This window comes from Schistocerca serialis, unplaced genomic scaffold (genome assembly GCF_023864345.2).
Source record: "Schistocerca serialis cubense isolate TAMUIC-IGC-003099 unplaced genomic scaffold, iqSchSeri2.2 HiC_scaffold_1362, whole genome shotgun sequence".
In the NCBI taxonomy this organism is placed as follows: domain Eukaryota; kingdom Metazoa; phylum Arthropoda; class Insecta; order Orthoptera; family Acrididae; genus Schistocerca; species Schistocerca serialis.
The window spans coordinates 15,658,077-15,730,165 of record NW_026047583.1 but is presented as its reverse complement, the minus strand read 5'-3'; positions in this window follow the sequence as shown (position 1 = coordinate 15,730,165).

The window sequence follows — 72,089 nt, the reverse complement described above, 5'->3', positions numbered from 1 at the left end:
AAGGTCCAAGGGATACAGTAAACCTGACGTGAGGCATCGGAGATTAAAACTGGACTCACAGGAGAAGTTCAAAAAATAGAAAGTTAATGTGTCAGTCCCCTTGTACATAAGTCGGCATTGTGCCTTTTGTGTTAAATTCGGATGCAATTTCTGTGTTTCATCGTCAATAAGAAGGTCCAAGGGATACAGTAAAACTGAAGTGAAGCATCGGAATCTAAAACAGGACTTACAGGAGAGGTTCAAATAATAGAAAGGTAAAGTGTCAGTCCTCTTGTACTTAAGTCGGCATTGTGCCTTTTGCATTAAATTCGGATGCAATTTCTGTGTTTCGTCGTCAATACGAAGTTCCAAGGGACTACATAAACCTGAAGTGAAGCATCACAATCTAAAACTGGACTCACAGGAGAGGTTCAAATCATATGAAGTGAGACTGTCAGTCCTATTGTACTTAAGTCGGCATTGTGCCTTTTGTATTAAATTCGATGCAATTCCTGTGTTTCATCGTCAATAAGAAGGTCCAAGGTATACAGTAAACCTGAAGTGAAGCATCGGGATCTAAGACTGGTCTCACAGGAAAGGTTCAAAACAAAGACAGTAAGAAGGGTCTGTCTTCTTGTACTTAAGTCGGCATTGTGCCTTTTGTATTAAATTCGGTTGCAATTTCTGTGTTTCATCGTCAATAAGAAGGTCTAAGGGATACAGTAAACCTGAAGTGAAGCATCGGAATCTAAAACTGGACTCACAGCAGAGGTTCAAATCATAGAAAGTTAGAGTGTCAGTTCTCTTGTACTTATGTCGGCATTGTGCGTTTTGAATTTAATTCCGATGCAATTTCTGTGTTTCACCGTCAATAAGGAGGTCCAAGGGAAACAGTAAACCTGAAGTGAAGCATCGGAATCTAAAATTGGACTCACAGGAGAGGCTCAAATCATGGAATGTTAGTGAGTCAGTCGTCTTGTACTTAAGTCGGCATGGTGCCTTTTGTATTAAATTCGGATGCAATTTCTGTGTTTCATCGTCAATAACAAGGTCCAAGGGATACAGTAAACCTGAAGTGAAGCATCGGAGTCTAAAACTGGACTCACAGGAGAGGTTCAAATCATAGAAAGTTAGCATGTCACTCCTCTTGTACTAAAGTCGGCATTGTGCCTTTTGAATTTAATTCCGATGCAATTTCTTTGCATCATCGTCAACAAGAAGGTCCAAGGGATACAGAAAACCGGAAGTGAAGCATCGTAATCTAATACTGGACTCACAGCAGAGTTTCAAATTATAGAAAGTTAGAGTGTCAGTCCTCTTGTACTTAAGTCGGCATTGTGCCTTTTGAATTATATTCGGATGCAATTTCTGAGTTTCAGCGTCAATAAGAAGGTCCAAGGGATACAGTAAAAATGAAGTGAAGCATCGGAATCTAATACTGGACTCACAGGAGAGGTTCATATCATAGATAGTTAGAGTGTCAGTCCTCTTGTACTTAAGTCGGCATTGTGCCTTTAGTATTGAATTCGGATGCAATTTCTGTGTTTCATCGTAAATAAGAAGGTCCAAGGGATACAGTAAACCTGAAGTGAAGCATCGGAATCTAAAACTGGACTCACAGCCGAGGTTCAAATCATAGAAAGTTATAGTGTCAGTCCTCTTGTACTTAAGACGGCATTGTGGCTTTTGAATTAAATTCGGATGCAATTTCTGTGTTCCATCGTCAATTAGAAGGTCCAAGGTATACAGTAAACCTGAAGTGAAGCATCGGAATCTAGGACTGGTCTCACAGGAAAGGTTCTAATCACAGACAGTAAGAAGAGACAGTCTTCTTTTACTTAGGTCGGAGTTCTGCCTTTTGTATAAAATTCGGATGCAATTTCTGTGTTTCATCGTCAATAAGAAGGTCCAAGGGATACAGTAAACCTGAAGTGAAGCATCGGAATCTAAAACTGGACGCACAGGAGAGGTTCAAATCATTGAAAATTAGAGTGTCCGTCCTCTTGTACTTAAGTCGGCATTGTGCCTTTTGTATTAAATTCGGATGCAATTTCTATGTTCCATCGTCAATAAGCAGGTCCAAGGAATACAGTGAAGCATCGGAATCTAAAACTGGACTCACAGGAGAGGTTCAAATCACAGAATGTTAGAGAGTCAGTCCTCTTGTACTTAAGTCGGCTTGGTGCCTTTTGTATTAAATTCGAATGCAATTTCCGTGTTTCATTGCCAATAAGAAGGTCCAGGGGATACAGTAAACCTGAAGTGAAGCATCGGAGTCTATAACTGGATTCACAGGAGAGGTTCAAATCATAGAACGTTAGCATGTCAGTCCACTTGTACTTAAGTCGGCATTGTGCCTTTTGAATTTAGTACCGATGCAATTTCTTTGCATCATCGTCAATAAGAAGGTCCAAGGGATACAGTAAACCTGAAGTGAAGCATCGCAATCTAAAACTGGACTCATAGCAGAGGTTCAAATTATAGAAAGTTAGAGTGTCAGTCCACTTGTACTTAAGTGGGCATTGGGCCTTTTGAATTATATTCGGATGCAATTTCTGTGTTTCATTGTCAATAAGAAGGTCCAAGGGATACAGTAAACCTGAAGTGAAGCATCGGAATCTAATACTGGACGAACAGGAGAGGCTCAAATCATAGAAATTTAGAGTGTCAGTCCTCTTGTACTTGAGTCGGCATTGTGCCTTTTGTATTGAATTCGGATGCTATTTCTGTGTTTCATCGTCAATAAGAAGGTCCAAGGGATTCAGTAAACCTGAAGTGAAGCATCGGAATCTAAAACTGGACTCTCAATAAAGGTTCATATTATAGAAAGTTAGAGTGTCAGTACTCTTGTACTTAAGTCGGCATTGTGCCTTTTGTATTTATTTCGGATGCAATTTCTGTGTTTCATCGTCAATAAGGAGCTCCAAGGGATACAGTAAACCTGAGGTGAAGCATCGGAATCTAAAACTGGACTCACAGGAGAGGTTCAAATCATAGAATGTTAGAGAGTCAGTCGTCTTGTACTTATGTCGGCATGGTGCCTTTTGTATTAATTTCGGATGCAATTTCTGTGTTTCATCGTCAATAACAAGGTCCAAGGGATACAGTAAACCTGAAGTGAGGGATCGGAGTCTAAAACTGGACTCACAGGAGAGGTTCAAATCATAGAAAGTTAGCATGACACTCCTCTTGTACTTGAGTCGGCATTGTGCCTTTTGAATTTAATTCCGATGCAATTTCTGTGCTTCATCGTCAATAAGAAGGTCCAAGTGATACGGTAAACCTGAAGTGAAGCTTCGGAATCTAAATTTGACACACAGGAGAGGTTCAAAACATAGAAAGTTAGAGTGTCAGTCCTCTTGTACTTAAGGCGGCATTGTGCTTTTTGTATTAAATTCGGATGCAATTTCTGTGTTTCGTTGCAATAAGAAGGTCCAAGGGATACAATAAACTTGAAGTGAAGCATGGGAATCTAAAACTAGACTCACAGCAGAGGTTCAAATCATATAAAGTTAGAGTGTCAGTCTTCTTGTACTTGAGACGGCATTGTGCCTTTTGTATTAAATTCGGAATCAATTTCTATGTTTTATCGTCAATAAGGAGGTCCAAGGGATACAGTAAACTTGAAGTGAAGCATGGGAATCTAAAACTGGACTCACAGGAGAGGTTCAAATCGTAGAAATTTAGAGAGTCAGTCCTTTTGTACTTAAGTCGGCATTGTGCCTTTTGAATTCAATTCCGATGCGATTTCTTTTCATCATCGTCAATAAGAAGGTCCAAGGGATACAGTAAACCTGAGGTGAAGCATCGGAATGTAAAACTGGACTCACAGCAGAGGTTCAAATTATAGAAAGTTAGAGTGTCAATCCTCTTGTACTTAAGACGGCATTGTGAATTTTGAATTAAATACGGATGCAATTTCTGTGTTTCATCGTCAATAAGAAGGTGCAAGGGATACAGTAAACCTGTAGTGAAGCATCGGAATCTAAATCTGGACTCGTAGGAAAGGTTCATATCATAGAAAGTTAGAGTGTCAGTACTCTTGTACTTAAGTCGGCATTGTGCCATTCGTATTAAATTCGGATGCAATTTCTGTGTTTCATAGTCAATAAGAAGGTCCCAGTGATACAGTAATTCAGAAGTGAAGCATCGGAATCTAAACCTGGTCTCACAGGAGAGGTCCAAAACAAAGACAGTAAGAAGAGTCAGTCTTCTTTTACTTAAGTCGGCATTGTGCCTTTTGTATAGAATTCGGATGCAATTTCTGTGTTTCATCGTCAATAACAAGGTCCAAGGGATACAATAAACCTGAAGTGAGGGATCGGAGTCTAAAACTAGACTCACAGGAGAGGTTCAAATCATAGAAAGTTAGCATGTCACTCCTCTTGTACTTAAGTCGGCATTGTGCCTTTTGAACATAATTCCGATGCGATTTCTTTGCATCATCGTCAATAAGAAGGTCCAAGGGATACAGTAAATGTGAAGTGAAGCATCGGAATCTAAAACTGGACTCACAGCAGAGGTTCAAATTATAGAAAGTTAGAGTGTCAATCTACTTGTACTTAAGTCGGCATTGTGCCTTTTGTATTAAATTCGGATGCAATTTTTATGTTCCATCGTCAATAAGCAGGTCCAAGGAATACAGTAAACCTGAAGTGAAGCATCGGAAACTAAAACTGGACTCACAGGAGAGGTTCAAATCATAGAATGTTAGAGAGTCAGTCCTCTTGTACTTAAGTCGGCTTGGTGCCTTTTGTATTAAATTCGGATGCAATTTCCGTGTTTCATCGTCAATAAGAAGGTCCAAGGGATACAGTAAACCTGAAGTGAAGCATCGGAATCTAAAACTGGACTCTCAGGAAAGTTTCATATTATAGAAAGTTAGAGTGTCAGTCCTCTTGTACTTAAGTCGGCAATGTGCCTTTTGTATTTATTTCGGATGCAATTTCTGTGTTTCATCGTCAATAAGAAGGTCCAAGGGATACAGTAAACCAGAAGTGAAGCATCGGAGTCTAAAACTGGACTCACAGGAGAGGTTCAAATCATAGAACCTTAGCATGTCAGTCCACTTGTACTTAAGTCGGCATTGTGCCTTTTGAATTTAATTCCGATGCAATTTCTTTGCATCATCGTCAATAAGAAGGTCCAAGGGATACAGTAAACCTGAAGTGAAGCATCGCAATCTAAAACTGTACTCATAGCAGAGGTTCAAATTATAGAAAGTTAGGGTGTCAGTCCACTTGTACTTAAGTGGGCATTGGGCCTTTTGAATTATATTCGGATGCAATTTCTGTGTTTCATTGTCAATAAGAAGGTCCAAGGTATACAGTAAACCTGAAGTGAAATATCGAAATCTAAAACCGGACTCACAGGCGAGGTTCAAATAATAGAAAGTTAGGGTGTCAGTCCCCTTGTACTTACAACGGAATTGTGGGTTTTGAATTAAATTCGGATGCAATTTCTGTGTTTCATTGTCAATAAGAAGGTCCAAGGGATACAGTAAACCTGAAGTGAAGCATCGGAATCTAAAACTGGACTCTCAGGAAAGGTTCATACTATAGAAAATTAGAGTGTCAGTCCTATTGTACTTAAGTCGGCATTGTGCCTTTTGTATTTATTTCGGATTCAATTTCTGTGTTTCATCGTCAATAAGGGGCTCCAAGGGATCCAGTAAACCTAAAGTGAAGCATCGGAATCTAAAACTGGACTCACAGGAGAGGTTCAAATCATAGAATGTTAGAGAGTCAGTCGTCTTGTACTTATGTCGGCATGGTGCTTTTGTATTAAATTCGGATGCAATTTCTGTGTTTCATCGTCAATAACAAGGTCCAAGGGATACAGTAAACTTGAAGTGAGGGATCGGAGTCTAAAACTGGACTCACAGGAGAGGTTCAAATCATAGAAAGTTAGCATGACACTCCTCTTGTACTTAAGTCGGCATTTTGCCTTTTGAATTTAATTCCGAAGCATTTTCTTTGCATCATCGTCAATAAGAAGGTCCAAGGGATACAGTAAATCTGAAGTGAAGCATCGGAATCTAAAACTGGACTCACAGGAGAGGTTCAAATTATAGAAAGTTAGAGTGTCAGTCCCCTTGTACTTAAGTCGGCATTGTGCCTTTTGAATTTAATTCCGACGCAATTTCTGTGCTTCATATTCAATAAGAAGGTCCAAGTGATACGGTAAACCTGAAGTGAAGCTTCGGAATCTAAAACTGGACTCACGGGAGAGGTTCAGATCATAGAAAGTTTGAGTGTCAGTCTTCTTGTACTTAAGTCGGCCTTGTGCTTTTTTTATTAAATTCGGATGCAATTTCTGTGTTTCGTTGTCAATGAGAAGGTCCAAGGGAAACAGTAAACCTGAAGTGAAGCATCGGATTCTAAAACTAGACTCACAGCAGAGGTTCAAATTATATAAAATTAGAGTGTCAGTCTTCTTGTACTTAAGTCGGCTTTGTGCCTTTTGTATTAGATTCGGATTCAATTTCTGTGTTTCATCGTCAATAAGGAGGTCCAAGGGATACAGTAAACTTGAAGTGAAGCATCGAAGTCTAAAACTGGACTCACAGGAGTGGTGCAAATCATAGAAAGTTAGCATGTCAGTTCTCTTGTACTTATGTCGGCATTGTGCCTTTTGAATTTAATTCCGATACGATTTCTTTGCATCATTGTCAATAAGAAGGTCCAAGGGATACAGTAAACGTGAAGTGAAGCATCGGAATCTAAAACTGGACTCACAGCAGAGTTTCAAAGTATAGAAAGTTAGAGTGTCAATCCTCTTGTACTTAAGTCTGCATTGTGCCTTTTGAATTAAATTCGGATGTAATTTCTGTGTTTCATCGTCAATAAGAAGGTCCAAGGGATACAGAAAACCTGTAGTGAAGAATCGGAATCTAAATCTGGACTCTCAGGAAAGGTTCATATCATAGAAAGTTAGAGTGTTTGTCCTCTTGTACGTAAGTCGGCATTGTGCCTTTTGTATTTAATTCGGAATGCAATATCTGTGTGTCATCGTCAATAAGGAGGTCCAAGGGATACAGTAATCCTGACGTGAAGCATCGGAATCGAAGACTGGACTCACAGGAGAGGTTCATATCATAGATATTTAGAGTGTCAGTAATTTTGTACTTAAGTCGGCATTGTGCCTTTTGTATTGAATTCCGATGCAATTTCTGTGTTTCATCGTCAATAAGAAGGTCCAAGGTATACAGTACACCTGAAGTGAAGCATCGGAATCTAAAACTGGTATCACAGGAAAGGCTCTAATCACAGACAAAATGAAGAGACAGTCGTCTTGTACTTCAGTCGGCATTGTGCCTCTTGTATTTAATTCGGATGCAATTTCTGTGTTTCATCGTCAATAAGAAAGTCCAAGGAATACAGTAAACCTGAAGTGAAGTATCAGAATCTAAATCTGGACTCTCAGGAAAGGTTCATATCATAGACAGTTAGAGTGGCAGTCCTCTTGTACTTAAGTCGGCAATGTGCCATTTGTTTTAAATTCGGATGCAATTTCTGTGTTTCATAGTCAATAAGAAGGTCCAAGTGATACAGTAAATCTGAAGTGCAGCATCGGAATCTAACACTGGTCTCACAGGAGAGGTTTAAAACAAAGACAGTAAGAAGAGTCAGTCTTCTTTTACTTAAGTTGTCATTGTGCCTTTTGTATAGAATTCGGATGCAATTTCTGTGATTCATCGTCAACAAGAAGGTCCAAGGGATACAGTAAATCTGAATTGAAGCATCGGAATCTAAAACTGGACTCACAGGAGAGGTTCAAATCGTAGAAAGTTAGAGTGTCAGTCCTCTTGTACTTAAGTCGGCATTGTGGCTTTTGAATTTAATTCAGATGCAATTTCTGTGCTTCATCGTCAATATGAAGGTCCAACTGATGCGGTAAACCTGAAGTGAAGCTTCGGAATCAAAATTTGACTCACAGGAGAGGTTCAAATCATAGAAAGTTAGAGTGTCAGTCCTCTTGCACTTAAGTCGGCATTGTGCTTTTTGTATTAAACTCGGATGCAATTTCTGTGTTTCATTGTCAATAAGAAGGTCCAAGGGAAACAGTAAACCTGAAGTGAAGCATCGGAATCTGAAACTAGACTCACAGCGGAGGTTCAAATTATAGATAGTTAGCGTGTCAGTCCTCTTGTACTTAAGTCGGCATTGTGCCTTTTGAATTATATTCGGATGCAATTTCTGTGTTTCATCGTCAATAAGAATGTCCAAGGGATACACTAAACCTGAAGTGAAGCATCGGAAACTAATACTGGACTATCAGGAGAGGTTCAAATCATAGAAAGTTAGAGTGTCAGTCCTCTTGTACTTAAGTCAGCATTGTGCCTTTTGTATTAATTCGGATGCAATATCTGTGTTTCATCGCCAATAAAAAGGACCAAGGGTTACAGTAAACCTGAAGTGAAGCATCGGAATCTAAAACTGGACTCACAGGGGAGGTCAAATCATAGTATGTTAGAGAGTCAGTCCTCTTGTACTTAAGTCGGCATGGTGACTTTTGTATAAAATTCGGATGCAATTTCTGTGTTTCATCATTAATAAGAAGGTGCAAGGGATAGAGTAAACCTGAAGTGAAGCATTGGAGTCTAAAACTGGACTCACAGGAGAGGTTCAAATCATAGAAAGTTAGCATGTCAGTTCTCATGTACTTAAGTCCTGATTGGGCCTTTTGAATTTAATTCCGATGCAATTTCTTTGCATCATCGTCAATAAGTAGGTCCAAGGGATACAGTAAACCTGAAGTGAAGCATCAGAATCTAAAACTGGACTCACAGCAGAAGTACAAATTACAGTAAGTTAGAGTATCAATCCTTTTGTACTTAAGTCGGCATTGTGCCTTTTGAATTATATTCGGATGCAGTTTCTGTGTTTCATCGTCAATAAGCAGGTCCAAGGGATACAGTAAACCTGAAGTGAAGCATCGGAATCTAATACTGGACTATCAGGAGAGGTTCAATTCAAAGAAAGTTAGAGTGTCCGTCCTCTTGTACTTAAGTCAGCATTGCGCCTTTTGTATTACATTCGGATGCAATATCTGTGTTTCATCGTCAATAAAAAGATCCAAGGGATACAGTAAACCTGAAGTGAAGCATCGGAATCTAAAAGTGGACACACAGGAGAGGTTCAAATCATAGGAAGTGAGAGTGTCAGTCCTCTTGTACTTAAGTCGGCATTGTGCCTTTTGTATTGAATTCGGATGCATTTTCTGTGTTTCATCGTCAATAAGAAGGTCCAAGGGACACAGTAATCCTGAAGTGAAGCATCGGAATGTAAAACTGGACTCAAAGCAGAGGTTCAAATCATAGAAAGTTAGAGTGTCAGTCCTCTTGTACTTAAGACGGCATTGTGGCTTTTGAATTAAATTCGGATGCAATTTCTGTGTTCCATCGTCAATTAGAAGGTCCAAGGCATACAGTAAAACTGAAGTGAAGCATCGGAATCTAAAATTCATCTCACAGGAAAGGTTCAAAACAAAGACAGTAAGAACAGTCAGTCTTCTTGTACTTAAGTCGGCATTGTGCCTTTTGTATTAAATTCGGATGCAATTTCTTTGTTTCATCGTCAATAAGAAGGTCCAAGGGATACAGTAAACCTGAAGTGAAGCATCGGAATCTAAAAGTGGACTCACAGTAGAGGTTCAAATGATAGAAAGTTAGAGTGTCAGTTCACTTGTACTTAAGTCGGCATTGTGCCTTTTGTGTTAAATTCGGATGCAATTTCAGTGTTTCATCGTCAATAAGAAGGTCCAAGGGATACAGTAAACCTGAAGTGAAGCATCGGAATCTATAACAGGACTCACAGGAGAGGTTCATATCATCGAAAGTTAGAGCGTCAGACCTCTTGTACTTAAGTCGGCATTGTGCCTTTTGTATTACATTCGGATGCAATTTCTGTGTTTCATCGTCAATAACAAGGTCCAAGGGATACAGTAAACCTGAAGTGAAGCATCGGGATCTAAGACTGGTCTCACAGGAAAGGTTCAAAACAAAGACAGTAAGAAGGGTCTGTCTTCTTGTACTTAAGTCGGCATTGTGCCTTTTGTATTAAATTCGGTTGCAATTTCTGTGTTTCATCGTCAATAAGAAGGTCTAAGGGATACAGTAAACCTGAAGTGAAGCATCGGAATCTAAAACTGGACTCACAGCAGAGGTTCAAATCATAGAAAGTTAGAGTGTCAGTTCTCTTGTACTTATGTCGGCATTGTGCGTTTTGAATTTAATTCCGATGCAATTTCTGTGTTTCACCGTCAATAAGGAGGTCCAAGGGAAACAGTAAACCTGAAGTGAAGCATCGGAATCTAAAATTGGACTCACAGGAGAGGCTCAAATCATGGAATGTTAGTGAGTCAGTCGTCTTGTACTTAAGTCGGCATGGTGCCTTTTGTATTAAATTCGGATGCAATTTCTGTGTTTCATCGTCAATAACAAGGTCCAAGGGATACAGTAAACCTGAAGTGAAGCATCGGAGTCTAAAACTGGACTCACAGGAGAGGTTCAAATCATAGAAAGTTAGCATGTCACTCCTCTTGTACTAAAGTCGGCATTGTGCCTTTTGAATTTAATTCCGATGCAATTTCTTTGCATCATCGTCAACAAGAAGGTCCAAGGGATACAGAAAACCGGAAGTGAAGCATCGTAATCTAATACTGGACTCACAGCAGAGTTTCAAATTATAGAAAGTTAGAGTGTCAGTCCTCTTGTACTTAAGTCGGCATTGTGCCTTTTGAATTATATTCGGATGCAATTTCTGAGTTTCAGCGTCAATAAGAAGGTCCAAGGGATACAGTAAAAATGAAGTGAAGCATCGGAATCTAATACTGGACTCACAGGAGAGGTTCATATCATAGATAGTTAGAGTGTCAGTCCTCTTGTACTTAAGTCGGCATTGTGCCTTTAGTATTGAATTCGGATGCAATTTCTGTGTTTCATCGTAAATAAGAAGGTCCAAGGGATACAGTAAACCTGAAGTGAAGCATCGGAATCTAAAACTGGACTCACAGCCGAGGTTCAAATCATAGAAAGTTATAGTGTCAGTCCTCTTGTACTTAAGACGGCATTGTGGCTTTTGAATTAAATTCGGATGCAATTTCTGTGTTCCATCGTCAATTAGAAGGTCCAAGGTATACAGTAAACCTGAAGTGAAGCATCGGAATCTAGGACTGGTCTCACAGGAAAGGTTCTAATCACAGACAGTAAGAAGAGACAGTCTTCTTTTACTTAGGTCGGAGTTCTGCCTTTTGTATAAAATTCGGATGCAATTTCTGTGTTTCATCGTCAATAAGAAGGTCCAAGGGATACAGTAAACCTGAAGTGAAGCATCGGAATCTAAAACTGGACGCACAGGAGAGGTTCAAATCATTGAAAATTAGAGTGTCCGTCCTCTTGTACTTAAGTCGGCATTGTGCCTTTTGTATTAAATTCGGATGCAATTTCTATGTTCCATCGTCAATAAGCAGGTCCAAGGAATACAGTGAAGCATCGGAATCTAAAACTGGACTCACAGGAGAGGTTCAAATCACAGAATGTTAGAGAGTCAGTCCTCTTGTACTTAAGTCGGCTTGGTGCCTTTTGTATTAAATTCGAATGCAATTTCCGTGTTTCATCGCCAATAAGAAGGTCCAGGGGATACAGTAAACCTGAAGTGAAGCATCGGAGTCTATAACTGGATTCACAGGAGAGGTTCAAATCATAGAACGTTAGCATGTCAGTCCACTTGTACTTAAGTCGGCATTGTGCCTTTTGAATTTAGTACCGATGCAATTTCTTTGCATCATCGTCAATAAGAAGGTCCAAGGGATACAGTAAACCTGAAGTGAAGCATCGCAATCTAAAACTGGACTCATAGCAGAGGTTCAAATTATAGAAAGTTAGAGTGTCAGTCCACTTGTACTTAAGTGGGCATTGGGCCTTTTGAATTATATTCGGATGCAATTTCTGTGTTTCATTGTCAATAAGAAGGTCCAAGGGATACAGTAAACCTGAAGTGAAGCATCGGAATCTAATACTGGACGAACAGGAGAGGCTCAAATCATAGAAATTTAGAGTGTCAGTCCTCTTGTACTTGAGTCGGCATTGTGCCTTTTGTATTGAATTCGGATGCTATTTCTGTGTTTCATCGTCAATAAGAAGGTCCAAGGGATTCAGTAAACCTGAAGTGAAGCATCGGAATCTAAAACTGGACTCTCAATAAAGGTTCATATTATAGAAAGTTAGAGTGTCAGTACTCTTGTACTTAAGTCGGCATTGTGCCTTTTGTATTTATTTCGGATGCAATTTCTGTGTTTCATCGTCAATAAGGAGCTCCAAGGGATACAGTAAACCTGAGGTGAAGCATCGGAATCTAAAACTGGACTCACAGGAGAGGTTCAAATCATAGAATGTTAGAGAGTCAGTCGTCTTGTACTTATGTCGGCATGGTGCCTTTTGTATTAATTTCGGATGCAATTTCTGTGTTTCATCGTCAATAACAAGGTCCAAGGGATACAGTAAACCTGAAGTGAGGGATCGGAGTCTAAAACTGGACTCACAGGAGAGGTTCAAATCATAGAAAGTTAGCATGACACTCCTCTTGTACTTGAGTCGGCATTGTGCCTTTTGAATTTAATTCCGATGCAATTTCTGTGCTTCATCGTCAATAAGAAGGTCCAAGTGATACGGTAAACCTGAAGTGAAGCTTCGGAATCTAAATTTGACACACAGGAGAGGTTCAAAACATAGAAAGTTAGAGTGTCAGTCCTCTTGTACTTAAGGCGGCATTGTGCTTTTTGTATTAAATTCGGATGCAATTTCTGTGTTTCGTTGCAATAAGAAGGTCCAAGGGATACAATAAACTTGAAGTGAAGCATGGGAATCTAAAACTAGACTCACAGCAGAGGTTCAAATCATATAAAGTTAGAGTGTCAGTCTTCTTGTACTTGAGACGGCATTGTGCCTTTTGTATTAAATTCGGAATCAATTTCTATGTTTTATCGTCAATAAGGAGGTCCAAGGGATACAGTAAACTTGAAGTGAAGCATGGGAATCTAAAACTGGACTCACAGGAGAGGTTCAAATCGTAGAAATTTAGAGAGTCAGTCCTTTTGTACTTAAGTCGGCATTGTGCCTTTTGAATTCAATTCCGATGCGATTTCTTTTCATCATCGTCAATAAGAAGGTCCAAGGGATACAGTAAACCTGAGGTGAAGCATCGGAATGTAAAACTGGACTCACAGCAGAGGTTCAAATTATAGAAAGTTAGAGTGTCAATCCTCTTGTACTTAAGACGGCATTGTGAATTTTGAATTAAATACGGATGCAATTTCTGTGTTTCATCGTCAATAAGAAGGTGCAAGGGATACAGTAAACCTGTAGTGAAGCATCGGAATCTAAATCTGGACTCGTAGGAAAGGTTCATATCATAGAAAGTTAGAGTGTCAGTACTCTTGTACTTAAGTCGGCATTGTGCCATTCGTATTAAATTCGGATGCAATTTCTGTGTTTCATAGTCAATAAGAAGGTCCCAGTGATACAGTAATTCAGAAGTGAAGCATCGGAATCTAAACCTGGTCTCACAGGAGAGGTCCAAAACAAAGACAGTAAGAAGAGTCAGTCTTCTTTTACTTAAGTCGGCATTGTGCCTTTTGTATAGAATTCGGATGCAATTTCTGTGTTTCATCGTCAATAACAAGGTCCAAGGGATACAATAAACCTGAAGTGAGGGATCGGAGTCTAAAACTAGACTCACAGGAGAGGTTCAAATCATAGAAAGTTAGCATGTCACTCCTCTTGTACTTAAGTCGGCATTGTGCCTTTTGAACATAATTCCGATGCGATTTCTTTGCATCATCGTCAATAAGAAGGTCCAAGGGATACAGTAAATGTGAAGTGAAGCATCGGAATCTAAAACTGGACTCACAGCAGAGGTTCAAATTATAGAAAGTTAGAGTGTCAATCTACTTGTACTTAAGTCGGCATTGTGCCTTTTGTATTAAATTCGGATGCAATTTTTATGTTCCATCGTCAATAAGCAGGTCCAAGGAATACAGTAAACCTGAAGTGAAGCATCGGAAACTAAAACTGGACTCACAGGAGAGGTTCAAATCATAGAATGTTAGAGAGTCAGTCTTCTTGTACTTAAGTCGGCTTGGTGCCTTTTGTATTAAATTCGGATGCAATTTCCGTGTTTCATCGTCAATAAGAAGGTCCAAGGGATACAGTAAACCTGAAGTGAAGCATCGGAATCTAAAACTGGACTCTCAGGAAAGTTTCATATTATAGAAAGTTAGAGTGTCAGTCCTCTTGTACTTAAGTCGGCAATGTGCCTTTTGTATTTATTTCGGATGCAATTTCTGTGTTTCATCGTCAATAAGAAGGTCCAAGGGATACAGTAAACCAGAAGTGAAGCATCGGAGTCTAAAACTGGACTCACAGGAGAGGTTCAAATCATAGAACCTTAGCATGTCAGTCCACTTGTACTTAAGTCGGCATTGTGCCTTTTGAATTTAATTCCGATGCAATTTCTTTGCATCATCGTCAATAAGAAGGTCCAAGGGATACAGTAAACCTGAAGTGAAGCATCGCAATCTAAAACTGTACTCATAGCAGAGGTTCAAATTATAGAAAGTTAGGGTGTCAGTCCACTTGTACTTAAGTGGGCATTGGGCCTTTTGAATTATATTCGGATGCAATTTCTGTGTTTCATTGTCAATAAGAAGGTCCAAGGTATACAGTAAACCTGAAGTGAAATATCGAAATCTAAAACCGGACTCACAGGCGAGGTTCAAATAATAGAAAGTTAGGGTGTCAGTCCCCTTGTACTTACAACGGAATTGTGGGTTTTGAATTAAATTCGGATGCAATTTCTGTGTTTCATTGTCAATAAGAAGGTCCAAGGGATACAGTAAACCTGAAGTGAAGCATCGGAATCTAAAACTGGACTCTCAGGAAAGGTTCATACTATAGAAAATTAGAGTGTCAGTCCTATTGTACTTAAGTCGGCATTGTGCCTTTTGTATTTATTTCGGATTCAATTTCTGTGTTTCATCGTCAATAAGGGGCTCCAAGGGATCCAGTAAACCTAAAGTGAAGCATCGGAATCTAAAACTGGACTCACAGGAGAGGTTCAAATCATAGAATGTTAGAGAGTCAGTCGTCTTGTACTTATGTCGGCATGGTGCTTTTGTATTAAATTCGGATGCAATTTCTGTGTTTCATCGTCAATAACAAGGTCCAAGGGATACAGTAAACTTGAAGTGAGGGATCGGAGTCTAAAACTGGACTCACAGGAGAGGTTCAAATCATAGAAAGTTAGCATGACACTCCTCTTGTACTTAAGTCGGCATTTTGCCTTTTGAATTTAATTCCGAAGCATTTTCTTTGCATCATCGTCAATAAGAAGGTCCAAGGGATACAGTAAATCTGAAGTGAAGCATCGGAATCTAAAACTGGACTCACAGGAGAGGTTCAAATTATAGAAAGTTAGAGTGTCAGTCCCCTTGTACTTAAGTCGGCATTGTGCCTTTTGAATTTAATTCCGACGCAATTTCTGTGCTTCATATTCAATAAGAAGGTCCAAGTGATACGGTAAACCTGAAGTGAAGCTTCGGAATCTAAAACTGGACTCACGGGAGAGGTTCAGATCATAGAAAGTTTGAGTGTCAGTCTTCTTGTACTTAAGTCGGCCTTGTGCTTTTTTTATTAAATTCGGATGCAATTTCTGTGTTTCGTTGTCAATGAGAAGGTCCAAGGGAAACAGTAAACCTGAAGTGAAGCATCGGATTCTAAAACTAGACTCACAGCAGAGGTTCAAATTATATAAAATTAGAGTGTCAGTCTTCTTGTACTTAAGTCGGCTTTGTGCCTTTTGTATTAGATTCGGATTCAATTTCTGTGTTTCATCGTCAATAAGGAGGTCCAAGGGATACAGTAAACTTGAAGTGAAGCATCGAAGTCTAAAACTGGACTCACAGGAGTGGTGCAAATCATAGAAAGTTAGCATGTCAGTTCTCTTGTACTTATGTCGGCATTGTGCCTTTTGAATTTAATTCCGATACGATTTCTTTGCATCATTGTCAATAAGAAGGTCCAAGGGATACAGTAAACGTGAAGTGAAGCATCGGAATCTAAAACTGGACTCACAGCAGAGTTTCAAAGTATAGAAAGTTAGAGTGTCAATCCTCTTGTACTTAAGTCTGCATTGTGCCTTTTGAATTAAATTCGGATGTAATTTCTGTGTTTCATCGTCAATAAGAAGGTCCAAGGGATACAGAAAACCTGTAGTGAAGAATCGGAATCTAAATCTGGACTCTCAGGAAAGGTTCATATCATAGAAAGTTAGAGTGTTTGTCCTCTTGTACGTAAGTCGGCATTGTGCCTTTTGTATTTAATTCGGAATGCAATATCTGTGTGTCATCGTCAATAAGGAGGTCCAAGGGATACAGTAATCCTGACGTGAAGCATCGGAATCGAAGACTGGACTCACAGGAGAGGTTCATATCATAGATATTTAGAGTGTCAGTAATTTTGTACTTAAGTCGGCATTGTGCCTTTTGTATTGAATTCCGATGCAATTTCTGTGTTTCATCGTCAATAAGAAGGTCCAAGGTATACAGTACACCTGAAGTGAAGCATCGGAATCTAAAACTGGTATCACAGGAAAGGCTCTAATCACAGACAAAATGAAGAGACAGTCGTCTTGTACTTCAGTCGGCATTGTGCCTCTTGTATTTAATTCGGATGCAATTTCTGTGTTTCATCGTCAATAAGAAAGTCCAAGGAATACAGTAAACCTGAAGTGAAGTATCAGAATCTAAATCTGGACTCTCAGGAAAGGTTCATATCATAGACAGTTAGAGTGGCAGTCCTCTTGTACTTAAGTCGGCAATGTGCCATTTGTTTTAAATTCGGATGCAATTTCTGTGTTTCATAGTCAATAAGAAGGTCCAAGTGATACAGTAAATCTGAAGTGCAGCATCGGAATCTAACACTGGTCTCACAGGAGAGGTTTAAAACAAAGACAGTAAGAAGAGTCAGTCTTCTTTTACTTAAGTTGTCATTGTGCCTTTTGTATAGAATTCGGATGCAATTTCTGTGATTCATCGTCAACAAGAAGGTCCAAGGGATACAGTAAATCTGAATTGAAGCATCGGAATCTAAAACTGGACTCACAGGAGAGGTTCAAATCGTAGAAAGTTAGAGTGTCAGTCCTCTTGTACTTAAGTCGGCATTGTGGCTTTTGAATTTAATTCAGATGCAATTTCTGTGCTTCATCGTCAATATGAAGGTCCAACTGATGCGGTAAACCTGAAGTGAAGCTTCGGAATCAAAATTTGACTCACAGGAGAGGTTCAAATCATAGAAAGTTAGAGTGTCAGTCCTCTTGCACTTAAGTCGGCATTGTGCTTTTTGTATTAAACTCGGATGCAATTTCTGTGTTTCATTGTCAATAAGAAGGTCCAAGGGAAACAGTAAACCTGAAGTGAAGCATCGGAATCTGAAACTAGACTCACAGCGGAGGTTCAAATTATAGATAGTTAGCGTGTCAGTCCTCTTGTACTTAAGTCGGCATTGTGCCTTTTGAATTATATTCGGATGCAATTTCTGTGTTTCATCGTCAATAAGAATGTCCAAGGGATACACTAAACCTGAAGTGAAGCATCGGAAACTAATACTGGACTATCAGGAGAGGTTCAAATCATAGAAAGTTAGAGTGTCAGTCCTCTTGTACTTAAGTCAGCATTGTGCCTTTTGTATTAATTCGGATGCAATATCTGTGTTTCATCGCCAATAAAAAGGACCAAGGGTTACAGTAAACCTGAAGTGAAGCATCGGAATCTAAAACTGGACTCACAGGGGAGGTCAAATCATAGTATGTTAGAGAGTCAGTCCTCTTGTACTTAAGTCGGCATGGTGACTTTTGTATAAAATTCGGATGCAATTTCTGTGTTTCATCATTAATAAGAAGGTGCAAGGGATAGAGTAAACCTGAAGTGAAGCATTGGAGTCTAAAACTGGACTCACAGGAGAGGTTCAAATCATAGAAAGTTAGCATGTCAGTTCTCATGTACTTAAGTCCTGATTGGGCCTTTTGAATTTAATTCCGATGCAATTTCTTTGCATCATCGTCAATAAGTAGGTCCAAGGGATACAGTAAACCTGAAGTGAAGCATCAGAATCTAAAACTGGACTCACAGCAGAAGTACAAATTACAGTAAGTTAGAGTATCAATCCTTTTGTACTTAAGTCGGCATTGTGCCTTTTGAATTATATTCGGATGCAGTTTCTGTGTTTCATCGTCAATAAGCAGGTCCAAGGGATACAGTAAACCTGAAGTGAAGCATCGGAATCTAATACTGGACTATCAGGAGAGGTTCAATTCAAAGAAAGTTAGAGTGTCCGTCCTCTTGTACTTAAGTCAGCATTGCGCCTTTTGTATTACATTCGGATGCAATATCTGTGTTTCATCGTCAATAAAAAGATCCAAGGGATACAGTAAACCTGAAGTGAAGCATCGGAATCTAAAAGTGGACACACAGGAGAGGTTCAAATCATAGGAAGTGAGAGTGTCAGTCCTCTTGTACTTAAGTCGGCATTGTGCCTTTTGTATTGAATTCGGATGCATTTTCTGTGTTTCATCGTCAATAAGAAGGTCCAAGGGACACAGTAATCCTGAAGTGAAGCATCGGAATGTAAAACTGGACTCAAAGCAGAGGTTCAAATCATAGAAAGTTAGAGTGTCAGTCCTCTTGTACTTAAGACGGCATTGTGGCTTTTGAATTAAATTCGGATGCAATTTCTGTGTTCCATCGTCAATTAGAAGGTCCAAGGCATACAGTAAAACTGAAGTGAAGCATCGGAATCTAAAATTCATCTCACAGGAAAGGTTCAAAACAAAGACAGTAAGAACAGTCAGTCTTCTTGTACTTAAGTCGGCATTGTGCCTTTTGTATTAAATTCGGATGCAATTTCTTTGTTTCATCGTCAATAAGAAGGTCCAAGGGATACAGTAAACCTGAAGTGAAGCATCGGAATCTAAAAGTGGACTCACAGTAGAGGTTCAAATGATAGAAAGTTAGAGTGTCAGTTCACTTGTACTTAAGTCGGCATTGTGCCTTTTGTGTTAAATTCGGATGCAATTTCAGTGTTTCATCGTCAATAAGAAGGTCCAAGGGATACAGTAAACCTGAAGTGAAGCATCGGAATCTATAACAGGACTCACAGGAGAGGTTCATATCATCGAAAGTTAGAGCGTCAGACCTCTTGTACTTAAGTCGGCATTGTGCCTTTTGTATTACATTCGGATGCAATTTCTGTGTTTCATCGTCAATAACAAGGTCCAAGGGATACAGTAAGCCTGAAGTGAAGCATTGGAGTCAAGAACTGGAATGACGGGAGAGGTTCAAATCATAGAAAGTTTGCGTGTCATTCCTCTTTTACTTAAGTCGGCATTGTGCCTTTTGAATTTAATTCCGATGCAATTTCTGTGCTTCATCGTCAATAATAAGGTCCAAGGGACACAGTAAAATTGAAGTGAAGCATCGGAATCTAAAACTTGACTCACAGGAAAGGTTTAAAGCAAAGACAGTAAGAAGAGTCAGTCCTCTTGTACTTAAGTCGGCATTATGCCTTTCGTATTTCATTCGGATGCAATTTCTGTGTCTCAACGTCAATAAGAAGGTCCAAGGGATACAGTAAACCTGACGTGAGGCATCGGCGATTAAAACTGGACTCACAGGAGAAGTTCAAAAAATAGAAAGTTAATGTGTCAGTCCTCTTGTACTTAAGTCGGCATTGTGCCTTTTGTGTTAAATTCGGATGCAATTTCTGTGTTTCATCGTCAATACGAAGGTCCAAGGGATTCAGCAAACCTGAAGTGAAGCATCGGAATCCAAAACTGGTCTCACAGGGAAGGTTCAAATCAAAGACGGTTAGAAGAGTCAGTCTTCTTGTACATAAGTCGGCATTGTGCCTTTTGTATTAAATTCGGATGCAATATCTGTGTTTCATCGTCAATAAGGAGGTCCAAGGGATACAGCAAACCTCAAGTGAAGCATCAGAATCTAAAACTGGCCTCACAGCAGAGGTTCAAATTATAGAAAGATAGAGTGTCAGTCCTCTTGTACTTAAGTTGGCATTGTGCCTTTTGTATTAAATTCGGATGCAATTTCTGTGGTTCATCATCAATAAGAAGATACAAGTGATACAGTAAACCTGAAGTGAAGCATCGGAATCTAAAACTGGACTCACAGTAGAGGTTCAAATGATAGAAAGTTAGAGCGTCAGTTCACTTGTACTTAAGTCGGCATTGTGCCTTTTGTGTTAAATTCGGATGCAATTTCTGTGTTTCATCGTCAATAAGAAGGTCCAAGGGATACAGTAAACCTGAAGTGAAGCATCGGAATCTATAACAGGGCTCACAGGAGTGGTTCATATCATCGAAAGTTAGAGTGTCAGTCCTCTTGTACTTACGTCGGCATTGTGCCTTTTGTATTAAATTCGGATGCAATTTCTGTGTTTCAACGTCAATAAGAAGGTCCAAGGGATACAAAAACCTGAAGTAAAGCATGGGAGTCAAGAACTGGACTCACGGTAGAGGTTCAAACCATAGAAAGTTAGCGTGTCAGTCCTCTTGTACATAAGTCGGCATTGTGCCTTTTGAATTTATTTCCGATGCAATTGCTGTGCTTCATCGTCAATAACAAGGTCTAAGGGATACAGTAAAATTGAAGTGAAGCATCGGAATCTAAAACTTGACTCACAGGAGAGTTTCAAATCATAGAAAGTTAGTGCTTCAGTCCCCTAGTACTTAAGTCGGCAATATGCCTTTTGTATTAAATTCGGATGCATTTTCTATGTTTCATCGTCAATAAGAAGGTCCAAGGGATACAGTAATCCTGAAGTGAAGCATCGGAATGTAAAACTGGGGTCACATGAGAGGTTCATATCGTAGAAAGTTAGAGTGTCAGTCCTCTTGTACTTAAGTCGGCATTGTCCCTTTTGAATTAAATTCGGATGCAATTTCTGTGTTTCATCGTCAATACGAAGGTCCAAGGGATTCAGCAAACCTGAAGTGAAGCATCGGAATCCAAAACTGGTCTCACAGGAAAGGTTCAAATCAAAGACAGTTAGAAGAGTCAGTCTTCTTGTACTTAAGTCGGCATTGTGCATTTTGTACTAAATTCGGATGCAATATCTGTGTTTCATCGTCAATAACGAGGTCCAAGGGATACAGCAAACCTGAAGTGAAGCATCAGAATCTAAAACTGGCCTCACAGCAGAGGTTCAAATTATAGAAAGTTAGCGTGTCAGTCCACTTGTACTTAAGTTGGCATTGTGCCTTTTGTATTAAATTCGGATGCAATTTCTGTGTTTCAACAACAATAAGAAGATCCAAGTGATACAGTAAACCTGAAGTGAAGCATCGGAAACTAAAACTGGACTCACAGCAGAGGTTCAAACGGTAGAAAGTTAGAGTGTCAGTTCCCTTGTACTTAAGTCGGCATTGTGCCTTTTGAGTTAAATTCGGATGCAATTTCTGTGTTTCATCGTCAATAAGAAGGTCCAAGGGATATAGTAAACCCGAAGTGAGGCATCGGAATCTAAAACTGGACTCACAGGTGAGGTTCAAATCATAGAAAGTTAGAGTGTCAGTCCTCCTGTACTTAAGTCGGCATTGCGCCTTTTGTATTAAATTCGCATGCAATTTCTGTGTTTCATCGTCAATAAGAAGGTCCAAGGGATATAGTAAACCCGAAGTGAGGCATCGGAATCTAAAACTTTACTCACAGGAGAGGTTCAAATCATAGGAATTTGGAGAGTCAGTCCTCTTGTACTTAAGTCGCATTGTGTCATTTGTATTTATTTCGGATGCAATTTCTGTGTTTCATCGTCAATTAGATAGTCCAAGGGATACAGTGAACCAGAAGTGAAGCATCGGAATCTAAAACTGGACTCACCGGAGAGGTTCAAATCATAGGAAGTTGGAGAGTCAGTCCTCTTGTACTTAAGTCGGCATTGTGCCATTTGTTTTTAATACGGATGCAATCTCTGTGTTTCATTGTTAATAAGAAGGTCCAAGGGATACAGTAAACCTGAAGTGAAGCATCGGAGTCTAAAACTGGACTCACAGGAGAGGTTCAAATCATAGAAAGTTAGCATGTCAGTCCTCTTTTACATAAGCCGGCATTGTGCCTTTTGAATTTATTTCCGATGCAATTTCTGTGCTTCATCGTCAGTAACAAGGGCTAAGGGATACAGTAAGAATGTAGTGAAGCATCGGAATCTAAAACTTGACTCACAGGAGGGTTTCAAATCATAGAAAGTTTGTGCGTCAGTCCTCTTGTACTAAAGTAGGCATTGTGCCTTTTGTATTAAATTCGGATGCATTTTCTGTGTTTCATCGTCAATAAGAAGGTCCAAGGAATACTGCAAACCTGAAGTGAAGCATCAGAATCTAAAACTGGCCTCACAGCAGAGGTTCAAATTATAGATAGTTATAGTGTCAGTCCTCTGTACTTAAGTCAACATTGTGCCTTTTGTATTAAATTCGGATGCAATTTCTGTGTTTTATCGTCAATAAGAAGGTCCATGGGATACAGCAAATCTGAAGTGAGGCATCGGTATGTAAAACTGGACTCACAGGAGAGGTTCAAATCATAGAAAGTTAGAATGTCTGTCCTCTTGTACTTAAGTCAGCATTGTGCCATTTGTATTAAAATCGGATGCAATATCTGTGTTTCATCGTCAATAAGAAGGTCCAAGGGATACAGTAAACCTGAAGTGAAGCATCGGAATCTAAAAGTGGACTCACAGGAGATGTTGAAATCATAGAAAGTTAGAGTGTCAGTCCTCTTGTACTTAAGTCGGCATTGTGCTATTTGTATTAAATTCCGATGCAATTTCTGTGTTTCATCATCAATAAGAAGGTCCAAGGGATACAGTAAACCTGAAGTGAAGCATCGGAATCTAAAAGTGGACTCATAGGAGATGTTGAAATCATAGAAAGTTAGAGTGTCAGTCCTCTTGTACTTAAGTCGGCATTGTGCTATTTGTATTAAATTCCGATGCGATTTCTGTGTTTCATCATCAATAAGAAGGTCCAAGGGATACAGTAAACCTGAAGTGAAGCATCGGAATCTAAAACTGGACTCACAGCAGAGGTTCAAATCATAGAATGTTAGAATGTCAGTCCTCTTGTACTTATGTCGGCATTGTGGCTTTTGAATTAAATTCGGATGCAATTTCTGTGTTTCATCGTCAATTAGGAGGTCCAAGGTATACAGTAAACCTGAAGTGAAGCATCGGAATCTAAAACTGGTATCACAGGAAAGGTTCTAATCACAGACAGTAAGAAGAGACAGTCCTATTGTACTTAAGTCGGCATTGTTCCATTTGTAATTAATTCGGATGCAATTCCTGTGCTTCATCGTCAATAAGAAGGTCCAAGGGATACAGTAAACCTGAAGTGAAGCATCGGAATCTATAACTGGACTCTCAGGAAAGGTTCATATCATAGAAAGTTAGAGTGTCAGTCCTCTTGTACTTAAGTCGGCATTGTGCCTTTTGTATTAAATTCGGATGCAATTTCTGTGTTTCATCGTCAATAAGAAGGTCCAAGGGATGCAGTAAACCTGAAGAGAAGCGTCGTAATCTAAAACTGGTCTCACAGGAGAGGTTCAAAACAAAGAAAGTAAGAAGAGTCCGTCCTCTTGTACTTAAGTTGGCATTGTGCCTTTTGTATAAAATTCGGATGCAATTTCTGTGTTTCATCGTCAATAAGAAGGTCCAAGGGATACAGTAAACCTGAAGTGAAGCATCGGAATCTAAAACTGGACTCACAGGACAGGTTCAAATAATAGAAAGTTAGAGAGTCAGTCCTCTTGTACTTAAGGCGGCATTGTGCCTTTTGTATTAAATTCGAATGCAATTTCTGTGTTTCATCGTCAATAAGAAGGTCCAAGGGATACAGTAAACCTGAAGTGAAGCATCGGAGTCTAAAACTGGACTTACAGGTGAGGTTCAAATCATAGAAAGTTTGCGTGTGAGTCCTCTTGTACTTAAGTCGGCATTGTGATTATTGAATTCAATTCCGATGCAATTTCTGTGCTTCATCGTCAATAACAAGGTCCAAGGGATACAGGAAACCTGAAGTGAAGCATCGGAATCCAAAACTTGACTCACAGGAGGTGCTCAAATCATTGAAAGTTAGAGTGTCAGTCCTCTTGTACTTAAGTCGGCATTGTGCCTTTTGTATTAAATACGGATGCAATTTCTGTGTTTCATCGTCAATAAGAAGGTCCAAGGGATACAGTAAATCTGAAGTGAAGCATCGGAATCTAAAACTGGACTCACAGGAGAGGTTCAATTCATAGAAAGTTAGAGTGTCAGTCCTCTTTTACTTAAGTCGGCACTGTGCCTTTTGAATTTAATTCCGATGCAATTTCTGTGCTTCATCGTCAATAACAAGGTCTAAGGGATACAGTAAAAATGAAGTGAAGCATCGGAATCTAAAACTTGACTCACAGGAAAGGTTCAAATCATAGAAAGTTAGTGCTTCATTCCGCTTGTACTTAAGTCGGCATTGTGCCTTTTGAATTAAATTCCGATGCAATTTCTGTGTTTCATCGTCAATACGAAGGTCCAAGGGATTCAGCAAACCTGAAGTGAAGCATCGGAATCCAAAACTGGTCTCACAGGAAAGGTTCAAATCAAAGACGGTAAGAAGAGTCAGTCTTCTTGTACTTAAGTCGGCATTGTGCCTTTTGTATTAAATTCGGATGCAATATCTGTGTTTCATCGTCAATAAGGAGGTCCAGGGGATACAGCAAACCTGAAGTGAAGCATCAGAATCTAAAACTGGCTTCACAGCAGAGGTTCAAATTATAGAAAGTTAGAGTGTCAGTCCTCTTGTGCTTAAGTTGGCATTGTGCCTTTTGTATTAAATTCGGATGCAATATCTGTGTTTCATCATCAATAAGAAGATCCAAGTGATACTGTAAACCTGAAGTGAGGCATCGGAATCTAAAACTGGACTCACAGGAGAGGTTCAAATCATAGGAAGTTAGAATGTCAGTCCTCTTGTACTTAAGTCGGCATTGTGCCTTTTGTATTAAATTCGGATGCAATTTCTGTGTTTCATCGTCAATAAGAAGGTCCAAGGGATACAGTAAACCTGAAGTTAAGCATCGGAATCTAATAGTGGGGTCACATGAGAGGTTCATATCATACAAAGTTAGAGTGTCAGTCCTCTTGTACTTAAGTCGGCATTGTGCCTTTTGAATTAAATTCGGATGCAATTTCTGTGTTTCATCGTCATTACGAAGGTCCAAGGGATTCAGCAAACCTGAAGTGAAGCATCGGAATCCAAAACTGGTCTCACAGGAAAGGTTTCTAATCAAAGACAGTAAGAAGAGTCAGTCTTCTTGTACTTAAGTCGGTCGGCATTGTGCCGTTTGTATTAAATTCGGATGCAATATCTGTGTTTCATCGTCAATAAGGAGGTGCAAGGGATACAGTAAACCTGAAGTGAAGCATCGGAATCTAAAACTGGACTCACAGGAGAGGTTCAAATCATAGATAGTTAGAGTTTCAGACCTCATGTACTGATGTCGGCATTGTGCCTTTTGTATTAAATTCGGATGCAATTTCTGTCTTTCATCGTCAATAAGAAGGTCCAAGGGATACAGTAAACCTGAAGTGAAGCATCGGAATCTAAAACTGGACTCACAGGAGAGGTTCAAATCATAGAAAGTTAGACTGTCAGTCCTCTTGTACTTAAGTCGGCATTGCGCCTTTTGTATTAAATTCGGATGCTATTTCTGTGTTTCATCGTCAATTAGATAGTCCAAGGGATACAGTATACCAGAAGTGAAGCATCGGAATCTAAAACTGGACTCACCGAAGAGGTTCAAATCAGAGGAAGTTGGAGAGTCAGTCCTCTTGTACTTAAGTCGGCATTGTGCCATTTGTTTCTAATTCGGATGCAATCTCTGTGTTTCATCGTCATTAAGAAGGTCCAAGGGATACAGTAAACCTGAAGTGAAGCATCGGAGTCTAAAGCTGGACTCACGGGAGAGGTTCAAATCATAGAAAGTTAGCATGTCAGTCCTCTTTTACTTAAGTCGGCATTGTGCCTTTTGTATTAACTTCGGATGCAATTTCTGTGTTTCATCGTCAATGAGGATGTCCAAGGGATACAGTAAACCTGAAGTGAAGCATCGGAATCTAAAACTGGACTCACAGGAGAGGTTCAAATCATAGAAAGTTAGAGAGTCAGTCCTCTGGTAGTTAAGTCGGAATGGCGCCTTTTGTATTAAATTCGGATGCAATTTCTGTGTTTCATCGTCAATAAGAAGGTCCAAGGGATACAGTAAACCTGAAGTGAAGCATCGGAATCTAAAACTGGACTCACAGGACAGGTTCAAATAATAGAAAGTTAGAGAGTCAGTCCTCTTGTACTTAAGGCGGCATTGTGCCTTTTGTATTAAATTCGGATGCAATTTCTGTGTTTCATCGTCAATAAGAAGGTCCAAGGGATACAGTAAACCTGAAGTGAAGCATCGGAGTCTAAAACTGGACTTACAGGTGAGGTTCAAATCATAGAAAGTTTGCGTGTGAGTCCTCTTGTACTTAAGTCGGCATTGTGATTTTTGAATTCAATTCCGATGCAATTTCTGTGCTTCATCGCCAATAACAAGGTCCAAGGGATACAGGAAACCTGAAGTGAAGCATCGGAATCTAAAACTTGACTCACAGGAGGTGCTCAAATCATAGAAAGTTAGAGTGTCAGTCCTCTTGTACTTAAGTCGGCATTGCGCCTTTTGTATTAAATTCGGATGCAATATCTGTGTTTCATCGTCAATAATAAGGTCCAAGGGATACAGTAAAATTGAAGTGAAGCTTCGGAATCTAAAACTGGACTCACAGGAGAGGTTCAAATAATAGAAAATTAAAGTGTCAGTCCTCTTGTACTTAAGTCGGCATTGTGCCTTTTGTATTAAATACGGATGCAATTTCTGTGTTTCATCGTCAATAAGAAGGTCCAAGGGATACAGTAATCCTGAAGTGAAGCCTCGGAATCTAATACTGGACTAACTGGAGAGGTTCAAATCATTGAAAGTTAGAGCGTCAGTGCACTTGTATTTAAGTAGGCATTGTGCCTTTTGTATTAAATTCGGATCCAATTTCTGTGTTTCATCGTCAATAGAAGGGTCCAAGGGATACAGTATACCTGAAGTGAAGCATCGGAAACTAAAACTGGACACACAGGAGAGGTTCAAATCATAGGATGTGAGAGTGTCAGTCCTCTTGTGTTTAAGTCGGCATTGTGCCTTTTGAATTTAATTCCGATGCAATTTCTGTGCATCATCGTCAATAAGAAGGTCCAAGGTATACAGTAAACCTGAAGTGAAGCAGCGGAATCTAGAACTGGACTCACAGGAGAGGTTCAAATCATAGAAAGTTAGAGTGTCAAACCTCTTGTACTTAAGTCAGCATTGTGCCCATTGTATTAATTTCGGATGCAATTTCTGTGTTTCATCGTCAATAAGAAGCTCCAAGGGATACAGTAAACCTGAAGTGAAGCATCAGAAACTAAATCTGGACTCACAGGAGAGATTCAAATCATAGAAAGGTGGAGTGTCAGTCCTCTTGTACTTATGTCGGCATTGTGCCTTTTGTATTAAATTCGGATGCAATTTCTGTGTTTCATCGTCAATAAGAAGGTCCAAGGGGTACAGTAAACCTGAAGTTAAGCATCGGAATCTAAAACGGGACTCACAGCAGAGGTTCAAATCATAGAAAGTCAGAGTGTCAGTCCTCTTGTACTTGAGTCGGCATTGTGCCTTTTGTATTAAATTCGGATGCAATTTCTGTGTTTCATCGTCAGTTAGATGGTCAAAGGAATACTGTAAACCTGAAGCTAAGCATCGGAATCTAAAACTGGACTCACAGGAGAGGTTCAAATCATAGAAAGTTAGAGTGTCAGTCCTCCTCTACTTAAGTCGGCATTGCGCCTTTTGTATTAAATTCGGATGCTATTTCTGTCTTTCATCGTCAATAAGAAGGTCCAAGGGATACAGTAAATCTGAAGTGAAGCATCGGAATCTAAAACTGGACTCACAGGAGAGGTTCAATTCATAGAAAGTTAGAGTGTCAGTCCTCTTTTACTTAAGTCGGCACTGTGCCTTTTGAATTTAATTCCGATGCAATTTCTGTGCTTCATCGTCAATAACAAGGTCTAAGGGATACAGTAAAAATGAAGTGAAGCATCGGAATCTAAAACTTGACTCACAGGAAAGGTTCAAATCATAGAAAGTTAGTGCTTCATTCCGCTTGTACTTAAGTCGGCATTGTGCCATTTGAATTAAATTCCGATGCAATTTCTGTGTTTCATCGTCAATACGAAGGTCCAAAGGATTCAGCAAACCTGAAGTGAAGCATCGGAATCCAAAACTGGTCTCACAGGAAAGGTTCAAATCAAAGACGGTAAGAAGAGTCAGTCTTCTTGTACTTAAGTCGGCATTGTGCCTTTTGTATTAAATTCGGATGCAATATCTGTGTTTCATCGTCAATAAGGAGGTCCAAGGGATACAGCAGACCTGAAGTGAAGCATCAGAATTTAAAACTGGCCACACAGCAGAGGTTCAAATTATAGAAAGTTAGAGTGTCAGTCCTCTTGTACTTAAGTTGGCATTGTGCCTTTTGTATTAAATTCGGATGCAATATCTGTGTTTCATCATCAATAAGAAGATCCAAGTGATACAGTAAACCTGAAGTGAAGCATCGGAATCTAAAACTGGACACACAGCAGAGGTTCAAATCATAGGAAGTGAGAGTGTCAGTTCTCTTGTACTTAAGTCGGCATTGTGCCTTTTGTATTAAATTCGGGTGCATTTTCTGTGTTTCATCGTCAATAAGAAGGTCCAAGGGATACATCAAACCCGAAGTGAAGCATCAGAATCTAAAACTGGCCTCACAGCAGAGGTTCAAATTATAGAAAGTTATAGTGTCAGTCCTCTGTACTTAAGTCAACATTGGGCCTTTTGTATTAAATTCGGATCCAATTTCTGTGTTTTATCGTCAATAAGAAGGTCCATGGGATACAGCAAATCTGAAGTGAGGCATCGGAATCTAAAACTGGACTCACAGGAGAGGTTCAAATCATAGGAAGTTAGAATGTCAGTCCTCTTGTACTTAAGTCGGCATTGTGCCTTTTGTATTAATTTCGGATGCAATTTCTGTGTTTCATCGTCAATAAGAAGGTCCAAGGGATACAGAAAAACCTGAAGTGAAGCATCGGAGTCAAGAACTGGACTCACGGGAGAGGTTCAAATCATAGAAAGTTAGCGTGTCAGTCCTCTTTTACTTAAGTCGGCATTGTGCCTTTTGAATTTCATTCCGATGCAATTTCTGTGCTTCATCGTCAATAACAAGGTCTAAGGGATACAGTAAAAATGAAGTGAAGCGTCGGAATCTAAAACTTTACTCACAGGAGAGTTTCAAATCATAGAAAGTTAGTGCTTCAGTCCCCTAGTACTTAAGTCGGCATTGTGCCTTTTGTATTAAATTCGGATGCATTTTCTGTGTTTCATCGTCAATAAGAAGGTCCAAGGGATACAGTAAACCTGAAGTTAAGCATCGGAATCTAAAAGTGGGGTCACATGAGAGGTTCATATCATACAAAGTTAGAGTGTCAGTCCTCTTGTACTTAGGTCGGCATTGTGCCTTTTGAATTAAATTCGGATGCAATTTCTGTGTTTCATCGTCAATACGAAGGTCCAAGGGATTCAGCAAACCTGAAGTGAAGCATCGGAATCAAAAACTGTTCTCACAGGAAAGGTTTCTAATCAAAGACAGTAAGAAGATTCAGTCTTCTTGTACTTAAGTCGGCATTGTGCCTTTTGTATTAAATTCGGATGCAATATCTGTGTTTCATCGTCAATAAGGAGGTGCAAGGGATACAGCAAACCTGAAGTGAAGCATCAGAATCTAAAACTGGCCTCACAGCAGAGGTTCAAATTATAGAAAGTTAGAGTGTCAGTCCTCTTGTACTTAAGTTGGCATTGTGCCTTTTGTATTAAATTCGGATGCAATGTTTGTGTTTCATCAACAACAAGAAGATCCAAGTGATACAGTAAACCTGAAGTGAAGCATCGGAATCTAAAACTTTACTCACAGCAGAGGTTCAAACGATAGAAAGTTAGAGTGTCAGTTCTCTTGTACTTAAGTCGGCATTGTGCCTTTTGTAATTAATTCGGATGCAATTTCTGTGATTCATCGTCAATAAGAAGGTCGACGGGATACAGTAAACCTGAAGTGAAGCATCGGAATCTAAAACTGGACTCACAGGAGAGGTTCAAATCATAGATAGTTAGAGTTTCAGACCTCATGTACTGAAGTCGGCATTGTGCCATTTGTTTTTAATTCGGATGCAATCTCTGTGTTTCATCGTCATTAAGAAGGTCCAAGGGATACAGTAAACCTGAAGTGAAGCATCGGAGTCTAAAACTGGACTCACGGGAGAGGTTCAAATCATAGAAAGTTAGCATGTCAGTCCTCTTTTACTTAAGTCGGCATTGTGCCTTTTGAATTTAATTCCGATGCAATTTCTGTGCTTCATCGTCAATAACATGGGCTAAGGGATACAGTAAAAATGTAGTGAAGCATCGGAATCTAAAACTTGACTCACAGGAGAGTTTCAAATCGTAGAAAGTTTGTGCGTCAGTTCTCTTGTACTTAAGTCGGCATTGTGCCTTTTGTATTAAATTCGGATGCATTTTCTGTGTTTCATCGTCAATAAGAAGGTCCAAGGGATACAGCAAACCTGAAGTGAAGCATCAGAATCTAAAACTGGCCTCACAGCAGAGGCTCAAATTATAGAAAGTTATAGTGTCAGTCCTCTGTACTTAAGTCAACATTGTGCCTTTTGTATTAAATTCGGATGCAATTTCTGTGTTTTATCGTCAATAAGAAGGTCCCTGGGATACAGCAAATCTGAAGTGAGGCATCGGAATCTAAAACTGGACTCACAGGAGAGGTTCAAGTCATAGAAAGTTAGAATGTCAGTCCTCTTGTACTTGAGTCGGCATTGTGCCATTTGTATTAAATTCCGATGCAATTTCTGTGTTTCATCGTCAATAAGAAGGTCCAAGGGATACAGTAAACCTGAAGTGAAGCATCGGAATCTAAAACTGGACTCACAGCAGAGGTTCAAATCATAGAATGTTAGAGTGTCAGTCCTCTTGTACTTAAGTCGGCATTGTGCCTTTTGAATTTAATTCCGATGCGATTTCTGTGTTTCATCGTCACGAAGAAGGTCCAAGGTATATAGTAAACCTGAAGTGAAGCATCGAAATCTAAAACCGGACTCACAGGAGAGGTTCAAATCATAGAAAGGTAGAGTGTCAGACCTCTTGTACTTATGTCGGCATTGTGGCTTTTGAATTAAATTCGGATGCAATTTCTGTGTTTCATCGTCAATTAGGAGGTCCAAGGTATACAGTAAACCTGAAGTGAAGCATCGGAATCTAAAACTGGTATCACAGGAAAGGTTCTAATCACAGACAGTAAGAAGAGACAGTCCTCTTGTACTTCAGTCGGCATTGTTCCACTTGTATTTAATTCGGATGCAATTTCTGTGTTTCATCGTCAATAAGAAGGTCCAAGGGATACAGTAAACCTGAAGTGAAGCATCGGAATCTAAAACTGGACTCTCAGGAAAGGTTCATATCATAGAAAGTTAGAGTGTCAGTCCTCTTGTACTTAAGTCGGCATTGTGCGTTTTGTATTAAATTCGGATGCAATTTCTGTGTTTCATCGTCAATAAGAAGGTCCAAGGGATACAGTAAACCTGAAGAGAAGCGTCGGAATCTAAAACTGGTCTCACAGGAGAGGTTCAAAACAAAGAAAGTAAGTAGAGTCCGTCTTCTTGTACTTATGTCAGCATTGTGCCTTTTGTATAAAAATCGGATGCAATTTCTGTGTTTCATCGTCAATTAGAAGGTCCAAGGTATACAGTAAACCTGAAGTGAAGCATCGGAATCCAAAACTGGACTCACAGGAGAGGTTCAAATCATAGAAAGTTAGAGTGTCAGTCCTCTTGTACTTAAGTCGGCATTGTGCCTTTTGAATTTAATTCCGATGCAATTTCTGTGCTTCATCGTCAATAAGAAGGTCCAAGTGATACGGTAAACCTGAAGTGACGCTTAGAAATCTAAATTTGACTCACAGGAGAGGTTCAAATCATAGAAAGATAGAGTGTCAGTCCTCTTGTACTTAAGTCGCCATTGTGCCTTTTGTTTTAAATTTGGATGCAATTTCTGTGTTTCATTGTCAATAAGAAGGTCCAAGGGATACAGTAAACCTGAAGTGAACCATCGAAATCTAAGACTAGACTCCCAGCAGAGGTTCAAATTATAGAAAGTTAGAGTGTCATTCCTCTTGTACTTAAGTCGGCATTATGCCTTTTGTATTAAATTCGGATGCAATTTCTGTGTTTCATTGTCAATAAGAAGGTCCAAGGGATACAGTAAACTTGAAGTGAAGCATCGGAATCTAAAACTGGACTCACAGGACAGGTTCAAATCATAGAAAGTTAGAGAGTCAGTCCTCTTGTACTTAAGGCGGCATTGTGCCTTTTGTATTAAATTCGGATGCAATATCTGTGTTTCATCGTCAATACGAAGGTCCAAGGGATACAGTAAACCTGAAGTGAAGCATTGGAGTCTAAAACTGGACACACAGGAGAGGTTCAAATCCTAGGAAGTGAGAGTGTCAGTCCTCTTGTGCTTAAGTCGGCATTGTGCCTTTTGAATTTAATTCCGATGCAATTTCTGTGCATCATCGTCAATAAGAAGGTCCAAGGTATACAGTAAACCTGAAGTGAAGCAGCGGAATCTAGAACTGGACTCACAGGAGAGGTTCAAATCATAGAAAGATAGAGTGTCAAACCTCTTGTACTTAAGTCAGCATTGTGCCCATTGTATTAATTTCGGATGCAATTTCTGTGCTTCATCGTCAATAAGAAGCTTCAAGGGATACAGTAAACCTGAAGTGAATCATCGGAAACTAAAACTGGACTCACAGGAGAGGTTCAAATCATAGAAAGTTCGAGTGTCAGTCTTCTTGTACTTATGTCGGCATTGTGCCTTTTGTATTAAATTCGGATGCAATTTCTGTGTTTCATCGTCAATAAGAAGGTCCAAGGGGTACGGTAAACCTGAAGTTAAGCATCGAAATCTAAAACGGGACTCACAACAGAGTTTCAAATCATAGAAAGTCAGAGTGTCAGTCCTCTTGTACTTGAGTCGGCATTGTGCCTTTTGTATTAAATTCGGATGCAATTTCTGTGTTTCATCGTCAGTAAGATGGTCAAAGGGATACAGTAAACCTGAAGCTAAGCATCGGAAACTAAAACTGGACTCACAGGAGAGGTTCAAATCATAGATAGTTAGAGTGTCAGACCTCCTGTACTTAAGTCGGCATTGCGCCTGTTTTATTAAATTCGGATGCTATTTCTGTGTTTCATCGTCAAAAAGAAGGTCCAAGGGATACAGTAAATCTGAAGTGAAGCATCGGAATCTAAAACTGGACTAACAGGAGGGGTTCAAATCATAGAAAGTTAGATTGTCAGTCCTCTTGTACTTAAGTCGGCATTGTCGCTTTGGTATTAAAATCGGATGCAATTTCTGTGTTTCATCGTCAATAAGAAGGTCCAAGGCATACAGTAAACCTGAAGTAAAGCATCGGAATCTAAAACTGGACTCACAGGAGAGGTTCAAATCATAGAAAGTTAGAGTGTCAGTCCTCTTGTACTTAAGTCGGCATTGTGCTTTTTGTATTTTATTCGGATGCAATTTCTGTGTTTCATCGTCAGTAAGATGGTCAAAGGGATACGGTTAACCTGAAGTGAAGGATCGGAATATAAAACTGGACTCACAGGAGAGGTTCAAATCATAGAAAGTTAGAGTGTCAGTCCTATTGTACTTAAGTCGGCATCCTGCCTTTTGATTTTAATTCCGATGCAATTTCTGGGCTTCACGTCAATAAGAAGGTCCAAGGGATACGGTAAACCTGAAGTGAAGCTTCGGAGTCTACAACTGACTCACAGGAGAGGTTCAATCATAGAAAGTTAAAGTGTCAGTCCTCTTGTACTTAAGTCGGCATTGTGCCATTTTAATTAAATTCGGATGCAATTTCTGTGTTTCATCGTCAATAAAAAGGTCCAAGGGATAAAGTAAACCTGAAGTGAAGCATTGGAATCTAAAACTGGACTCACCGCAGAGGTTCAAATTATCGAAAGTTAGAGTGTCAGTCCTCTTGTACTTAGGTCGGCATTGTGCCTTTTGTACTAAAATCGGATGCAATATCTGTGTTTCATCATCAATAAGAAGGTCCAAGGGATACAGTAAACCTGAAGTGAAGCATCGGAATCTAAAAGTGGACTCACAGGAGAGGTTCAAATCATAGAAAGTTAGAGTGTCAGTCCTCTTGTACTTAAGTCGGCATTGTGCCATTTGTATTAAATTCCGATGCAATTTCTGTGTTTCATCGTCAATAAGAAGGTCCAAGGGATACAGTAAACCTGAAGTGAAGCATCGGAATCTAAAACTGGACTCACAGCAGACGTTCAAATCATAGAATGTTAGAGTATCAGTTCTCTTGTACTTAAGTCGGCATTGTGGCATTTGAATTTAATTCCGATGCGATTTCTGTGTTCCATCGTCACGAAGAAGGTCCAAGGTATACAGTAAACCTGAAGTGAAGCATCGGAATCTATAACAGGACTCACAGGAGAGGTTCATATCATCAAAAGTTAGAGTGTCAGTCCTCTTATACTTAAGTCGGCATTGTGCCTTTTGTATTAAATTCGGATGCAATTTCTGTGTTTCATCGTCAATAAGCAGGTCCAAGGGATACAGTAAACCTGAAGTGAAGCATCGGAGTCAAGAACTGGACTCACGGGACAGGTTCAAATCATAGAAAGTTAGCGAGTCAGTCCTCTTTTACTTAAGTCGGCATTGTGCCTTTTGAATTTAATTCCGATGCAATTTCTGTGCTTCTTCGTCAATAACAAGGTCTAAGGGATACAGTAAAAATGAAGTGAAGATTCGGAATCGAAAACTTGACTCACAGGAGAGTTTCAAATCATAGAAAGTTAGTGCTTCAGTCCCCTAGTACTTAAGTCGGCATTGTGCCTTTTGTATTAAATTCGGATGCATTTTCTGTGTTTCATCGTCAAAGAGAAGGTCCAAGGGAAACAGTAAACCTGAAGTGAAGCATCGGAATCTAAAAGTGGTTTCACATGAGAGGTTCATATCATACAAAGTTAGAGTGTCAGTCCTCTTGTACTTAAGTCGGCATTGTGCCTTTTGAATTAAATTCGGATGCAATTTCTGTGTTTCATCGTCAATACGAAGGTCCACGGGATTCAGCAAACCTGAAGTGAAGCATCGGAATCCAAAACTGGTCTTACAGGAAAGGTTTCTAATCAAAGACAGTAAGAAGAGTCAGTCTTCTTGTACTTAAGTCGGCATTGTGCCTTTTGTATTAAATTCGGATGCAATATCTGTGTTTCATCGCCAATAAGGAGGTGCAAGGGATACAGCAAACCTGAAGTAAAGCATCAGAATCTAAAACTGGCCTCACAGCAGAGGTTCAAATTATAGAAAGTTAGAGTGTCAGTCCTATTGTACTTAAGTCGGCATTTTGCCTTTTGATTTTAATTCCGATGCAATTTCTGGGCTTCACGTCAATAAGAAGGTCCAAGGGATACGGTAAACCTGAAGTGAAGCTTCGGAGTCTACAACTGACTCACAGGAGAGGTTCAAATCATAGAAATTTAAAGTGTCAGTACTCTTGTACTTAAGTCGGCATTGTGCCATTTGAATTAAATTCGGATGCAATTTCTGTGTTTCATCGTCAATAAAAAGGTCCAAGGGATAAAGTAAACCTGAAGTGAAGCATTGGAATCTAAAACTGGACTCACCGGAGAGGTTCAAATTATCGAAAGTTAGAGTGTCAGTCCTCTAGTACTTAAGTCGGCATTGTGCCTTTTGTATTAAAATCGGATGCAATATCTTTGTTTCATCATCAATAAGAAGGTCCAAGGGATACAGTAAGCCTGAAGTGAAGCATCGGAATCTAAAAGTATACTCACAGGAGAGGTTCAAATCATAGAAAGTTAGAGTGTCAGTCCTCTTGTACTTAAGTCGGCATTGTGCCATTTGTATTAAACTCCGATGCAATTTCTGTGTTTCATCGTCAATATGAAGGTCCAAGGGATACAGTAAACCTGAAGTGAAGCATCGGAATCTAAAACTGGACTCACAGCAGAGGTTCAAATCATAGAATGTTAGAGTGTCAGTTCTCTTGTACTTAAGTCGGCATTGTGCCATTTGAATTTAATTCCGATGCGATTTCTGTGTTTCATCGTCACGAAGAAGGTCCAAGGTATACAGTAAACCTGAAGTGAAGCATCGAAGTCTAAAACCGGACTCACAGGAGAGGTTCAAATCATAGAAAGTTAGAGTGTCAGACCTCTTGTACTTATGTCGGCATTGTGGCTTTTGAATTAAATTCGGATGCAATTTCTGTGTTTCATCGTCAATTAGGAGGTCCAAGGTATACAGTAAACCTGAAGTGAAGCATCGGAATCTAAAACTGGTATCACAGGAAAGGTTCGAATCACAGACAGTAAGAAGAGACAGTCCTCTTGTACTTCAGTCGGCATTGTTCCATTTGTGTTTAATTCGGATGCAATTTCTGTGTTTCATCGTCAATAAGAAGGTCCAAGGGATACAGTAAACCTGAAGTGAAGCATCGGAATCTAAAACTGGACTCTCAGGAAAGGTTCATATCATAGAAAGTTAGAGTGTCAGTCCTCTTGTACTTAAGTCGGCATTGTGCCTTTTGTATTAAATTCGGATGCAATTTCTGTGTTTCATCGTCAATAAGAAGGTCCAAGGGATACAGTAAACCTGAAGAGAAGCGTCGGAATCTAAAACTGGTCTCACAGGAGAGGTTCAAAACAAAGAAAGTAAGTAGAGTCCATCTTCTTGTACTTATGTCGGCATTGTGCCTTTTGTATAAAAATCGGATGCAATTTCGGTGTTTCATCGTCAATAAAAAGGTCCAAGGGATACAGTAAACCTGAAGTGAAGCATCGGAATCCAAAACTGGACTCACAGGAGAGGTTCAAATCACAGAAAGTTAGAGTGTCAGTCCTCTTGTACTTAAGTCGGCATTGTGCCTTTTGAATTTAATTCCGATGCAATTTCTGTGCTTCATCGTCAATAAGAAGGGCCACGTGATACGGTAAACCTGAAGTGACGCTTAGGAATCTAAATTTGACTCACAGGAGAGGTTCAAATCATAGAAAGTTAGAGTGTCAGTCCTCTTGTACTTAAGTCGGCATTGTGCCTTTTGTTTTAAATTTGGATGCAATTTCTGTGTTTCATTGTCAATAAGAAGGTCCAAGGGATACAGTAAACCTGAAGTGAAGCATCGAAATCTAAAACTAGACTCCCAGCAGACGTTCAAATTATAGAAAATTAGAGTGTCAGTCCTGTTGTACTTAAGTCGGCATTATGCCTTTTGTATTAAATTCGGATGCAATTTCTGTGTTTCATCGTCAATGAGGAGGTCCAAGGGATGCAGTAAACCTGAAGTGAAGCATCGGAATCTAAAACTGGACTCACAGGAGAGGTTCAAATCATAGAAAGTTAGAGAGTCAGTCCTTTGGTAGTTAAGTCGGAATGGCGCATATTGTATTAAATTCGGATGCAATTTCTGTGTTTCATCGTCAATAAGAAGGTCCAAGGGATACAGTTAACCAGAAGTGAAGCATCGGAATCTAAAACTGGACTCACAGGACAGGTTCAAATCATAGAAAGTTAGAGAGTCAGTCCTCTTGTACTTAAGGTGGCATTGTGCCTTTTGTATTAGATTCGGATGCAATTTCTGTGTTTCATCGTCAATAAGAAGGTCCAAGGGATACAGTAAACCTGAAGTGAAGCATTGGAGTCTAAAACTGGACACACAGGAGAGGTTCAAATCATAGGATGTGAGAGTGTCAGTCCTCTTGTGCTTAAGTCGGCATTGTGCCTTTTGAATTTAATTCCGATGCAATTTCTGTGCATCATCGTCAATAAGAAGGTCCAAGGTATACAGTAAACCTGAAGTGAAGCAGCGGAATCTAGAACTGGACTCACAGGAGAGGTTCAAATCATAGAAAGTTAGTGTGTCAAACCTCTTGTACTTAAGTCAGCATTGTGCCCATTGTATTAATCTCGGATGCAATTTCTGTGTTTCATCGTCAATAAGAAGGTCCAAGGGGTACAGTAAACCCGAAGTTAAGCATGGAAATCTAAAACGGGACTCACAGCAGAGTTTCAAATCATAGAAAGTTAGAGTGTCAAACCTCTTGTACTTAAGTCAGCATTGTGCCCATTGTATTAATTTCGGATGCAATTTCTGTGTTTCATCGTCAATAAGAAGGTCCAAGGGGTACAGTAAACCTGAAGTTAAGCATGGAAATCTAAAACGGGACTCACAGCAGAGTTTCAAATCATAGAAAGTCAGAGTGTCAGTCCTCTTGTACTTGAGTCGGCATTGTGCCTTTTGTATTAAATTCGGATGCAATTTCTGTGTTTCATCGTCAGTAAGATCGTCAAAGGGATACAGTAAACCTGAAGCTAAGCATCGGAAACTAAAACTGGACTCACAGGAGAGGTTCAAACCATAGAAAGTTAGAGTGTCAGTCCTATTGTACTTAAGTCGGCATTTTGCCTTTTGATTTTAATTCCGATGCAATTTCTGGGCTTCACGTCAATAAGAAGGTCCAAGGGATACGGTAAACCTGAAGTGAAGATTCGGAGTCTACAACTGACTCACAGGAGAGGTTCAAATCATAGAAATTTAAAGTGTCAGTACTCTTGTACTTAAGTCGGCATTGTGCCATTTGAATTAAATTCGGATGCAATTTCTGTGTTTCATCGTCAATAAAAAGGTCCAAGGGATAAAGTAAACCTGAAGTGAAGCATTGGAATCTAAAACTGGACTCACCGGAGAGGTTCAAATTATCGAAAGTTAGAGTGTCAGTCCTCTTGTACTTAAGTCGGCATTGTGCCTTTTGTATTAAAATCGGATGCAATATCTGTGTTTCATCATCAATAAGAAGGTCCAAGGGATACAGTAAGCCTGAAGTGAAGCATCGGAATCTAAAAGTGGACTCACAGGAGAGGTTCAAATCATAGAAAGTTAGAGTGTCAGTCCTCTTGTACTTAAGTCGGCATTGTGCCATTTGTATTAAATTCCGATGCAATTTCTGTGTTTCATCGTCAATAAGAAGGTCCAAGGGATACAGTAAACCTGAAGTGAAGCATCGGAATCTAAAACTGGACTCACAGCAGAGGTTCAAATCATAGAATGTTAGAGTGTCAGTTCTCTTGTACTTAAGTCGGCATTGTGCCATTTGAATTTAATTCCGATGCGATTTCTGTGTTTCATCGTCACGAAGAAGGTCCAAGGTATACAGTAAACCTGAAGTGAAGCATCGAAGTCTTAAACCGGACTCACAGGAGAGGTTCAAATCATAGAAAGTTAGAGTGTCAGACCTCTTGTACTTATGTCGGCATTGTGGCTTTTGAATTAAATTCGGATGCAATTTCTGTGTTTCATCGTCAATTAGGAGGTCCAAGGTATACAGTAAACCTGAAGTGAAGCATCGGAATCTAAAACTGGTATCACAGGAAAGGTTCGAATCACAGACAGTAAGAAGAGACAGTCCTCTTGTACTTCAGTCGGCATTGTTCCATTTGTGTTTAATTCGGATGCAATTTCTGTGTTTCATCGTCAATAAGAAGGTCCAAGGGATACAGTAAACCTGAAGTGAAGCATCGGAATCTAAAACTGGACTCTCAGGAAAGGTTCATATCATAGAAAGTTAGAGTGTCAGTCCTCTTGTACTTAAGTCGGCATTGTGCCTTTTGTATTAAATTCGGATGCAATTTCTGTGTTTCATCGTCAATAAGAAGGTCCAAGGGATACAGTAAACCTGAAGAGAAGCGTCGGAATCTAAAACTGGTCTCACAGGAGAGGTTCAAAACAAAGAAATTAAGTAGAGTCCGTCTTCTTGTACTTATGTCGGCATTGTGCCTTTTGTATAAAAATCAGATGCAATTTCTGTGTTTCATCGTCAATAAGAAGGTCCAAGGGATACAGTAAACCTGAAGTGAAGCATCGGAATCCTAAAATGGACTCACAGGAGAGGTTCAAATCATAGAAAATTAGAGTGTCAGTCCTCTTGTACTTAAGTCGGCATTGTGCCTTTTGAATTTAATTCCGATACAATTTCTGTGCTTCATCGTCAATAAGAAGGGCCAAGTGATACGGTAAACCTGAAGTGACGCTTAGGAATCTAAATTTGACTCTCAGGAGAGGTTCAAATCATAGAAAGTTAGAGTGTCAGTCCTCTTGTAATTAAGTCGGCATTGTGCCTTTTGTTTTAAATTTGGATGCAATTTCTGTGTTTCATTGTCAATAAGAAGGTCCAAGGGATACAGTAAACCTGAAGTGAAGCATCGAAATCTAAAACTAGACTCCCAGCAGAGGTTCAAATTATAGAAAGTTAGAGTGTCAGTCCTCTTGTACTTAAGTCGGCATTATGCCTTTTGTATTAAATTCGGATGCAATTTCTGTGTTTCATCGTCAATGAGGAGGTCCAAGGGATGCAGTAAACCTGAAGTGAAGCATCGGAATCTAAAACTGGACTCACAGGAGAGGTTCAAATCATAGAAAGTTAGAGAGTCAGTCCTTTGGTAGTTAAGTCGGAATGGCACATTTTGTATTAAATTCGGATGCAATTTCTGTGTTTCAACGTCAATAAGAAGGTCCAAGGGATACAGTAAACCAGAAGTGAAGCATCGGAATCTAAAACTGGACTCACAGGACAGGTTCAAATCATAGAAAGTTAGAGAGTCAGTCCTCTTGTACTTAAGGCGGCATTGTGCCTTTTGTATTAAATTCGGCTGCAATTTCTGTGTTTCATCGTCAATAAAAAGGTCCAAGGGATACAGTAAACCTGAAGTGAAGCATTGGAGTCTAAAACTGGACACACAGGAGAGGTTCAAATCATAGGATGTGAGAGTGTCTGTCCTCTTGTGCTTAAGTCGGCATTGTGCCTTTTGAATTTAATTCCGATGCAATTTCAGTGCATCATCGTCAATAAGAGGGTCCAAGGTATACAGCAAACCTGAAGTGAAGCAGCGGAATCTAGAACTGGACTCACAGGAGAGGTTCAAATCATAGGAAGTTAGAGTGTCAAACCTCTTGTACTTAAGTCAGCATTGTGCCCATTGTATTAATTTCGGATGCAATTTCTGTGTTTCATCGTCAATAAGTAGCTCCAAGGGATACAGTAAACCTGAAGTGAAGCATCGGAAACTAAAACTGGACTCACAGGAGAGGTTCAAATCATAGAAAGTTGGAGTGTCAGTCCTCTTGTACTTGAGTCGGCATTGTGCCTTTTGTATTAAATTCGGATGCAATTTCTGTGTTTCATCGTCAGTAAGATCGTTAAAGGGATACAGTAAACCTGAAGCTAAGCATCGGAAACTAAAACTGGACTCACAGGAGAGGTTCAAATCATAGAAAGTTAGAGTGTCAGTCCTCCTGTACTTAAGTCGGCATTGCGCCTTTTTTATTAAATTCGGATGCTATTTCTGTGTTTCATCGTCAAAAAGAAGGTCCAAGGGATACAGTAAATCTGAAGTGAAGCATCGGAATCTAAAACTGGACTAACAGGAGGGGTTCAAATCATAGAAAGTTAGATTGTCAGTCCTCTTGTACGTAAGTCGGCATTGTGGCTTTGGTATTAAAATCGGATGCAATTTCTGTGTTTCATCGTCAATAAGAAGGTCCAAGGCATACAGTAAACCTGAAGTAAAGCATCGGAATCTAAAACTGGACTCACAGGAGAGGTTCAAATCATAGAAAGTTAGAGTGTCAGTCCTCTTGTACTTCAGTCGGCATTGTGCTTTTTGTATTTAATTCGGATGCAATTTCTGTGTTTCATCGTCAGTAAGATGGTCAAAGGGATACGGTTAACCTGAAGTGAAGGATCGGAATATAAAACTGGACTCACAGGAGAGGTTCAAATCATAGAAAGTTAGAGTGTCAGTCCTATTGTACTTAAGTCGGCATTTTGCCTTTTGATTTTAATTCCGATGCAATTTCTGGGCTTCACGTCAATAAGAAGGTCCAAGGGATACGGTAAACCTGAAGTGAATCTTCGGAGTCTACAACTGACTCACAGGAGAGGTTCAAATAGTAGAAAGTTAAAGTGTCAGTCCTCTTGTACTTAAGTCGGCATTGTGCCATTTGAATTAAATTCGGATACAATTTCTGTGTTTCATCGTCAATAAAAAGGTCCAAGGGATAAAATAAACCTGAAGTGAAGCATTGGAATCTAAAACTGGACTCACCGCAGAGGTTCAAATTATCGAAAGTTAGAGTGTCAGTCCTCTTGTACTTAAGTCGGCATTGTGCCATTTGTATTAAATTCCGATGCAATTTCTGTGTTTCATCGTCAATAAGAAGGTCCAAGGGATACAGTAAACCTGAAGTGAAGCATCGGAATCTAAAACTGGACTCACAGCAGAGGTTCAAATCAAAGAGTGTTAGAGTATCAGTTCTCCTGTACTTAAGTCGGCATTGTGCCTTTTGAATTTAATTCCGATGCGATTTCTGTGTTTCATCGTCACGAAGAAGGTCTAAGGTATACAGTAAACCTGAAGTTAAGCATCGAAATCTAAAACCGGACTCACAGGAGAGGTTAAAATCATAGAAAGTTAGAGTGTCGGACCTCTTGTACTTATGTCGGCATTGTGGCTTTTGAATTAAATTCGGATGCAATTTCTGTGTTTCATCGTCAATTAGGAGGTCCAAGGTATACAGTAAACCTGAATTGAAGCATCGGAATCTAAAACTGGTATCACAGGAAAGGTTCTAATCACAGACAGTAAGAAGAGACAGTCCTCTTGTACTTCAGTCGGCATTGTTCCATTTGTATTTAATTCGGATGCAATTTCTGTGTTTCATCGTCAATAAGAAGGTCCAAGGGATACAGTAAACCTGAAGTGAAGCATCGGAATCTAAAACTGTACTCTCAGGAAAGGTTCATATCATAGAAAGTTAGAGTGTCAGTCCTCTTGTACTTAAGTCGGCATTGTGCCTTTTGTATTAAATTCGGATTCAATTTCTGTGTTTCATCGTCAATAAAAAGGTCCAAGGGATACAGTAAACCTGAAGAGAAGCGTCGGAATCTAAAACTGGTCTCACAGGAGAGGTTCAAAACAAAGAAAGTAAGTGGAGTCCGTCTTCTTGTTCTTATGTCGGCATTGTGCCTTTTGTATAAAATTCGGATGCAATTTCTGTGTTTCATCGTCAATAAGAAGGTCCAAGGGATACAGTAAACCTGAAGTGAAGCATCGGATTCCAAAACTGGACTCACAGGAGAGGTTCAAATCATAGGAAGTTAGAGTGTCTGTCCTCTTGTACTTAAGTCGGCATTGTGCCTTTTCTTTTACATTTGGATGCAATTTCTGTGTTTCATCGTCAATAAGAAGGTCCAAGGGATACAATAAACCTGAAGAGAAGCGTCGGAATCTAAAACTGGTCTCACAGGAGAGGTTCAAAACAAAGAAAGTAAGTAGAGTCCGTCTTCTTGTTCTTAAGTCGGCATTGTGCCTTTTGTATAAAATTCGGATGCAATTTCTGTGTTTCATCGTCAATAAGAAGGTCCAAGGGATACAGTAAACCAGAAGTGAAGCATCGGAATCTAAGACTGGACTCACTGGACAGGTTCAAATCATAAAAAGTTAGAGGGTCAGTCCTCTTGTACTTAAGGCGGCATTGTGCCTTTTGTATTTAATTCGGATGCAATTTCTGTGTTTCATCGTCAATAAGAAGGTCCAAGGGATACAGTACACCTGATGTTAAACATTGGAGTCGAAAACTGGACTTACAGGTGAGGTTCAAATCATAAAAAGTTTGCGTGTCAGTACTCTTGTACTTAAGTCGGCATTGTGATTTTTGAATTCAATTCCGATGCAATTTCTGTGCTTCATCGTCAATAACAAGGTACAAGGGGTACAGGAAACCTGAAGTGAAGCATCGGAATCTAAAACTTGACTCACAGGAGGTGCTCAAATCATGGAAATTTAGAGTGTCAGTCCTCTTGTACTTAAGTCGGCATTGCGCCTTTTGTATTAAATTCGGATGCAATATCTGTGTTTCATCGTCAATAATAAGGTCCAAGGGATACAGTAAAATTGAAGTGAAGCTTCGGAATCTAAAACTGGACTCACAGGAGAGGTTCAAATTATAGAAAATTAAAGTGTCAGTCCTCTTGTACTTAAGTCGGCATTGTGCCTTTTGTATTAAATACGGATGCAATTTCTGTGTTTCATCGTCAAAAGGAAGCTCCAAGGGATACAGTAAACCAGAAGTGAAGCATCGGAAACTAAAACTGGACTCACAGGAGAGGTTCAAATCATAGAAGGTTGGAGTGTCAGTCCTCTTGTACTTATGTCGGCATTGTGCCTTTTGTATTAAATTCGGATGCAATATCTGTGTTTCATCGTCAATAAGAAGGTCCAAGGGGTACAGTAAACCTGAAGTTAAGCATCGGAATCTAAAACGGGACTCACAGCAGAGTTTCAAATCATAGAAAGTCAGAGTGTCAGTCCTCTTGTACTTGAGTCGGCATTGTGCCTTTTGTATTAAATTCGGATGCAATTTCTGTGTTTCATCGTCAGTAAGATGGTCAAAGGGATACAGTAAACCTGAAGCTAAGCATCGGAAACTAAAACTGGACTCACAGGAGAGGTTCAGATCATAGAAAGTTAGAGTGTCAGTCCTCCTGTACTTAAGTCGGCATTTCGCATTTTGTATTAAATTCGGATGCTATTTCTGTGTTTCATCGTCAAAAAGAAGGTCCAAGGGATACAGTAAATCTGAAGTGAAGCATCGGAATCTAAAACTGGACTAACAGGAGGGATTCAAATCATAGAATGTTAGAGTGTCAGTCCTATTGTACTTCAGTCGGCATTGTGCTTTTTGTATTTAATTCGGATGCAATTTCTGTGTTTCATCGTCAGTAAGATGGTCAAAGGGATACTGTAAACCTGAAGTGAAGGATCGGAATCTAAAACTGGACTCACAGGAGAGGTTCAAATCATAGAAAGTTAGAGTGTCAGTCCTATTGTACTTAAGTCGGCATTCTGCCTTTTGAATTTAATTTCGATGCAATTTCTGGGCTTCACGTCAATAAGAAGGTCCAAGGGATACGGTAAACCTGAAGTGAAGCTTTGGAGTCTACAACTGACTCACAGGAGAGGCTTAAATCATAGAAAGTTAAAGTGTCAGTCCTCTTGTACTTAAGTCGGCATTGTGCAATTTGAATTAAATTCGGATGCAATTTCTGTGTTTCATCGTCAATAAAAAGGTCCAAGGGATACAGTAAACCTGAAGTGAAGCATTGGAATCTAAAACTGGACTCACCGCAGAGGTTCAAATTATCGAAAGTTAGAGTGTCAGTCCTCTTGTACTTAAGTCGGCATTGTGCCTTTTGTATTAAAATCGGATGCAATATCTGTGTTTCATCGACAATAAGAAGGTCCAAGGGATACAGTAAACCTGAAGTGAAGCATCGGAATCTAAAAGTGGACTCACAGGAGAGGTTCAAGTGATAGAAAATTAGAGTGTCAGTCCTCTTGTACTTAAGTCGGCATTGTGCCATTTGTATTAAATTCCGATGCAATTTCTGTGTTTCATCGTCAATAAGAAGGTCCAAGGGATACAGTAAACCTGAAATGAAGCATCGGAATCTAAATCTGGACTCACAGCAGAGGTTCAAATCATAGAATGTTAGAGTGTCAGTTCTCTTGTACTTAAGTCGGCATTGTGCCTTTTGAATTTAATTCCGATGCGATTTCTGTGTTTCATCGTCACGAAGAAGGTCCAAGGTATACAGTAAACCTGAAGTGAAGCATCGAAATCTAAAACCGGACTCACAGGAGAGGTTCAAATCATAGAAAGTTAGAGTGTCAGACCTCTTGTACTTATGTCGACATTGTGGCTTTTGAATTAAATTCGGATGCAATTTCTGTGTTTCATCGTCAATTAGGAGGTCCAAGGTATACAGTAAACCTGAAGTGAAGCATCGGAATCTAAAACTGGTATCACAGGAAAGGTTCTAATCACAGACAGTAAGAAGAGACAGTCCTCTTGTACTTCAGTCGGCATTGTTCCATTTGTATTTAATTCGGATACAATTTATGTGTTTCATCGTCAATAACAAGGTCCAACGGATACAGTAAACCTGAAGTGAAGCATCGGAATCGAACACTGGACTCTCAGGAAAGGTTCACATCATAGAAAGTTAGAGTGTCAGTCCTCTTGTGCTCAAGTCGGCATTGTGCCTTTTGTATTAAATTCGGATGCAATTTCTGTGATTCATCGTCAATAAGAAGGTCCAAGCGATACAGTAAACCTGAAGAGAAGCGTCGGAATCTAAAACTTGTCTCACAGGAGAGGTTCAAAACAAAGAAAGTAAGTAGAGACCGTCTTCTTGTACTTAAGTCGGCATTGTGCCTTTTGTATAAAATTCGGATGCAATTTCTGTGTTTCATCGTCAATAGGAAGGTCCAAGGGATACAGTAAACCTGAAGTGAAGCATCGGAATCCAAAACTGGACTCACAGGAGAGGTTCAAATCATAGAATGTTAGAGTGTCAGTCCTCTTGTGCTTAAGTCGGCATTGTGCCTTTTGTATTAAATTCGGATGCAATTTCTGTGTTTCATTATCAATAAGAAGGTCCAAGGGATACAGTAAACCTGAAGTGAAGCATCGAAATCTAAAACTAGACTCCCAGCAGAGGTTCAAATTATAGAAATTTAGAGTGTCAGTCCTCTTGTACTTAAGTCGGCAATATGCCTTTTGTATTAAATTCGGATGCAATTTCTGTGTTTCATCGTCAATGAGGAGGTCCAAGGGAGACAGTAAACCTGAAGTGAAGCATCGGAATCTAAAACTGGACTCACAGGAGAGGTTCAAATCATAGAAAGTTAGAGAGTCAGTCCTTTGGTAGTTAAGTCGGAATGGCGCCTTTTGTATTAAATTCGGATGCAATTTCTGTGTTTCATCGACTATAAGAAGGTCCAAGGGATACAGTAAACCAGAAGTGAAGCATCGGAATCTAAAACTGGACTCACAGGACAGGTTCAAATCATAGAAAGTTAGAGAGTCAGTCCTCTTGTACTTAAGGCGGCATTGTGCCTTTTGTATTAAATTCGGATGCAATTTCTGTGTTTCATCGTCAATAAGAAGGTCCAAGGGATACAGTAAACCTGAAGTGAAGCATTGGAGTCTAAAGCTGGACTTACAGGTGAGGTTCAAATCATAGAAAGTTTGCGTGTCAGTCCTCTTGTACTTAAGTCGGCATTGTGAATTTTGAATTCAATTCCGATGCAATTACTGTGCTTCATCGTCAATAACAAGGTCCAAGGGATACAGTAAACCCGAAGTGAATCATCGGAATCTAAAACTTGACTCACAGGAGGTGCTCAAATCATTGAAAGTTAGAGTGTCAGTCCTCTTGTATTTAAGTCGGCATTGCGCCTTTTGTATTCAATTCGGATGCAGTATCTTTGTTTCATCGTCAATAATAAGGTCCAAGGGATACAGTAAATTTGAAGTGAAGCTTCGGAATCTAAAACTGGACTCACAGGAGAGGTTCAAATAATAGAAAATTAAAGTGTCAGTCCTCTTGTACTTAAGTCGGCATTGTGCCTTTTGTATTAAACCCGGATTCAATTTCTGTGTTTCATCGTCAATAAGAAGGTCCAAGGGATACAGTAATCCAGAAGTGAAGCCTCGGTATCTAATACTGGACTAACTGGAGAGGTTCAAATCATAGAAAGTTAGAGCGTCAGTGCTCTTGTGCTTAAGTCGGCATTGTGCCTTTTGTATTAAATTCGGATGCAATTTCTGTGTTTCATCGTCAATAACAAGGTCCAAGGGATACAGTATACCTGAAGTGAAGCATCGGAATCTAAAACTACACACACAGGAGAGGTTCAAATCATAGGATGTGAGAGAGTCAGTCCTTTTGTGCTTAAGTCGGCATTGTACGTTTTGAATTTAATTCCGATGCAATTTCTGTGCATCATCGTCAATAAAAAGGTCCAAGGGATACAGTAAACCTGAAGTGAAGCATCGGAAACTAAAACTGGACTCACAGGAGAGGTTCAAATCATAGAAAGTTGGAGTGTCAGTCCTCTTGTACTTATGTCAGCATTGTGCCTTTTGTATTAAATTCGGATGCAATTTCTGTGTTTCATCGTCAATAAGAAGGTCCAAGGGGTACAGTAAACCTGAAGTTAGGCATCGGAGTCTAAAACGGGACTCACAGCAGAGTTTCAAATCATAGAAAGTCAGAGTGTCAGTCCTCTTGTACTTGAGTCGGCATTGTGCCTTTTGTATTAAATTCGGATGCAATTTCTGTGTTTCATCGTCAGTAAGATGGTCAAAGGGATACAGTAACCCTGAAGCTAAGCATCGGAAACTAAAACTGGACTCACAGGAGAGGTTCAAATCATAGAAAGTTAGAGAGTCAGTCCTCCTGTACTTAAGTCGGCATTGCGCCTTTTGTATTAATTTCGGATGCAATTTCTGTGTTTCATCGTCAATAAGAAGCTCCAAGGGATACAGTAAACCTGAAGTGAAGCATCGGAAACTAAAACTGGACTCACAGGAGAGGTTCAAATCATAGAAAGTTGGAGTGTCAGTCCTCTTGTACTTATGTCAGCATTGTGCCTTTTGTATTAAATTCGGATGCAATTTCTGTGTTTCATCGTCAATAAGAAGGTCCAAGGGGTACAGTAAACCTGAAGTTAGGCATCGGAGTCTAAAACGGGACTCACAGCAGAGTTTCAAATCATAGAAAGTCAGAGTGTCAGTCCTCTTGTACTTGAGTCGGCATTGTGCCTTTTGTATTAAATTCGGATGCAATTTCTGTGTTTCATCGTCAGTAAGATGGTCAAAGGGATACAGTAACCCTGAAGCTAAGCATCGGAAACTAAAACTGGACTCACAGGAGAGGTTCAAATCATAGAAAGTTAGAAAGTCAGTCCTCCTGTACTTAAGTCGGCATTGCGCCTTTTGTATTAAATTCGGATGCTATTTCTGTGTTTCATCTTCAAAAAGGAGGTCCAAGGGATACAGTAAATCTGAAGTGAAGCATCGGAATCTAAAACTGGACTAACAGGAGGGGTTCAAATCATAGAAAGTTAGATTGTCAGTCATCTTGTACTTAAGTCGGCATTGTGCCTTTGGTATTAAAATCGGATGCAATTTCTGTGTTTCATCGTCAATAAGAAGGTTCAAGGCATACAGTAAACCTGAAGTAAAGCATCGGAATCTAAAACTGGACTCACAGGAGAGGTTCAAATCATAGAAAGTTAGAGTGTCAGTCCTCTTGTACTTCAGTCGGCATTGTGCTTTTTGTATTTAATTCGGATGCAATTTCTGTGTTTCATCGTCAGTAAGATGGTCAAAGGGATACGGTAAACCTGAAGTGAAGGATCGGAATCTAAAACTGGACTCACAGGAGAGGTCCAAATCATAGAAAGTTAGAGTGTCAGTCCTATTGTACTTAAGTCGGCATTCTGCCTTTTGAATTTAATTCCGATGCAATTTCTGGGCTTCACGTCAATAAGAAGGTCCAAGGGATACGGTAAACCTGAAGTGAAGCATCGGAATCTAAAACTGGTCTCACAGGTAAGGTTCAAAACAAAGACAGTAAGAAGAGTCAGTCCTCTTGTACTTAAGTCGGCACTGTGCCTTTTGTATTAATTTCGGATGCAATTTCTGTGTTTTATCGTCAATAATAAGCTGCAAGGGATTCAGTGAACCTGAAGTGAAGCATCAGAATCGAAAACTGGCCTCACAGCAGAAGTTCAAATTATAGAAAGTTAGAGAGACAGTCCTCTTGTACTTAAGTCTTCATTGTGCCTTTTGTATTAAATTCGGATGCTATTTCTGTGTTTCATCGTCAATAAGAAGGTCCAAGAGATACTGTAAATCTGAAGTGAAGCATCGGAATCTAAAACTGGACTAACAGGAGGGGTTCAAATTATAGAAAGTTAGATTGTCAGTCCTCTTGTACTTACGTCGGCATTGTGCCTTTTGTATTAAAATCGGATGCAATTTCTGTGTTTCACCGTCAATAAGAAGGTCCATTGCATACAGTAAACTTGAAGTGAAGCATCGGAATCTAAAGCTGGACTCACAGGAGAGGTTCAAATCATAGAAAAATTTGAGTGTCAGTCCTCTTGTACTTAAGTCGGCATTGTGCCTTTTGTATTAAATTCGGATGCAATTTCTGTGTTTCATCGTCAATTAGAAGGTCCAAGGGATACAGTAAATCTGAAGTGAAGCATCGGAATCAAAAACTGGACCCACAGCAGAGGTTCAAATCATAGAAAGTTAGAGTGTCAGTCCTCATGTACTTAAGTCGGCATAGTGCCTTTTGAATTTAATTCCGATGCTATTTCTGTGTTTTATCGTCAATAAGAAGGTCCAAGGTATACAGTAAACCTGAAGTGAAGCATCGGAATCTAAAACTGGTCTCACAGGAAAGGTTCTAAACATAGACAGTTAGAAGAGTCAGTCCTCTTGTACTTCAGTCTTCATTGTGAATTTTGTATTTAATTCGGATGCAATTTCTGTGTTTCATCGACAATAAGAAGGACCAAGGGATACAGTAAACCTGAAGTGAAGCATCGGAGTCTTAAGCTGGACTCAAGGAGAGGTTCAAATCATAGGAATTTTGCGTGTCAGTCCTCTTGTACTTAAGTCGGCATTGTGATTTTTGAAAGCAATTCCGATGCAATTTCTGTGCTTCATCGTCAATAACAAGGTCCAAGGGATACAGTAAACCTGAAGTGACGCATCGGAATCTAAAACTTGACTCACAGGAGAGGCTCAGATCATAGAAAGTTAGAGTGTCAGTCCTCTTGTACTTAAGTCGGCATTGAGATTTTGGAATTCAATTTCGATGCAATTTCTGTGCTTCATCGTCAATAACAAGGTCCAAGGGATACTGTAAACCTGAAGTGAAGCATCGGAACCTAAAACTTGACTCACAGGAGAGGCTCAAATCATAGAAAGTTAGAGTGTCAGTCCTATTGTACTTAAGCCGGCATTGCGCCTTTTGTATTCAATTCGGATGCAACTTCTGTGTTTCATCGTCAATAATAAGGTCCAAGGGATACAGTAAAAGTGAAGTGAAGCATCGGAATCTAAAACAGGACACACAGGAAATGGTTCAAATAATAGGAAAATAAAGTGTCAGTCCTCTTGTACTTAAGTCGGCATTGTGCCTTATGTATTAAATTCGGATGCAATTTCTGTGTTTCATCGTCAATAATAAGCTCCAAGGGATACAGTAAACCTGAAAAGAAGCATCAGAATCTAAAACTGGGCTCACAGCAGAGGTTCAAATTATAGAAAGTTAGGGAGACAGTTCTCTTGTACTTAAGTCGGCATTGTGCCTTTTGTATTAAATTCCGATGCAATTTCTGTGTTCCATCGTCAATAAGAAGGTCCAAGGGATACAGTAAATCTGAAGTGAAGCATCGGAATCTAAAACTGGACTCACAGGAGGGGTTCAAATTATAGAAAGTTAGAGTGTCAGTCCTCTTGTACTTAAGTCGGCATTGTGCCTTTTGTATTAAAATCGGGTGCAATTTCTGTGTTTCATCGTCAATAAGAAGGTCCAAGGGATACAGTAAACCTGAAGTGAAGCATCGGAATCTAAAACTGGACTCACAGGAGTAGTTCTTATCGTAGAAAGTTAGAGTGTAAGTCCTCTTGTACTAACGTCGGCATTGTGCCTTTTGTATTAAATTCGGATGCAATTTCTGTGTTTCATCGTCAATAAGAAGGTCCAAGGGATACAGTAAACCTGAAGTGAAGCATCGGAATCTAAAACTGGACTCACTGGACAGGTTCAAATCATAGAAAGTTAGAGAGTCACTCCACTTGTACTTATGTCGGCATTGAGCCTTTTGTATAAAATTCGGGTGCAATTTCTGTGTTTCGTCGTCAATAAGAAGGTCCAAGGGATACAGTTAACTTGAAGTGTAGCATCGGAGTCTAAAACTGGACTCACAGGAGAGGTTCAGATCATTGAAAGTTGGCGTGTCAGTCCTCTTGTCCTTAAGTCGGCATTGTGCCTTTTGAGTTCAATTCCGTTGCAATTTCTGTTCTTCATTGTCAATGAGATGGTCCAAGGGATACAGTAAACCTGAACGTGAAGCAGCGGAATCTAAAACTGGACTCACAGGAGAGGTTCAATTGATGGAAAGTTAGAGCGTCAAACCTCTTGTACTTAAGTCGGCATTGTGCCTTTTGTATTAAATTCGGATGCAATTTCTGTGTCTCATCGACAATAAGAAGGTCCAAGGGATACAGTAAACCTGAAGTGAAGCATCGGAATCTGAAACTGGACTCACAGCAGAGGTTCAAATCATAGAAAGTTAGAGTGTCAGTCCTCTTGTACTTAAGTCGGCATTGTGCCTTTTGAATTTAATTCCGATGCAATTTCTGTGTTTTATCGTCAATAAGAAGGTCCAAGGGATACAGTAAACCTGAAGTGAAGCATCGAAATCTAAAACCGGACTCACAGGAGAGGTTCAAATCATAGAAAGTTAGAGTGTCAGTCCTCTTGTACTTAAGACGGCATTGTGGATTTTGAATTAAATTCGGATGCAATTTCTGTGTTTCATCGTCAATTAGAAGGTCCAAGGTATACAGTAAACCTGAAGTGAAGCATCGAAATCTAAAACTGGTCTCACAGGAAAGGTTCTAAACATAGACAGTAAGAAGTGTCAGTCCTCTTCTACTTCAGTCGGCATTGTGCCTTTTGTATTTAATTCGGATGCAATTTCTGTGTTTCATCGTCAACAAGAGGGACCAAGGGATACAGTAAAACTGAAGTGATGCATCGGAGTCTTAAACTGGACTCACAGGAGAGGTTCAAATCATAGAAAGTTAGCGTGTCAGTCCTCTTTTACTTAAGTCGGCATTGTGCCTTTTGTATTAAATTCGGATGCAATTTATGTGTTTCATCGTCAATAAGAAGGTCCAAGGGATACTGTAAACCTGAAGTGGAGCATCGGAATCTAAAACTAAACTCACATGAGAGGTTCATATCATAGTACGTCAGAGTGTCAGTCCTCTTGTACTTAAGTCGGCATTGTGCCTTTTGAATTTAATTCCGATGCAATATCTGTGTTTTATCGTCAATAAGAAGGTCCAAGGGATACAGTAAACCTGAAGTGAAGCATCGAAATCTAAAACCGGACTCACAAGAGAGGTTCAAATCATAGAAATTTGGAGAGTCAGTCCTCTTGTACTTAAGTCGGCATTGTGCCCTTTGTAATTAATTCGGATGCAATTTCTGTGTTTCATCGTCAATAAGAAGGTCGAAGGGATACAGTAAACCTGAAGTGAACCATCGCAATCTAAAACTGGACTCACAGGAGAGGTTCAAATCATAGATAGTTAGAGTTTCAGTCCTCATGTACTTAAGTCGGCATTGTGCCTTTTGTATTAAATTCGGATGCAAATTCTGTGTTTCATCGTCAATAAGAAGGTCCAAGGGATACAGTAAACCTGAAGTGAAGCATCGGAATCTAAAACTGGACTCACAGGAGAGGTTCAAATCATAGAAAGTTAGAGTGTCAGTCCTCTTGTACTTAAGTCGGCATTGCGCCTTTTGTATTAAATTCGGATGCAATTTCTGTGTTTCATCGTCAATTAGATAGTCCAAGGTATACAGTAAACCAGAAGTGAAGCATCGGACTCTAAAACTGGACTCACCGGAGAGGTTCAAATCATAGGAAGTTGGAGCGTCAGTCCTCTTGTACTTAAGTCGGCATTGTGCCACTTGTTTTTAATTCGGATGCAATCTCTGTGTTTCATCGTCAATAAGAAGGTCCAAGGGATACAGTAAACCTGAAGTGAAGCATCTGAGTCTAAAACTGGACTCACGGGAGACGTTCAAATCATAGAAAGTTAGCGTGTCAGTCCTCTTTTACTTAAGTCTGCATTGTGCCTTTTGAATTTAATTCCGATGCAATTTCTGTGCCTCATCGTCAATAACAAGGGCTAAGGGATACAGTAAAAATGTAGTGAAGCATCGGAATCTAAAACTTGACTCACAGGGGTGTTTCAAATCATAGAAAGTTTGTGCGTCAGTTCTCTTGTACTTAAGTCGGCATTGTGCCTTTTGTATTAAATTCGGGTGCATTTTCTGTGTTTCATCGTCAATAAGAAGGTCCAAGGGATACACCAAACCTGAAGTGAAGCATCAGAATCTAAAACTGGCCTCACAGCAGAGGTTCAAATTATAGAAATTTATAGTGTCAGTCCTCTGTACTTAAGTCAACATTGTGCCTTTTGTATTAAATTCGGATCCAATTTCTGTGTTTTATCGTCAATAAGAAAGTCCATGGGATACAGCAAATCTGAAGTGAAGCATCGGAATCTAAAACTGGAGTCACAGGAGAGGTTCAAATCATAGGAAGTTAGAATGTCAGTCCTCTTGTACTTAAGTCGGCATTGTGCCTTTTGCATTAAAATCGGATGCAATATCTGTGTTTCATCGTCAATAAGAAGGTCCAAGGGATACAGTAAACCTGAAGTGAAGCATCAGAATCTAAAAGTGGACTCACAGGAGAGGTTCCAATCATAGAAAGTTAGAGTGTCAGTCCTCTTGTACATAAGTCGGCATTGTGCCATTTGTATTAAATTCGGAAGCAATTTCGGTGTTTCATCGCCAATAAGAAGGTCCAAGGGATACAGTAAACCTGAAGTGAAGCATCGGAATCTAAAACTGGACTGACAGCAGAGGTTCAAATAATAGAAAGTTAGAGTGTCAGTTCTCTTGTACTTAAGTCGGCATTGTGCCTTTTGAATTTAATTCCGATGCGATTTCCGTGTTTCATCGTCACGAAGAAGGTCCAAGGTATACAGTAAACCTGAAGTGAAGCATCGAAATCTAAAACTGGTCTCACAGGAAAGGTTCTAAACATAGACAGTAAGAAGAGTCAGTCCTCTTGTACTTCAGTCGGCATTGTGCCTTTTGTATTTAATTCGGATGCAATTTCTGTGTTTCATCGTCAACAAGAGGGACCAAGGGATACAGTAAACATGAAGTGAAGCATCGGAATCTAAAACTGGACTCACTGGACAGGTTCAAATCATAGTAAGTTAGAGAGTCACTCCACTTGTACTAACGTCGGCATTGTGCCTTTTGTATTAAATTCGAATGCAATTTCTGTGTTTCATCGTCAATAAGAAGGTCCAAGGGATACAGTAAACATGAAGTGAAGCATCGGAATGTAAAACTGGACCCACTGTTCAGGTTCAAATCATAGAAAGTTAGAGAGTCACTCCTCTTGTATTTATGTCGGCATTGAGCCTTTTGTATAAAATTCGGGTGCAATTTCTGTGTTTCGTCGTCAATAAGAAGGTCCAAGGGATACAGTTAACTTGAGGTGAAGCATCGGTGTTTAAAACTGGACTCACAGGAGAGGTTCAGATCATTGAAAGTTGGCGTGTCAGTCCTCTTGTACTTAAGTCGGCATTGTGCCTTTTTAGTTCTATTCCTTTGCAATTTCTGTTCTTCATTGTCAATGAGAAGGTCCAAGGGATACGGTAAACCTGAACGTGAAGCAGCGGAATCTAAAACTGGACTCACAGGAGAGGTTCAATTGATAGAAAGTTAGAGCGTCAAACCTCTTGTACTTAAGTCGGCATTGCGCCTTTTGTATTAAATTCGGATGCAATTTCTGTGTTTCATCGACAATAAGAAGGTCCAAGGGATACAGTAAACCTGAAGTGAAGCATCAGAATCTGAAACTGGACTCACAGCAGAGGTTTAAATCATAAGAGTTAGAGTGTCAGTCCTCTTGTACTTAAGTCGGCATTGTGCCTTTTGAATTTAATTCCGATGCAATTTCTGTGTTTTATCGTCAATAAGAAGGTCCAAGGGATACAGTGAACCTGAAGTGAAGCATCAAAATCTAAAACCGGACTCACAGGAGAGGTTCAAATCATTGAAATTTGGAGAGTCAGTCCTCTTGTACTTATGTCGGCATTGTGTCATTTGTATTTAATTCGGATGCAATTTCTGTGTTTCATCGTCAATAAGAAGGTCCAAGGGATACAGTAAACCTGAAGTAATGCGTCGGAGTCTAAAACTGGACTCACGGGAGAGGTTCAAATGATAGAAAGTTAGCGTGTCAGTCCTCTTTTACTTAAGTCGGCATTGTGCCTTTTGTATTAATTTCTGATGCAATTTCTGTGTTTCATCGTCAACAAGAAGGTCCAAGGGATACAGTAAACCTGAAGTGAAGCATCGGAATCTAAAACTGGACTGACAGCAGAGGTTCAAATAATAGAAAGTTAGAGTGTCAGTTCTCTTGTACTTAAGTCGGCATTGTGCCTTTTGAATTTAATTCCGATGCGATTTCCGTGTTTCATCGTCACGAAGAAGGTCCAAGGTATACAGTAAACCTGAAGTGAAGCATCGAAATCTAAAACTGGTCTCACAGGAAAGGTTCTAAACATAGACAGTAAGAAGTGTCAGTCCTCTTGTACTTCAGTCGGCATTGTGCCTTTTGTATTTAATTCGGATGCAATTTCTGTGTTTCATCGTCAACAAGAGGGACCAAGGGATACAGTAAACATGAAGTGAAGCATCGGAATCTAAAACTGGACTCACTGGACAGGTTCAAATCATAGTAAGTTAGAGAGTCACTCCTCTTGTACTAACGTCGGCATTGTGCCTTTTGTATTAAATTCGAATGCAATTTCTGTGTTTCATCGTCAATAAGAAGGTCCAAGGGATACAGTAAACATGAAGTGAAGCATCGGAATGTAAAACTGGACCCACTGTTCAGGTTCAAATCATAGAAAGTTAGAGAGTCACTCCTCTTGTATTTATGTCGGCATTGAGCCTTTTGTATAAAATTCGGGTGCAATTTCTGTGTTTCGTCGTCAATAAGAAGGTCCAAGGGATACAGTTAACTTGAGGTGAAGCATCGGTGTTTAAAACTGGACTCACAGGAGAGGTTCAGATCATTGAAAGTTGGCGTGTCAGTCCTCTTGTACTTAAGTCGGCATTGTGCCTTTTTAGTTCTATTCCTTTGCAATTTCTGTTCTTCATTGTCAATGAGAAGGTCCAAGGGATACGGTAAACCTGAACGTGAAGCAGCGGAATCTAAAACTGGACTCACAGGAGAGGTTCAATTGATAGAAAGTTAGAGCGTCAAACCTCTTGTACTTAAGTCGGCATTGTGCCTTTTGTATTAAATTCGGATGCAATTTCTGTGTTTCATCGACAAAAAGAAGGTCCAAGGGATACAGTAAACCTGAAGTGAAGCATCAGAATCTGAAACTGGACTCACAGCAGAGGTTTAAATCATAAGAGTTAGAGTGTCAGTCCTCTTGTACTTAAGTCGGCATTGTGCCTTTTGAATTTAATTCCGATGCAATTTCTGTGTTTTATCGTCAATAAGAAGGTCCAAGGGATACAGTGAACCTGAAGTGAAGCATCAAAATCTAAAACCGGACTCACAGGAGAGGTTCAAATCATTGAAATTTGGAGAGTCAGTCCTCTTGTACTTATGTCGGCATTGTGTCATTTGTATTTAATTCGGATGCAATTTCTGTGTTTCATCGTCAATAAGAAGGTCCAAGGGATACAGTAAACCTGAAGTAATGCGTCGGAGTCTAAAACTGGACTCACGGGAGAGGTTCAAATGATAGAAAGTTAGCGTGTCAGTCCTCTTGTACTTAAGTCGGCATTGTGCCACTTGTTTTTAATTCGGATGCAATCTCTGTGTTTCATCGTCAATAAGAAGGTCCAAGGGATACAGTAAACCTGAAGTGAAGCATCTGAGTCTAAAACTGGACTCACGGGAGACGTTCAAATCATAGAAAGTTAGCGTGTCAGTCCTCTTTTACTTAAGTCTGCATTGTGCCTTTTGAATTTAATTCCGATGCAATTTCTGTGCCTCATCGTCAATAACAAGGGCTAAGGGATACAGTAAAAATGTAGTGAAGCATCGGAATCTAAAACTTGACTCACAGGGGTGTTTCAAATCATAGAAAGTTTGTGCGTCAGTTCTCTTGTACTTAAGTCGGCATTGTGCCTTTTGTATTAAATTCGGGTGCATTTTCTGTGTTTCATCGTCAATAAGAAGGTCCAAGGGATACACCAAACCTGAAGTGAAGCATCAGAATCTAAAACTGGCCTCACAGCAGAGGTTCAAATTATAGAAATTTATAGTGTCAGTCCTCTGTACTTAAGTCAACATTGTGCCTTTTGTATTAAATTCGGATCCAATTTCTGTGTTTTATCGTCAATAAGAAAGTCCATGGGATACAGCAAATCTGAAGTGAAGCATCGGAATCTAAAACTGGAGTCACAGGAGAGGTTCAAATCATAGGAAGTTAGAATGTCAGTCCTCTTGTACTTAAGTCGGCATTGTGCCTTTTGCATTAAAATCGGATGCAATATCTGTGTTTCATCGTCAATAAGAAGGTCCAAGGGATACAGTAAACCTGAAGTGAAGCATCAGAATCTAAAAGTGGACTCACAGGAGAGGTTCCAATCATAGAAAGTTAGAGTGTCAGTCCTCTTGTACATAAGTCGGCATTGTGCCATTTGTATTAAATTCGGAAGCAATTTCGGTGTTTCATCGCCAATAAGAAGGTCCAAGGGATACAGTAAACCTGAAGTGAAGCATCGGAATCTAAAACTGGACTGACAGCAGAGGTTCAAATAATAGAAAGTTAGAGTGTCAGTTCTCTTGTACTTAAGTCGGCATTGTGCCTTTTGAATTTAATTCCGATGCGATTTCCGTGTTTCATCGTCACGAAGAAGGTCCAAGGTATACAGTAAACCTGAAGTGAAGCATCGAAATCTAAAACTGGTCTCACAGGAAAGGTTCTAAACATAGACAGTAAGAAGAGTCAGTCCTCTTGTACTTCAGTCGGCATTGTGCCTTTTGTATTTAATTCGGATGCAATTTCTGTGTTTCATCGTCAACAAGAGGGACCAAGGGATACAGTAAACATGAAGTGAAGCATCGGAATCTAAAACTGGACTCACTGGACAGGTTCAAATCATAGTAAGTTAGAGAGTCACTCCTCTTGTACTAACGTCGGCATTGTGCCTTTTGTATTAAATTCGAATGCAATTTCTGTGTTTCATCGTCAATAAGAAGGTCCAAGGGATACAGTAAACATGAAGTGAAGCATCGGAATGTAAAACTGGACCCACTGTTCAGGTTCAAATCATAGAAAGTTAGAGAGTCACTCCTCTTGTATTTATGTCGGCATTGAGCCTTTTGTATAAAATTCGGGTGCAATTTCTGTGTTTCGTCGTCAATAAGAAGGTCCAAGGGATACAGTTAACTTGAGGTGAAGCATCGGTGTTTAAAACTGGACTCACAGGAGAGGTTCAGATCATTGAAAGTTGGCGTGTCAGTCCTCTTGTACTTAAGTCGGCATTGTGCCTTTTTAGTTCTATTCCTTTGCAATTTCTGTTCTTCATTGTCAATGAGAAGGTCCAAGGGATACGGTAAACCTGAACGTGAAGCAGCGGAATCTAAAACTGGACTCACAGGAGAGGTTCAATTGATAGAAAGTTAGAGCGTCAAACCTCTTGTACTTAAGTCGGCATTGTGCCTTTTGTATTAAATTCGGATGCAATTTCTGTGTTTCATCGACAATAAGAAGGTCCAAGGGATACAGTAAACCTGAAGTGAAGCATCAGAATCTGAAACTGGACTCACAGCAGAGGTTTAAATCATAAGAGTTAGAGTGTCAGTCCTCTTGTACTTAAGTCGGCATTGTGCCTTTTGAATTTAATTCCGATGCAATTTCTGTGTTTTATCGTCAATAAGAAGGTCCAAGGGATACAGTGAACCTGAAGTGAAGCATCAAAATCTAAAACCGGACTCACAGGAGAGGTTCAAATCATTGAAATTTGGAGAGTCAGTCCTCTTGTACTTATGTCGGCATTGTGTCATTTGTATTTAATTCGGATGCAATTTCTGTGTTTCATCGTCAATAAGAAGGTCCAAGGGATACAGTAAACCTGAAGTAATGCGTCGGATTCTAAAACTGGACTCACGGGAGAGGTTCAAATGATAGAAAGTTAGCGTGTCAGTCCTCTTTTACTTAAGTCGGCATTGTGCCTTTTGTATTAATTTCTGATGCAATTTCTGTGTTTCATCGTCAACAAGAAGGTCCAAGGGATACAGTAAACCTGAAGGGGAGCATCGGAATCTAAAACTAAACTCACATGAGAGGTTCATTTCATAGTACGTTAGAGTGTCAGTCCTCTTGTACTTAAGTCGGCATTGTGCCTTTTGTAATTAATTCGGATGCAATTCCTGTGTTTCACCGTCAATAAGAAGGTCGAAGGGATACAGTAAACCTGAAGTGAAGCATCGGAATTTAAAAACTGGACTCACAGGAGAGGTTCACATCATAGATAGCTAGAGTTTCAGTCCACATGTACTTAAGTCGGCATTGTGCCTTTTGTATTAAATTCGGATGCAAATTCTGTGTTTCATCGTCAATAAGAAGGTCCAAGGGATACAGTAAACCTGAAGTGAAGCATCGGAATCTAAAACTGGACTCACAGGAGAGGTTCAAATCATAGAAAGTTAGAGTGTCAGTCCTCTTGTACTTAAGTCGGCATTGCGCCTTTTGTATTAAATTCGGGTGCAATTTCTGTGTGTCATCGTCAATTAGATAGTCCAAGGGATACAGTAAACCAGAAGTGAAGCATCGGCATCTAAAACTGGACTCACCGGAGAGGTTCAAATCATAGGAAGTTGGAGAGTCAGTCGTCTTGTACTTAAGTCGGCATTGTGCCATTTGTTTTCAATTCGGATGCAATCTCTGTGTTTCATCGTCAATAAGAAGGTCCAAGGGATACAGTAAACCTGAAGTGAAGAATCGGAGTCTAAAACTGGACTCACGGGAGAGGCTCATATCATAGAAAGTTAGCGTGTCAGTCCTCTTTTACTTAAGTCTGCATTGTGCCTTTTGAATTTAATTCCGATGCAATTTCTGTGCCTCATCGTCAATAACAAGGGCTAAGGGATACAGTAAAATTGTAGTGAAGCATCGGAATCTAAAACTTGACTCACAGGAGAGTTTCAAATCATAGAAAGTTTGTGCGTCAGTTCTCTTGTACTTAAGTCGGCATTGTGTCTTTTGTATTAAATTCGGATGCATTTTCTGTGTTTCATCGTCAATAAGAAGGTCCAAGGGATACATCAAACCTGAAGTGAAGCATCAGAATCTAAAACTGGCCTCACAGCAGAGGTTCAAATTATAGAAAGTTATAGTGTCAGTCCTCTGTACTTAAGTCAACATTGTGCCTTTTGTATTAAATTCGGAAGCAATTTCTGTGTTTTATCGTCAATAAGATGGTCCATGGGATACAACAAATCTGAAGTGAAGCATCGAAATCTAAAACTGGACTCACAGGAGAGGTTCAATTCATAGAAAGTTAGAATGTCAGTCCTCTTGTACTTAAGTCGGCATTGTGCCTTTTGCATTAAAATCGGATGCAAAATCTGTGTTTCATCGTCAATAAGAAGGTCCAAGGGATACAGTAAACCTGAAGTGAAGCATCGGAATCTAAAAGTGGACTCACAGGAGAGGTTCAAATCATAGAAATTTAGAGTGTCAGTCCTCTTATACTTAAGTCGGCATTGTGCCATTTGTATTAAATTCGGATGCAATTTCTGTGTTTCATCGCCAATAAGAAGGTCCAAGGGATACAGTAAACCTGAAGTGAAGCATCGGAATCTAAAACTGGACTCACAGCAGAGGTTCAAATCATAGAAAGTTAGAGTGTCAGTCCACTTGTACCTAAGTCGGCATTGTGCCTTTTGAATTTAATTCCGATGCAATTTCTATGCTTCATCGTCAATAAGAAGGTCCAAGGTATACAGTAAACCAGAAGTGAAGCATCGGAATCTAAAACTGGACTCACAGGACAGGTTCAAATCATAGAAAGTTTGAGAGTCAGTCCTCTTGTACTTAAGGCGGCATTGTGCCATTTGTATTAAATTCGGATGCAATTTCTGTGTTTCATCGTCAATAAGAAGGTCCAAGGGATGCAGTAAACCTGAACTGAAGCATCAGTATCCAAAACTGGACACACAGGAGAGGTCAAATCATAGAAAGTTAGAGTGTCAATCCTCTTGTACTTAAGTCGGCATTGTGCCTTTTGAATTTAATTCCGATGGAATTTCTGTGCTTCATCGTCAAAAAGAAGGTCCAAGTGATACGGTAAACCTGAAGTGACGCTTAGGAATCTAAATTTGACGCACAGGAGAGGTTCAAATCATAGAAAGTTAGAGTGTCAGTCCTCTTGTACTTAAGTCGGCATTGTGCCTTTTGTTTTAAATTTGGATGCAATTTCTGAGTTTCATTGTCAATAAGAAGGTCCAAGGGATACAGTAAACCTGAAGTGAAGCATCGAAATCTAAAACTAGACTCACAGCAGAGGTTCCATTTATAGAAAGTTAGAGTGTCAGTCCTCTTGTACTTAAGTCTGCATTGTGCCTCTTGTATTAAATTCGGATGCAATTTCTGTGTTTCATCGCCAATGAGGAGGTCCAAGGGATACAGTAAACCTGAAGTGAAGCATCGGAATCTAAAACTGGACTCACAGGAGAGGTTGAAATCATAGAAAGTTAGAGAGTCAGTCCTCTGGTAGTTAAGTCGGAATGGCGCCTTTTGTATTAAATACGGATGAAATATCTGTGTTTCATCGTCAGTAAGAAGGTCCAAGGGATACAGTAAACCTGAAGTGAAGCATCGGAATCTAAAACTGGACTCACAGGACAGGTTCAAATCATAGAAAGTTAGAGAGTCAGTCCTCTTGTACATAAGGCGGCATTGTGCCATTTGTATTAAATTCGGATGCAATTTCTGTGTTTCATCGTCAATAAGAAGGTCCAAGGGATACAGTAAACCTGAAGTGAAGCATCGGAGTCTAAAATGGGACTTACAGGTGAGGTTCAAATCATAGGAAGTTTGCGTGTCAGTCCTCTTGTACTTAAGTCGGCATTGTGATTTTTGAATTCAATTCCGATGCAATTTCTGTGCTTCATCGTCAATAACAAGGTCCAAGGGATACAGGAATCATGAAGTGAAGCATCGGAATCTATAACTTCACTCACAGGAGGTGCTCAATTCATAGAAAGTTAGAGTGTCAGTCCTCTTGTACTTAAGTCGGCATTGCGCCTTTTGTATTAAATTCGGATGCAACATCTGTGTTTCATCGTCAATAATAAGTTCCAAGGGATACAGTAAAATTGATGTGAAGCATCGGAATCTAAAACTGGACTCACAGGAGAGGTTCAAATAATAGAAAATTAAAGTGTCAGTCCTCTTGTACTTAAGTCGGCATTGTGCCTTTTGTATTAAATACGGATGCAATTTCTGTGTTTCATCGTCAATAAGAAGGTCCAAGGGATACAGTAATCCTGAAGTGAAGCATCGGAATCTAATACTGGACTAACTAGAGAGGTTCAAATCATAGAAAGTTAGAGCGTCAGTGCTCTTGTATTTAAGTCGTCATTGTGCCTTTTGTATTAAATTCGGATGCAATTTCTGTGTTTCATCGTCAATAACAAGGTCCAAGGGATACAGTATACCTGAAGTGAAGCATCGGAATCTAAAACTGGACACACAGGAGCGGTTGAAATCATAGGATGTGAGAGTGTCAGTCCTCTTGTGCATAAGTCGGCATTGTGCCTTTTGAATTTAATTCCAATGCAATTTCTGTGCATCATCGTCAATAAGAAGGTCCAAGGTATACAGTAAAGCTGAAGTGAAGCAGCGGAATCTAGAACTGGACTCACAGGAGAAGTTCAAATCATAGAAAGTTGGAGTGTCATTCCTCTTGTACTTATGTCGGCATTGTGCCTTTTGTATTAAATTCGGATGCAATATCTGTGTTTCATCGTCAATAAAAAGGTCCAAGGGGTACAGTAAACCTGAAGTTAAGCATCGGAATCTAAAACTGGACTCACAGGAGAGGTTCAAATCATAGAAAGTTAGAGTGGCAGTCCTCCAGTACATAAGTCGGCATTGTGCCTTTTGTATTAAATTCGGATGCAATTTCTGTGTTTCATCGTCAATAAGAAGGTCCAAGGGATACAGCAAACCTGAAGTGAAGCATCGGAATCTAAAACCGGACTCACAGCAGAGGTTCAGATCATAGAAAGTTAGAGTGTCAGTCCTCATGTACTTAAGTGGGCATTGTGCCTTTTGAATTTAATTCCGATGCTATTTCTGTGTTTTATCGTCAAAAGAAGGTCCCAGGTATACAGTAAACCAGACGTGAAGCGTCGGAAAATAAAACCGGACTTACTGGAGAGGTTCCAATCATAGAAAGATAGATGGTCAGTCCTCTTGTACCTAAGACGGAATTGTGGTTTTCTAATTAAATTCGGATGCAATGTTTGTGTTTCATCGTCAATAAGAAGGACCAAGGGATACAGTAAACTTGAAGTGAAGCATCGGAGTCTTAAGCTGGACTCAAGGAGAGGTTCAAATCATAGAAATTTTGCGTGTCAGTCCTCATGTACTTAAGTCAGCATTGTGATTTTTGAATTCTTTTTCGATGCAATTTCTGCGCTTCATCGTCAATAACAATGTCCAAGGGATACTGTAATCCTGAAGTGAAGCATCGGAATCTATAACTTGACTCACAGGAGAGGCTCAAATCATAGAAAGTTACAGTGTCAGTCCTATTGTACTTAAGTCGGCATTGCGCCTTTTGTATTCAATTCGGATGCAATTTCAGTGTTTCATCGTCAATAAAAATGTCCAAGGGATACAGTAAACCTGATGTGAAGCATCGGAATCTAAATCTGGTCTCACAGGAGAGGTTCTAATCGTAGACTGTAAGAAGAGACAGTACTCTTGTACTTCAGTCGGCATTGTGCTTTTTGTATTTAATTCGGATGCAATTTCTGTGTTTCATCGTCAATAAGAAGTTTCAAGGGATACAGTAAACCTGAAGTGAAGCATCGGAATCTAAAACTGGACTCACGGCAGAGGTACAAATTATAGAAAGTTAGAGTGTCAGTCCTCTTGTACTTACGTCGGCATTATGCCTTTTGTATTAAATTCCGTTGCAATTTCAGTGTTTCATCGTCAATAAGGAGGTCCAAGGGATACAGTAAACCTGAAGTGAAGCATCGGAATTTAAAACTGGATTCACAGGAGAGGTTCAATTAATAGAAAGTTAAAGTGTCAGTCCTCTTGTACTTAAGTCGGCATTGTGCCTTTTGTATTATATTTGTATGCAATTTCTGTGTTTCATCGACAGTAAGAAGGTCCAAGGGATACAGTAAACCTGAAGCGAAGCATCGGAGTCTAAAGCTGGACTCACAGGAGAGGTTCACATCATAGAAAGTTGGCGTGTCAGTCTTCTTGCACTTAAGTCGGCATTGTGCCTTTTCAGTTCAATTCCGCCGCAATTTTTGTGCTTCATTGTCAATGAGAAGGTCCAAGGGATACAGTAAACCTGACGTGAAGCAGCGGAATCTAAAACTGGACTCAGAGGAGAGGTTCAATTCATAGAAAGTTAGAGCGTCAAACCTCTTGTACTTAAGTCGGCCTTGTGCCTTTTGTATTTATTTCGGATGCATTGTCTGTGTTTCATCGTCAATAAGAAGGTCCAAGGTATACAGTAAACCTGAAGTGAAGCATCGAAATCCAAAACCGGACTCACAGGAGAACTTGAAATCATAGAAAGTTAGAGTGTCAGTCCTCTTGTACTTAAGTCGGCATTGTGGCTATTGAATTAAATTCGGATGCAATTTCTGTGTTTCATCGTCAATAATAAGGACCGAGGGATACAGTAAACCTGAAGTGATGCATCGGAGTCTTAAACTGGACTCACAGGAGAGGTTCTAATCATAGAAAGTTAGCGCGACAGTCCTCTTGTACTTAAGTCGGCATTGTGCCTTTTGTATTATATTTGTATGCAATTTCTGTGTTTCATCGTCAGTAAGAAGGTCCAAGGGATACAGTAAACCTGAAGTGAATCATCTGAATCTAAAACTGGACTCACAGGAAAGGTCCAATCATGGAAAGTTAGAGTGTAAGTCCTCTTGTACTAAAGTCGGCATTGTGCCTTTTGAATTTAATTCCGATTAAATTTCTGTGCTTCATCGTCAATAAGAAGGTCCAAGGGATACAGTAAACCTGAAGCGAAGCATCGGAGTCTAAAACTGGACTCACAGGAGAGGTTCACATCATAGAAAGTTGGCGTGTCAGTCCTCTTGCACTTAAGTCGGCATTGTGCCTTTTGAGTTCAATTCCGCCGCAATTTCTGTGCTTCATTGTCAATGAGAAGGTCCAAGGGATACAGTAAACCTGACGTGAAGCAGCGGAATCTAAAACAGGACTCAGAGGAGAGGTTCAATTCATAGAAAGTTAGGGCGTCAAACCTTTTGTACTTAAGTCGGCATTGTGCCTTTTGTATTAATTTCGGATTCATTTTCTGTGTTTCATCGTCAATAAGAAGGTCCAAGGTATACAGTAAACCTGAAGTGAAGCATCGAAATCCAAAACCGGACTCACAGGAGAACTTGAAATCATAGAAAGTTAGAGTGTCAGTCCTCTTGTACTTAAGTCGGCATTGTGGCTATTGAATTAAATTCGGATGCAATTTCTGTGTTTCATCGTCAATTAGTAGGTCCAAGGTATACAGTAAACCTGATGTGAAGCATCGGAACCTAAATCTGGTCTCACAGGAAAGGTTCTATTCATAGACAGTAGGAAGAAACAGTCCTCTTGTACTTTAGTCGGCATTGTGCCCTTTGTATTTAATGCGGATGCAATTTCCGTGTTTCATCGTCAATAACAAGGTCCAAGGGATACAGTAAACCTGAAGTGAAGCATCAGAGACTAAAACTGGACTCACAGGAGAGGTTGACATCATAGAAATTTGGCGTGTCAGTCCTCTTGTACTTAAGTCGGCATTGTGCCTTTTGTATTTAATTCGGATGCAATTTCTGTGTTTCATCGTCAATAAGAAGGTCCAAGGGATACAGTAAACCTGAAGTGAAGCATCGGAATCTAAAACTGGAGTCACGGCAGAAGTACAAATTATAGAAAGTTAGAGTGTCAGTCCTCTTGTACTTAAGTCGGCATTGTGCATTTTGTATTAAATTCGGATGCAATTTCAGTGTTTCATCGTCAATAAGGAGGTCCAAGATATACAGTAAACCTGAAGTGAAGCATCGGAATCTAAAACTGGTCTCACAGGAAAGGTTCAAAGCAAAGACAGTAAGAAGAGTCAGTCTTCTTGTACTTAAGTCGGCATTGTGCCTTTTGTATTTAATTCGGATGCCATTTCTGCGTTTCATCGTCAATAAGAAGGTCCAAGGGATACAGTAAACCTGAAGTGAAGCATCGGAATCTAAAACTGGACTCACGGCAGAGGTTCAAATTAAAGAAAGTTAGACTGTCAGTCCTCTTGTACCTAAGTCGGCATTGTGCCTTTTGTATTAAATTCGGATGCAATTTCTGTGTTTCATCGTCAATAAGAAGGTCCAAGGGATACAGTAAACCTGAAGTGAGGCATCGTAGTCTAAAACTGGACTCACAGGAGTGGTTCAAATTATAGAAAGTTAGCGTGTCAGTCCTCTTGTACTTATGTCGGCATTGTGTTTTTTGAATTTAATTCCGATGCAATTTCTGTGCTTCATCTTCAATAACAAGGTCCAAGGGATACAGTAAACCTGAAGGGAAGCATCGGAATCTAAAACTTGACTCACAGGAGAGGTTCAAATCATAGAAGGATAGAGTGTCTGTCCTCTTGTACTTATGTCGCCATTGTGCCTTTCGTATTAATTTCGGTTGCAATTTCTGTGTTTCATCGTCAATAAGAAGGTTCAAGGGATACAGTAAAACTGAAGTGAAGCATCGGAATCTAAAACTGGACTCACAGGAGAGGTTCGAATAATAGAATGTTAAAGTGTCAGTCCTCTTGTACTTATGTCGGGATTGCACCTTTTGTATTAAATTCGGATGCAATTTCTGTGTTTCATCGTCAGTAAGAAGGTCCAAGGGATACAGTGAACATGAAGTGAAGCATCGGAATCTAAAACTGGACTCAGAGGAAAGGTCCATATCATAGAAAGTTAGAGTGTAAGTCCTCTTGTACTAAAGTCGGCATTGTGCCTTTTATATTAAATTCCGATGCAATTTCTGTGTTTCATCGTCAATAAGAAGGTCCAAGGGATTTAGTAAACCTGAAGTGAAGCATCGGAATCTAAAACTGGACTCACTGGACAGGTTCAAATCATAGAAAGTTAGAGAGTCACTCCTCTTGTACTTATGTCGGCATTTTGCCTTTTGTATGAAATTCGAGTGCAATTTCTGTGTTTCATCGTCAATACGAAGGTCCAAGGGATACAGTAAACCTGAAGCGAAGCATCGGAGTCTAAAACTGGACTCACAGGAGAGGTTCACATCATAGAAAGTTGGCGTGTCAGTCCTCTTGTACTTAAGTCGGCATTGTGCCTTCTGAGTTCAATTCCGCTGCAATTTCTGTGCTTCATTGTCAATGAGAAGGTCCAAGGGATACAGAAAACCTGACGTGAAGCAGCGGAATCTAAAACTGGACTCAGAGGAGAGGTTCAATTCATAGAAAGTTAGAGCGTGAAACCTCTAGTACTTAAGTCGGCATTGTGCCTTTTGTATTAAATTCGGATGCAATTTCTGTGTTTCATCGTCAATAAGAAGGTCCAAGGGATACAGTAAACCTGAAGTGAGGCATCGTAGTCTAAAACTGGACTCACAGGAGTGGTTCAAATTATAGAAAGTTGGCGTGTCAGTCCTCTTGTACCTATGTCAGCATTGTGTTTTTTGAATTTAATTCCGATGCAATTTCTGTGCTTCATCTTCAATAACAAGGTCCAAGGGATACAGTAAACCTGAAGGGAAGCATCGAAATCCAAAACCGGACTCACAGGAGAGCTTGAAATCATAGAAAGTTAGAGTGTCAGTCCTTTTGTACTTAAGTCGGCCTTGTGGCTATTGAAGTACATTCGGATGCAATTTCTGTGTTTCATGGTCAATTAGAAGGTCCAAGGTATACAGTAAACCTGATTTGAACCATCGGAATCTAAATCTGGTCTCACAGGAAAGGTTCTATTCATTGACAGTAAGATGAAACAGTACTCTTGTACTTCAGTCGGCATTGTGCCCTTTGTATTTGATTCGGATGCAATTTCTGTGTTTCATCGTCAATAACAAGGTCCAAGGGATACAGTAAACTTGAAGTGAAGCATCGGAGACTAAAACTGGACTCGCAGGAGAGGTTGACAACATAGAAATTTGGCGTGTCAGTCCTCTTGTACTTAAGTCGGCATTGTGCCCTTTGTATTTAATTCGGATGCAATTTATGTGTTTCATCGTCAATAAGAAGGTCCAAGGGATACAGTAAACCTGAAGTGAAGCATCGGAATTTAAAACTGGAGTCACGGCAGAGGTACAAATTATAGAAAGTTAGAGTGTCAGTCCTCTTGTACTTAAGTCGGCATTGTGCATTTTGTATTAAATTCTGATGCAATTTCAGTGTTTCATCGTCAATAAGGAGGTCCAAGGGATACAGTAAACCTGAAGTGAAGCATCGGAATTTAAAAATGGATTCACGGGAGAGGTTCAATTAATAGAAAGTTAAAGTGTCAGTCCTCTTGTACTTAAGTCTACATTGTGCCTTTTGTATTAAACTGGGATGCAATTTCTGTGTTTCATAGTCAATAAGAAGGTCCAGGGGATACAGTAAACCTGAAGTGAAGCATCGGAATCTAAAACTGGACACACAGGAGTGGTTCAAATCATAGGAAGTGAGAGTGTCAGTTCTCTTGTACTTAAGTCGTCATTGTGCCTATTGAATTTAATTCCGATGCAATTTCTGTGCTTCATCGTCAATAAGAAGGTCCAAGGGATACAGTAAACCTGAAGTGAAGCAGCGGAATCTAAAACTGGACTCACAGGAGAGGTTCAAATCATAGAAAGTTAGAGTGTCTCACCTCTTGTACTTAAGCCGGCTTTGGGCTTTTTGTATTAAATTCGGATGCGATTTCTGTGATTCATCGTTAATAAGATGGTCCAAGGGATACAGTAAACCTGAAATGAAGCATCGGAATCTAAAACTGGACTCAGATAGGAGGTTCAAGTTATAGAAAATTAACGTGTCAGTCCTCTTTTACTTAAGTCGGCATTGTGCCTATTGAATTTAATTCCGATATAATTTCTTTGCTTCATCGTCATTAACGAGGTCCAAGGGATACAGTAAACCTGAAGTGAAGCATCGGAATCTAAAACTTGACTCACAGGAGACGTTCAATTCATAGAAAGTTTGTGTGTCAGTCCTCTTTCACTTAAGTCGGCATTGTGCCTATTGAGTTTAATTCCGAAATAAATTCTTTGCTTCATCGTCAATAACAAGGTCCAAGGGATACAGTAAACCTGAAGTGAATTATCGGAATCTAAAACTGGTCTCACAGGAAAGGTTCAAAGCAAAGACAGTAAGAAGAGTCAGTCTTCTTGTACTTCAGTCGGCATTGTGCCTTTTGTATTTAATTCGGATGCCATTTCTGCGTTTCATCGTCAATAAGAAGGTCCAAGGGATACAGTAAACCTGAAGTGATGCATCGGAATCTGAAACTGGACTCACAGGTAAGGTTCAAATCATAGAAAGTTAGAATGTCAGTCCTCTTGTACTGAAGTCAGCATTGTACCTTTTGTATTAAATTCGGATGCAATTTCTGAGTTTCATCGTCAATAAGAAGGTCCAAGGTATACAGTAAACCTTAGGTGAAGCATCGGTGTCTAAAACAGGACTTACAGGTGAGTTTCAAATCATAGAAAGTTAGCGTGTCAGTCCTCTTGTACTTAAGTCTGCATTGTGCCTTTTGAATTAAATTCGGATGCAATTTCTGTGTTTCATCGTCAAAAAGAAGGTCCAAGGGATACAGTAAACCTGAAGTGAAGCATCAGAATCTAAAACTGGACTCTCAGGAAAGGTTCATATCATAGAAAGTTAGTGTGTCAGTCCTCTTGTACTTAAGTCGGCATTGTGCCTTTTGTATTAAATTCGGATGCAATTTCTGTGTTTCATAGTCAATAAGAAGGTCCAAGGGATACAGTAAACCTGAAGTGAAGCATCGGAATATAAAACTGGTCTCACAGGAGAGGTTCAAAACAAAGACAGTAAGAAGAGTCAGTCTTCTTTTACATAAGTCGGCATTGTGCCTTTTGTATAAAATTCGGATGCAATTTCTGTGTTTCTTCGTCAATAAGAAGGTCCAAGGGATACGGAAAACCTGAAGTGAAGCATCGGAATCTAAAACTGGACTCACAGGAGAGGATCAAATCATAGAAAGCTAGAGAGTCAGTCCTCTTGTACTTAAGTCGGCATTGTGCCTTTTGAATTTAATTCCGATGCAATTTCTGTGCTTCATCGTCAATAAGAAGGCCCATGTGATACGGAAAACCGGAAGTGAAGCTTCGGAATCTAAATTTGACCCACAGGAGAGGTTCAAATCATAGAAAGTTAGAGTGCCAGTCCTCTTGTACTTACGTCGGCATTGTGGCTTTCGTATTAAATTCGGATGCAATTTCTGTGTTTTATTGTCAATAAGAAGGTCCAAGGGATACAGTAAACCTGAAGTGAAGCATCGGAATCTAAAACTAGGCTCACAGCAGAGGTTCAAATTATAGATTGTTAGAGTGTCAATCCTCTTGCACTTAAGTTGGCATTGTGCCTTTTGTATTAAATTCGGATGCAATTTCTGTGTTTCATCGTCAATACGGAGGTCCAAGGGATACAGTAAACCTGATGTGAAGGAACGGAATCTAAAACTGGACTCACAGGAGAGGTTCAAATCATAGAAAGTTAGAGAGTCAATCCTCTTGT